A 72,089-nucleotide genomic window follows, 5' to 3' on the forward strand; every position below is an offset into this window, starting at 1 on the left:
TGCGTCCAGTTGAGACTAATTACATATGGTGCCCACTAGATTACATCTGAGGACAACTACGTCTTCTCTTGTGTGTAAAAGACCTTTCATCACCAACAACACCGGGTGCAAAAATGGTTTTCTTTTCAGAATGAATAAACAGCAAATCAGGAATAGTTTGGGAATGGATGGTTAATGAAATTTTCATAGACTGATAAATGGTCCTAAAGAACTGTTTGTCACCAAATTTTGAAAAGACAGATTATAAGCAAAGCATAACTCGTGAGAGGTTTCCTTCCAGTAGATTGTGAAGCCGACAGAAGCAGTCTACAGTGTTAAATTCATGGGATTACAGCTTGATAATAAAATCATTCTGGAGGAGTAAACCACAGAACAGTTGTAGCGCCTAATCGAATGTTTAATCCGAATGTAGATCTTAACATATAAAGAAAGTCTAGCGTAATTCGCTTACTTTTATTCCACGAAGCCAAGCTGAATTTTTTTTGTGTTCAAAGTGTGCAGGAGGAATCATTTGTGGAGTAACTCAAGAAAGACTTGGAGAGGCCTTTTCAAGGAAATGGTGATAATAACCACTGCTTCTGAATATACAGTCATCAGCCAAATCATTATGACCACCATCCAGGCGACAGCACCTTCACCTATTGAGGAATGGCTACTAGTCAGACTCACGCACTGTGCTTTTAGTATCAGTGAACGTGTCGTCCGTGTGTAGAAAAGGCCGCGCGACTGCTACGGTAGCAGGTTCGAATCCTGCTTCGGGCATGGATGTGTGTGATGTCCTTAGGTTAGTTAGGTTTAAGTAGTTCTAAGTTCTAGGGAATTGTTGACTACAGATGTTAAGTCCCGTAGTGCTCAGAGCCACTTGAACCATTTTTTGTAGAAAGGGGGAAGGGGGAGGGGGACTTGCGAACTCTCTGAATTTGACCGAGAGCGGATTATGAAAGCAAGGTGACACGGCACGAGTATTTCGGAAACTGCACAACTTGTGAGCTATTCGAGGAATGCTGTAATGAGTGTCTTCAACACGTGGTGAATCCAAGGGGAAAGAACAACCAGACGTCGTGGGATTGGGCGGCCACCCCTCACTACAAATGTCCGACGTCGTAGGCTGGACACACTGGTAAAACAGGACAGGTGGATCTAACATCAGACTTCAATGATGGACAGAGGACAATTGCGTCCGAACGCACAGTACACCGAACAGTGCTAGCGATGGGCCTCCGCAGCCGACGACCCATTCGTGTGCCAATGTCAACATCACGACATGGTTACTACGACTGAAATCGACGCGTGATCATCGGCACTGAAGGTAGGCGCAGTGAAAGAGCGTCACTTGGTCTGATGAGTCGGGATACCTTCTTCATCAGGTCGATGGAGGCCACGAATCCTTCATCGTCCGAGAGAAAAGCTCCTTGACACCTCTACTTGCAGTGACAAGATGGCGGCGGCTCCATTACGCTCTGAGTTGGCATCCAAGGGTCCGCGTAGCTCGTGCAAGGCACCATGACGGCTAAGGAGTATCGTACACTGGTTGTAGACCTCCTACACCCTTTCATGATGACAATGTTTTCTGACGGCAGTGGCATTTTTCAACAAGATAATGCTCCATGTCACAAGGTAAAGTGTGTAATGGAGTGGTTCGAGGAACTCAGTATTGAGTTCCAATCTATGTACTGCCCCCCCCCCCTTTCCCAACTCGCCAGATATGAACCCGATCAAACACATCTGGGATGTGACTGAACGTGGCGTCACAGCTCCTCAATCCCCTCGCGGGAATTGGCAGAAATTAGGGGACGTGTGTGTGTGTCTGTGTGTGCAGACGTGGTGCCAGAACCCTCCAACAACCTACGAAAGTTTCATTGCTTCCATACCACGGCGTGTTGTCGCTTTAATCCATGCCAAAGGTGGACATAGCGCCCTTTAGGTATGTGGTCATAATCTTCTTGCTGATCAGTGTTTCCTTAAACAAATTTGTCATAACATAACATAACTCTTTTCAATCGAAAAGTTCATGCAAAAATACGACTGTCTTCATAAAGACAGAACGTCTCTAACTTGGATCCAGAAAGGTATTCATTATTCAGGAACATACATTTTTACCAACTTGCCAACAGCCATATAACTAAATTAATTACAAAGATCAATTTAAGAGTTGTCTAAACTCTCACTGACGACCTCCTTAGTGGAATCGATTGATGTATGTGTCATAAATAATATCTAATACTGTACGTTTTACGTAAAATCAGACTTCTGCACATCTTCAGTCAAGTAATTTTGCTGTAAATATCCGATCACCTTATATACAGTTTCAAGGCACGTAGCTATGAGAGCCTGTTTCCTTTAACAACAATGTTATTTCTTTTTAAATGAAAATGTTTATGCTTTTGCCTTGTTCGACATCACATAAAATGAGGGGATCAAATCATTGCAAATTATAACCTAAATGGCAAAAACTGTCACAATGGACCCTCATGTTCTAATAAAATACCTGGGGAACAAGAGCAAATTACAAAATAAATATAGGGCACAAACAGTGGTGATGAACACCATACAGTGAAAGATGTTCTCATCCAAGGCTGCGTTATAATAGACACAAGGACTAGAATGTTGACTCCTTATTAAACGTGGTGCTAAAATGCCCTCCACATTAAAAAAGGACTCACAAGATATCAGCCGGATGGATAGAACCGTGGGGCGCAAGTGACGTCTGTTCCCGGAAGAGCTCATGAGGAAAAACTTTTTGGACACTTGCCAATAAAACTGTGCAAGGATAGTAATGAAGGAACTGCGGAGGTTGAAAGTGGCCACACGGAAATAGGTTCTTGCACCAAGGTCTTAAAAGTCATTTAGATGGATACCGATCCGCAATATCTTAATGTTCTGAGAAATATCTGAACTGAGCAGCTCAAATGAACAACCGTCTGCACACGACGCAGCGTGCGGAGACCCTTTGACAATTTTTGTAGCTGTTCGCGTAGTTAAATTATTTTAGAGATGGAGATGAACCGTTTTACAGTGTCGTTACATATTGAACAACAAGTATGTTTTGCGCATTCGGGGTGAAAGGTCACATGTAGAATGTAATTGTGCATTTGTACACAGCAGTACCTACTTGTGCTACTTAATGTGTGAATACGTTGTAAAAGAGATGGTATACACCTGTTTCTCTCCTGTGTGGTGCTTAGTTTGTCGAAAACCCTCCATTGTAATGAAAGTGAGACGGTAGGGAACTAGGACATGGAAGCGTTAAGGTGCTGAGCATAAATAAAATAGTCCTTTAAACATATCTATTTACCACAGTGGCCAAACTTCATATTAGGAAAGATGAACAATACTTGCTCGCAGCAGAGGCAAAGTTTAAAATAAACCATTACGAACTTAAAATTTTATGACAACAGTCCAAAGGAGTAAAATGGTAATTACATTTTCTATAATAACGCAAAGACTTCAATATTTTGTAATCAAAACGAAACTAACTTTATGAATCCTAAATACATTAGAAAATCGGCCATGAGTCACTTTCTGGATCTAACAACCATTTTGGCTGCTTATTAATCAATATCATTAAGACCACGATGTGCACCCACTTTCAACATTATAAAATTTTCAAGATAGCTGAATATGCAGCGTCTGTACAGGCTATTAAATAAGGAAGTGAGTGTTAGCGAATCGATAAGAATCATTCGATATTCACATAAGGAAACAAAGAAAATTCCAAAGCAAATAAAGGCTGAAACACATGGCTCAGCTTACAAAATGTATGCAGCGTAAGCTCGGCTCAGGCCCAAAACTGTTGCTGAATTCAGCACAGATTCTAAAACACACACACAGAAAATACTTTAAATTTAGGTAACACATAAATGGGAAATAAGCATGACAGAGAAAAGAAGAGCAGACAACTGCAGATGTGACCTGCAAGTACGTGGGATTAACAGAGCAAACATTACATAGCTAAATAAATTACAGTAGCATTACATGGACGTTTCAAGCTTATTTGAATATGAAAAATATTAAAGATATCTGAACTCAGGGAGTACATGCACCAGCGGGGCAGTCATATGCAACTCGTTATGGATTAAAGTTAATTAACAATGAAAAATTTTAAAGATACCTTAACCTAGAAAACACAGTAAAATGGTTCAAATGGCTCTGAGCACTATGGGACTTCTGTGGTCATCAGTCCCCTAGAACTTAGAACTGCTTGAACCTAACTAACCTCAGGACATCACACACATCCATGGCCGAGGCAGGATTCGAACCTGCGACCGTAGCGGTCCTGCGGTTCCAGACTGAAGCGCCCAGAACCGCTCAGCCACACCGGCTGGCGAAAACACAGTAGTGCAGGTAAAAAGCAGACATTCTAGACCACTTACGCACAAAAATAAAAACGTAAAAAAGTGGGCCATCTTACAATCGGAAACATTTTTAACTCGAACAGGTGCTTATTACTGGGATGCTGATACACGCTAAGGGCTGAGGCCCAAATAACAGCCAGTACAATAAGCCACTTCAGCTTACAGCAAGAATATAAAACGAAATAATAGGAAAAGCACAAGGGGCTTCCACGAACCATGACGGACACATTACTGCAGACAAGAAATGGTGATCTCCGTTGTTCTTGCATTAAGCCCAGGAGGATTAACGATGGTAAAAGAGTCCACGTCCACCAGCCAAGCAGCAGAAAACAAACACATTCGAATTACAGAATTAGGACCTCTGCCACATAGGCTGAGAGAAACTTCAACTCACCCTTAGTCACAGGCACACAACCCAAAATAAATATTTGCCATACATATTTGGTGAGCAGATCGCCACGGCCTGCATTCTCAGGCCACGATACAGAGAGACTCCTTCAGAAAGAGTCAACCTCCAGCAGACAGACTTCCAAGTGTGAGCTGAGCTGCTTGCTCACTTAAATCGCATTCGGAGAACCTTAAGAGCGCCACCTAAGGAGACGCCAGTGAAACCGTGGCGCCAGTCCAGGGACTGCTCCTGCCGTGTGGTGCCTTCTGTGAAGATACTTGGGTGTCGTATGAGACGGCAAAAACAGCATCCCTTCCTGAGGTGGGGTGGAGGGAGAGGAGAGGAAAGCAGGTGTCGAAGCTTACTGCATTAACTTGATGCATTCGTGCTTTGCTAATGTGGGTAATTTGAAGGAGCACACGTGTTACTCCACCTGGCATTTGCCCACTGCACCTGTGGAAAACCAGACACCAGTGACAGTTCAGTTGCATACGCTAATCTGCCATGCCTCCTACTTACATCTGTTAGTTTGTGGAGCGAGACGTAAAATCCACCTCCGTCCAGGTGTCGCTGCCACTGGCGAAGTCGGGGGCGGCTGCCAACTGCAGATTTAGGTCACCAAGACGGTTGCCTGATCAATGCCACGTGAGCTTAAAAATGAAAACAGGCTAAGAGTTCCTTCAATATGTGTACGGCATTGCCGAGCTGTTGTTTTCTCAGACTGCTTCCCTGGATTTATTTCCATTTGTCTACATCGTAATCAGTTCCTGATCACTGACTTTGATAAAGCTTAACCTGCACTGTGGTTTATGATCGATCTACGGATGTACGTGTAGCACAGACATTAGAATACCATCTGGTACGCCATGCAATTTTTCAGGCCATGTATTTGTAAGCAGGTGTGATCAGATACAAAAAAGTTTGAAAAAGTGTAATAGGCTTATAGTCAATCCACAGTAACGGCTGTTACATGACGTGCTGTACTAACGCCTGCTCTCTCAGGTAAATACAGTACCGGCTGTACAGCGGACAAACTTAAAAACAACCTGTTCCTCGCACAATAAAGCTCTGTACGCGAAACATACACAAAGGGCCTAAAGAGGCTTCCTCGGTCCGTGCCCTTCAGCAACAGACTGATGGCTTCTAAAACGACCCTGGACGCCCCACCATTCTGACCCATAAATCTGCAATGTCCTCCGCCAATGGCTACCTTTTTTTTTTTTTTTTTTTTTGTGTTTGGTCGTTGCGGACGTCACATGACATCCATTCAAGTTCGTTTTGTTGATCCTTTCACTCAGTTTTTTTTATTACAGAGGCCAACTGGCTCTCTGACTGAACACGCTGAGCTACCGTGCCGCCTCTCATTTTGTTCGTTGTACCTGCTCGGGGCGGACGTCGCAAGACACCCGTTTCAGTTCGTCGTTGATCCATTAACTCAGTTTTTTTATTACAGGGGGCACCGAACCCCCTGACCGAACACGCTGAGTTACCGTGCCGGCAATAAGTGTTTGCAGCAGCATGATCAGGTTTAGTTTGTAGTGTGGCAGTGAGCTCCACGTGCGATCCGAAGCACGGACGCCACGGGGTGCCCGGCATCCGCCACATACCAGGGCAGAGGTGGAGGCTAGTGTTCGGAAGTCTGAAAATTCCAGCGCCGACCGGGGACAGAACCCCGGCCCGGCTGGGGCAAATAGCCCCAGCCGAGGCGCTGGAACGCTCCAGACCCCCTTACCACTAGACCACCGGGGACCCCGTAAAAATCATCGGCACAAGTTGGAATCGAACCGATACCACGAGTATATGAATTTATCAGCAATCCAATTTTTTTTAATCGCATTTTTTTCGCTTTTGTTCGTTGCATCTGCTCGGGACGGACGTCGTTAGATGTCCAGTGAAGTTCGTTGTTGATCGATTAACTCAGTTTTTTTGTTACAGAGGGCACGTAACCCTCTGACCAAACACGCTGAGCTACCGTGCCGGCATGGCTACCTAGGTGCCTCTTCAAGTTCGTACCATTCTGCTGCTCCAAAACACTATGTCTTGTAATAACACTGGGACTTCCTCGTTGGTTCTGAAAGACATTGGATCTGCGCCGACAACAGCTCCCTCCAGTATGGTGAGATAGAACTGCAGCAGCATTGCGCAACTATATAATTTCGTGGTATTTTGAATAATCGAGGACACGTGAAGTCTCATAAAGGCCCAAAAGTGATTACCAGTAGAAAATCATTTATAAAATGGATATGTTCAAATACACAGCTTTAGTGTCGTACTAACGAAAAAACGTGGCACTGAGGTTAAAATTCTGAACACTGGTCTGCACCTAAAGCAGTGAACGATGAGGTACTAGTCTAACAATAGTTTCAGTGTGACTGTACCGTTCTGCGAGAGTATTAAAGTCTTGCCAGTGTTAATAACACACGTAACACACGCCGTGACATGCACTGCGACACTGTTTTATGACTGTGGCATTAATCGCAACTGCAACAATTGGCCGAATAAAGAAATTCTCTTTCGTTGGTGGTCGGCGGGTGTTTGGTCCAAATCACTTGGTGCGAGGGGCAACCACATGTTTCATGACACATTTTAAACCAAGCAACCCGCAATAGCTGCCTCAGAAAGATTTATTAGTCAATAATATTTTCATATAGTCACATCTTAAGGTAACGAAGTGTTGATCTAAAGAAGATACAATAATCCTCATAACAACTACCTTAAACCGGAACTACCTAATTAACGGAATGTTGTTTACCCAGTGAGTTTCATCAAATTTTCAATAAATGTCTTTAAATCTCTGTAAGAGTGAGTACTAGAAGTTGGTTATCTTACTGAGCAAAATAAGCGTCATAAAGAATGCAACAGTAGTCAATAAATTAGCCCGTGCGAGTTGAGAAAGACATAAGTCTAGAAACGAAAACAGTTAGTAATAACCAGCATCACGAAATGTGGAACAGAACCCCAAAGCTAAACAATCTTCCTAGAACGACGCCTGCCTACTCGTTCTATGTTGCACTAGTGGGGCTGATCACTGTTCCTGAGAAGACGTGCCTCATGTGTCTGGTGATTTCTTTTAGGTTGGAGATTCTCTCCCACGTCTTGTGACGCCGGTTCTTATCGTACAGTTTTTGATTCAGAGATACTAAAAGGTATCAGATTATATAATGGTAAGACAGATATTTAGGAACCAGGTTTTAAATTGTAAGACATTTCCAGGGGCAGATGTGGACTCTGACCACAATCTATTGGTTATGACCTGTAGATTAAAACTGAAGAAACTGCAAAAAGGTGGAAATTTAAGGAGATGGGACCTGGATAAACTGAAAGAACCAGAGGTTGTACAGAGTTTCAGGGAGAGCATAAGGGAACAATTGACAGGAATGGGGGAAAGAAATACAGTAGAAGAAGAATGGGTAGCTTTGAGGGATGAAGTAGTGAAGGCAGCAGAGGATCAAGTAGGTAAAAACACGAGGGCTAGTAGAAATCCTTGGGGAACAGAAGAAATATTGAATTTAATTGATGAAAGGAGAAAATATAAAAATGCAGTAAATGAAGCAGGCAAAAAGGAATACAAACGTCTCAAAAATGAGATCGACAGGAAGTGCAGAATGGCTAAGCAGGGATGGCTAGAGGACAAATGTAAGGATGTAGAGGCTTATCTCACTAGGGGTAAGATAGATACTGCCTACAGGAAAATTAAAGATAACTTTGGAGATAAGACAACCACTTGTATGAACATCAAGAGCTCAGATGGAAACCCAGTTTTAAGCAAATAAGGGAAAGCAGAAAGGTGGAAGGAGTATATAGAGGGTCTATACAAGGGCGATGTACTTGAGGACAATATTATGGAAATGGAAGAGGATGTAGATGAAGATGAAATGGGGGATACGATACTGCGTGAAGAGTTTGACAGAGCACTGAAAGACCTGAGTCGAAACAAGGCCCCCGGAGTAGACAACATTCCATTGGAACTACTGACGGCCTTGGGAGAGCCAGTCCTGACAAAACTCTACCATCTGGTGAGCAAGATGTATGAAACAGGCGAAATACCCTCAGACTTCAAGAAGAATATAATAATTCCAATCCCAAAGAAAGCAGGTGTTGACAGATGTGAAAATTACCGAACAATCAGTTTAATAAGCCACAGCTGCAAAATACTAACACGAATTCCATACAGACGAATGGAAAAGCTAGTAGAAGCCGACCTCGGGGAAGATCAGATTGGATTCCGTAGAAATACTGGAACACGTGAGGCAATACTGACCTTACGACTTATCTTAGAAGAAAGATTAAGGAAAGGCAAACCTACATTTCTAGCATTTGTAGACTTAGAGAAAGCTTTTGACAATGTTGACTGGAATACTCTCTTTCAAATTCTAAAGGTGGCAGGGGTAAAATACAGGGAGCGAAAGGCTATTTACAATTTGTACAGAAACCAGATGGCAGTTACAAGAGTCGAGGGGCATGAGAGGGAAGCAGCGGTTGGGAAGGGAGTGAGACAGGGTTGTAGCCTCTCCTCAATGTTATTCAATCTGTATATTGAGCAAGCAGTAAAGGAAACAAAAGAAAAATTTGGAGTAGGTATTAAAATCCATGGAGAAGAAATAAAAACTTTGAGGTTCGCCGATGACATTGTAATTCTGTCAGAAACAGCAAAGGACTTGGAAGAGCAGTTGAACGGAATGGATGGTGACTTGAAGGGAGGATATAAGATGAACATCAACAAAAGCAAAACGAGGATAATGGAATGTAGTCGAATTAAGTCGGGTGATGCTGAGGGAATTAGATTAGGATATGAGACACGTAAAGTAGTAAAGGAGTTTTGCTATTTGGGGAGCAAAATAACTGATGATGGTCGAAGTAGAGAGGATATAAAATGTAGACTGGCAATGGCAAGGAAAGCGTTTCTGAAGAAGAGAAATTTGTTAACATCGAGTATAGATTTAAGTGTCAGGAAGTCATTTCTGAAAGTATTTGTATGGAGTGTAGCCATGTATGGAAGTGAAACATGGACGGTAAATAGTTTGGACAAGAAGAGAATAGAAGCTTTTGAAATGTGGTGCTACAGAAGAATGCTGAAGATTAGATGGGTAGATCACATGACTAATGAGGTAGTATTGAATAGGATTGGGGAGAAGAGAAGTTTGTGGCACAATTTGACCAGAAGAAGGGATCGGTTGGTAGGACATGTTCTGAGGCATCAAGGGATCACCAATTTAGTATTGGAAGGCAGCGTGGAGGGTAAAAATCGTAGGGGGAGACCAAGAGATGAATACACTAAGCAGATTCAGAAGGATGTAGGTTGCAGTAGGTACTGAGAGATGAAGAAGTTTGCACAGGATAGAGTAGTATGGAGAGCTGCATCAAACCAGTCTCAGGACTGAAGACAACAACAACAACAACAACAATTGATTCAGAGATTGCTTCTCTAGATCCACTGGATATTTTAGTCATGCCAGTTATACATTTTATGACGCCAATTTTTGGCAGGAAGGTAGGGGATTTCTACTATTTACCCGTACGAAGACTCAGTCTTTATGTTCTGAAAGTTCCGAGTAAATGGTTCAAATGGCTCTGAGCACAATGGGACTTAACATCTGAGGTCATTAGTTTCCTAGAACTTAAAACGACTTAAACCTATCTAACCTAAGGATATCACACACATCCGTAGCCGAGACATGACCGTAGCAGTCGCGTGGTTCCGGACTGAAACGTCTTGAACAGCTTGGCCACAGCGGCCGTCGAAAGTTCCGTGTAACTAACTGGCTAATCCACATTGGATTAATTCGGTAGTTCCCGTTTTAATTACGAAAAGGGTACCTTTTTTAGATCTACAGTGACTACAACATCAAGAAACTGTTCGTGATTAATAAATCATGTTAATCCGCGAAATAATTGTCTGAGTTCAGGCAGAAGCAAGATGTAGTCCCTGTTATTTTAGCCATCTGTGGCTTCGTAGTATCACCGAGGGACGGATACAGCTTACAGTGGAAGTGAAATAGCCCTCTACGATGGTTAACCGTAATCAAGCGGCGACACCTGGAGACAAACCCTGCCATGTGGTGCCTTCTGTGTATACAACGTCTGATGGCAAACATAGCGGACACATTGCTCGACCTCAGAACATGTCATCTAGTTGTAAGATCTGTTGTTCGTCAGTTATTGTGTATAGGCTCTCAAATGCAGCTATATGCAGCGATAAGTACTTTACAAATGTTCTTCGGGCTTTGAGTACAAGAAACGGTTGCTTATTGTCTACGGAAAGAGAACCTCATCATTCCTTCTCACCACTCCCCCCTCTCTCTCCCCCACCCATCCCCCACCCATTCACTGAGCCATGGAGCGTTCTGTAGATTGATTCTGTCAGATAGGGATTTGGCTGAAGGAGCCGGGTCGTTGCGGCGGTCTCAGAGTGGCTGCCTCGCATGTCTGCCTCTGTTGATCACGTAACGCCATTTTTTTTTACTTCTCTATGGCAACCTATCAGTGTTGGCCCCGTTCTGCCGACGACTATTACTTTCGCCAATAGCCGTTTGCGCTTTACAGTTGATAGCTGGCAACAGCAATGTCATCTGTCATGGATCTCATTTCAGTAACTTTACTATTCGTGTCTGCGGATGTAAAGAGCGTTAGCGTCAGTGGATGTGGCAAGCTAGTCATATGGTGAGTAAAAATTAGCCAGCGAAGACCATAAGTGAAGATTCGAGCAGTCATCTTGTTCAAATAGTCGGCAAAATGTAATGTGAATCAGCGAGTAACCGCAATTACGTTACTTTTTCTATGTGTTGCCTTTTTTAGCTGTTAAGTCTTACCTTATTTTATTTATTTATTTTAAACGTCTAGTTACTTAGGATCAAATTGAGGAGCAAATCTCCAGGGCCATGGAACGTGTCAGTACATGAAATGGCAACATAAAAGTAATGACAGATAAATTGAAATGTTCATGAACCCAAAATAATACAGGCCATAAGGTTTAGTAAACTCAACCAACAACATTTTCAAGGAACTCCTCTACAGAATAGAAGGTGTCGCCCGTGAGGAAACTCTTCGTTACACCAATTGAGGTACTGCCTTCCATCAGTTTTTCTCCTTCCATTCTTTTAACAATAGTCGTAACTCCCTATGAAATATCAAGTTCCTCAATCCTTTTTTCCATTTCCTGCTAATTGTGCATCTAAAGGATCCCACCTCTGTGGCTTTCTACATCTACATCTACATCCATACTCCGCAAGCCACCTGACGGTTTGTGGCGGAGGGTACCTTGAGTACCTCGATCGGTTCTCCCTTCTATTCCAGTCTCGTATTGTTCGTGGAAAGGAGGATTGTCGGTATGCCTCTGTGTGGGCTCTAATCTCTCTGATTTTATCCTCATGGTCTCTTCGTGAGATATACGTAGGAGGGCGCAATATACTGCTTGGCTCTTCGGTGAAGGTATGTTCTCGAAACTTTGACAAAAGCCCGTATCGAGCTACTGAGCGTCTCTCCTGCAGAGTCTTTCACTGGAGTTTATCTATCATCTCCGTAACGCTTTCGCGATTACTAAATGATCCTGTAACGAAGCGCGCTGCTCTCCGTTGGATCTTCTCTATATCTTCCATCAACCCTATCTGGTACGGATCCCACACTGCTGAGCAGTATTCAAGCAGTGGGCGAACAAGCGTACTGTAACCTACTTCCTTTGTTTTCGGATTGCATTTCCTCAGGATTCTTCCAATGAATCTGTCTGGCATCTGCTTTACCGACGATCAACATTATATCATCATTCCATTTTAAATCACTCCTAATGCGTACTCCCAGATAATTTATGGTATTAACTGCTTCCAGTTGCTGACCTGCTATTTTGTAGCTAAATGATAAAGGATCTATCTTTCTGTGTATTCGCAGCGCATTACACTTGTCTACATTGAGATTCAATTGCCATTCCCTGCACCATGCGTCAATTCGCTGCAGATCCTCCTGCATTTCAGTACAATTTTCCATTGTTACAACCTCTCGATCCACCACAGCATCATCTGCAAAATGCCTCAGTGAACTTCCGATGTCATACACCAGGTCATTTATGTATATTAATTTTCCACAGATTTTCTCGAAATACACACTCTGATATTTGTAAGAATCTTTAGACATTTAAGTTTTAACTATTAAAACTTTGGTTTGGTCTCCAAGTTACATACACTCATGAAGCAAGACATTTCGACGATTGGCAACCGCAAGGCATATTACATAATAAGAAACGCATAAAAGCATGTCAGAGAGTGCGAAAGAAATCTCACTATGTTAATCTTTAAAATGGGATATCGCTGTGTTAAAACTACCACACAACGGCAATTGCTAAACATTTTAAATTTTTTATGTGTTTCTTTGGTTGACGATCTTGAAAAGTGGGAGACAATCGGAATGAAGTATGTAACAAAATCGTAAACAGCAATTGGAGGTGGTCATATGTTAGAGAGCTTACAGCAAATGAACTTATTTTCAACAAACTATAGCCTCAGACAGTGACACTGCAGAGACGAGTTCCTCACAGGCTTGATATGTAGCAACGGTGCATTTACTTTAAGAAACATGTACTTTTTAATAGTTAAAACTTAAATGTCTGATATTTGTAAGAATCTTTAGAGTGTGTATTTCGAGAAAATCTGTGGAAAATTAACCCAAAATTGTAAACAGCAGTGGGAGATGGTTATACTTCAGAGTGCTGGTAGAAAATGCTATTGGTTTTAACAGGCGATTATAGTAATAAAAGGAAGAGGTTAAACAACACTTACCTCCAATGTGTAGTTTCTTATTGTACTTGGGAATCGTGGGGTATCAGATTACATCGTAACCTTGAATTTCGGCACGGAGTCTGTAATGATCCGCTGCTCGTGTCCCCCATTTTATATCACCGGGAACTTTTCTCCACCAACTTGGGAGCTGTCGGTGCAAAACATCAGTTAAAGGGACCTCGGTTCTTGCCAGCTTCTTTCAGTTATGTACGTTATGAGGTCTTCAGTCTGGATGTGCTACCATAGTTGATTGAAACGGTTGTCAACTTAATGAATTGTTTTCTCAGCGTGATACATCATGTATCTTGGATATTAACGGACACGAGCATCTGAACAAAGGCTAGTGCCGTCATTAAGTTGTTAGAGGAAGTCTGGTACCACAGTCAGAGCCGTCGCTCTACAGTGACATCCGAGCTCTAATGGACCGAATGCTTGGGCTATTGCAGCACCTTCATATAGACTTTTATTGCCTTCGATGACAAAAGTGTTACATTTACGTTCCCTATTATTAAAGCTGGAGAAACATTCTCCTTTTACTCACAATCCAAGAGGTTCTTCTCCACAACGTCATAAAAACCTTACATATATAATATGATTAGGTATAGCGCTTTGAGGGTGAAACTCAATGAAACACTGTAATTTTTCAGTTTGTCTACTTCGGTAATACACTGAAGCGCCAAAGAAACTTATATGGGCATTCAAATACAGAGATATGTAAACAGGCAGAACACGGCGCTGAGGTCGGCAACGCCTGTGTAAGACAACCAGTGTCTGGTGCGGTTGTTACAACGGTTACTGCTGCTACAGTCGCAGGTGGTAAGGGTTTAAGTGAGTTTGAACGTGTGGTTACAGTCCGCGCACTAGTGATGGGACACAGCATCTCGTCAGTAGCGATGAAGTGGGGACTTTTCCTTACGATCATTTCACGAGTGTACCATGAATATCAGGAATCTGGTAAAACATCAAACCTCATGAATCCATGGACCCTACATGTCAGCAGGGAATTGTTCAACCTGGTGGAGGCTATTCAATGGTGTGGAGTGTGTGCGCAGTTGGAGTGATATGGTACAACTGATACGCCTAGATACGACTCTGACAGGTGACACATCTGATCACCTGCATCCATTCTTGTTCATTGTGCATTCCGACGGACTTGGACTATTCGAGTAGCAAAATGCGACACCCTAAACGTACAAAATGGCTACAGAATGGCTCCAGGAACACTCTTCTGAGTTTAAACCCTTGCGCTGGTCACCAAACTCCCAGGCATGGAGATTATAGCGCATATCTGGGATGCCTTCCGACTTGCTGTTCTGAAGAGAGCTCCGCCCCATCGTATTCTTACGGATTTATGGACATCCCTGCAGGATTCCTGTTGTCAGTTCTGTCCAGCACTACTTCAGACATTCATCGAGTCCATGCCACGTCATGTTACGGCACTTCTGCGTGTACGCGGGGGCCCTACACGATATTAGGCAGGTGTACCAATTTCTTGGGCTCTCCAGTGTAAGAGCACGCTAAGATTGACGTGAGTGAAAGTTCCAGAAAATCAGGACCAAGAAAGGTTACGAATTATACTCGTCTGCCTAGAGTTTTAATTATTTCTCCATATGAAAACTAATATTTACAGATGCAATTCAATTACTCTGCTGCATAAGCAAATTTCATTTCAAAATCAGGAGGGGGTGTATATGCTGTAGAAACCAGTAACTTTAATTGAACATTTAGTTAATGGCTAGAGACAGTATCACACAGCGATACTCTAACAACAAACGAGAGTAACAGGCATAATTTAGACCATTTCTTGCTGGAAATCTTGTTACGAAATGGCTCTGAGCACAATGGGACTTGACTTCTGAGGTCATCAGTCCCCTAGAACTTAGAAGTACTTAAACCTAACTTACCTAAGGACATCACAAACTTCCATGCCCGAGGCAGGATTCGAACCTGCGACCGTAGCGGTCGCGTGGTTCCAGACTGTAGCGCCTAGAACCGCTCGGTCACCCCGGCTGGCAAATCTTGTTACGCATCCATTTCAGTTGCTCTGCTCGAATAACGGTATTTCAAAAACTGGAGGGCAGAAGGTGGGAGTTCCTAAGCCTTAGATGATGGTAGTTTTGATGGAACATTTGCTAACAGCGGATGACACAGCAATACTCTACTAAAAACTCGACCTGAGAGCAGTCCATAATGCAACTAACACTCTACTAAAAGAAGAGGGATGACATGAATAGTGTAAACAAGCTTTGTTAACACATAATCTAAAGCATATGAGACAGATGTAAGTCTACATTAAATCTGGAGAAACAATTTTTTCTTAATCCGGCACCATGTTAAAGTACTATTGGGTGGTTACAAGTAAACTTTCCGTATTTAACACTTAAAACAAGGAAAATAATTACCGTACAAGTACCAAACTTGGTAGTGTGGAGTGCACGATTTTCACGCGTCACAGCGCCACCGTCCAGTTCCAACTATGACCACAAAGTGCCATGATCAGTCACCGTGATTCAAAGTCCCACAAACCTCATCAAAACAACAGTAATGCTTCAGCTGCACCAAGAGGATTTCGCTGGCTGAAAGGGTTACAGAAGGGTCCTCTCTTTCCACCTGCTGTGTGGAGCATGTTGAAAAAGTCTGAATCAACTCAAGAACTGGGCGTCGCTCCGGGAAGAGGCCGACGACCGTCTGCATTACTGGTGGTTAATGATTTCGCTGTTGTTATGGCAGACTACGCTGCGCGCAGTTCCCGGTCGTCAGACTGTGTGCGTATTACGTCACGACACTTGAACATCCCGTGTTCCACTATAAGGTTGGTGCTTCAAATCATTCTCAAATGGATTCCGTACAAGATCAATACTGTACAATATTTTGCAACACAGGACGCACAATGACGTTCTGACTTGGCTCTCCAGTTTCTTGCAAGGATTCAAGGAGGGCTGGTCCTGGACCATGTAACGGAACATAATAAAGTCTTTACTTTACCGAAGTATGCGATACCTTCCAAATTCAACCAGTTTAACGAGTATTTATGATTATAGAAAAGTTATTGTGTATGTTAACAATGATTGCATAACATGTCTGCATAAACAGTCAACCCATTAAATTATACTGAATAACTGACCCACACAAACGTTTATATCACTTGATCACTGATACAGCAAATGTCATCATGTAAAAACACTAAGTTCATCTTAAATAATTAATATGAAGTACGAAAAATAGTGGCCAACTTAGGTATTTTGGATCTCCTTAAATAAAAATCACCCAGTGAAACCTATTTGTTCACTAGGAGCGTCTTCACTCAGTATTCACGTAAGCAATCCTATTTTAGACGAAAACCAATGTAATTCTTAATAATTCATGTTGTTTACTTATTTATGCAAATTAGAGAAGTCAATTGAAAACTTCTAAAAAAACGGCCTTTTTGTAACAAAGAATTATTCTGTCAAGTCAACAAATCTGTCATTTTAATAACATGTTAAATTATGTCACTCGATGCAAATTAATAACTTTTCTGCACAAATTATGATAACAGATGTACATGTGACTTATAAACTATGTCTCTTTTTAGTAGTTCTTTGACAATGTTATAAATACGAGCAGCAAGAAGGGTCGGGAGGCAGTCGGAATGTCACTTTGGTAAAGTGTGTTTGTGTGTTATTGTTTGAGGTGGATAAACAATGCAAAGAACATGTAACGGAAGTACTACTTTGTGTTGAGTCATGGTCTTTGGTGGACAGTGGAATTACGATGGCCACCAGAGTAATAAATATTTGAAGTTTACATATTTGTTGGTTTCGCTCGTTCTTTATCATCAAAAGCACACAAAAAACACGGGACCTCATGTTTTTAACCCTAGACAACCATATTTAGAGCCAGCATCAGCATCGAGACACAGCAGCGATCCAGCAAGTAGCAGCGATTACCACAACACAATGCATTTTAATGGCGCCAACCTAATATCAAGTGCTAACAAGCTCAGTAAATGGGAGTGAAATAGTGCGATTATAGCAATTAGCAATATCTACGACCAGGCGACCATTACAACCATCCTGTGAACAAACGAAACTCATTTTTCTCTGACGCGTGAGGTGAAAACACAGAGTTGCCGTGTGTGAGGATCTTCACCTCCAGTCAGGGTGCATGAAGTTCGTCTGTATCGCGCACGTGTCACCGTGTGGTCTGGCTTGAAAGCTACGTTCATCACTGACCGATTATTTTTTGAACATGTTGGCACTCGAGGACCAAAGCGTCACTGACCAGCGTTACTGAGATATACTTCACCAGCCTCCCATGCTCGCCCTACAGGAGAGAGAAGCACTGAACTCAACAATTTTCATGCAAGATGAAATCCCATCGCACATCGCTCATGTGGTTCACCTGCTTCTCCGAAACACATTTTGAAACGACCGAATTATCAGCCGATCGTTTCCACATGCTTGGCCGCCACGATCACCCGATCTCACTCCCTGTGGTTCCTGGTTATGGGGCTACCTGAAGGACATTGCTTACCAGGGGTACCAGGACACATGTGATGGATGATCTGAAGCGGCGCGTATCACGAGAGGTAGCCAGCGTACCGACGGACATGCATTGTTCTGATGTGCACAATCCTATCGTGCACAATCAAGCTCTTCTGGAGACTGGTGAGGGCCATATTGAGCCCCTTTTTTTAAGTATCTACTGTAGCAGCGCATTTCACTTGAACTGATTCTGCATTATTTCTTTTCCCCATGCCCTTCACATAAATGCTACCGAGTTTGGTACTGGTATGGAAGTAACTTTCCCTGTTATAACGTGTTAAATAGGGAAAATTTAATTATAACCACCCGTTAAATCATTTATCAAAATGTTAAATTAAGAGGGATGATATGTAAATTAACCACTATCTCAAGTATACTTAAGGTATTCCCTATTAAGGATTTGTTCTCCTATTTGTCTACCGAAGTGGGTGAGGGATAGTAAAGATTCATGAAAGTTCACGTGTACTATTGTGGTGTGAACTATTAAGCATCCATTCATTTGCTAAAGTGCTAGAATCTCTAGTGGTATACGTAAGAATATAGGGAGAAAAGTTGCTAACATACAAGTCCTCTTACCTGGAGTCGTATTGTTACTAATGGTAGATTAGTGCACTGCGATTTCTCATATACATTTTGTTTGGATCCTGAATGCTGTAATATTCTTTCTCAATACCTGCAAGTCATATGTACCGGAATCGTAAAATATTTGGAAATAACCATCCAAAGCAATCTAAAGTAGAATGACACCGTGAAACGAAAAGAAGGGAATACAGGAAACCACAAATGGATCGCATTTTGACACCAGTTTTTTTCAAATCACGGTATGTCCACTGTTAAGGGATTGTGGGTCTGTGAGAGCACGAAAGCGCTCTGTGCACATAGACAGCAAGAAACGTACCGGCAGCAAATATCCAGTGATTTATCGCCAACAACGTAACAGAACAGTACTGGATCTCTTCACTTCTTAATGCGGAATACGTTACTTCTGTTTCTCGAGACTCATGCAGCAATCGTCCATCTTCTACAAAGTGATATCGCATACAGACCGCTGGATAAGGTAATTTAGCACTCAAGAGGTGACTTGTGTATTACAATAAGCTAGTAGCAACTGCATGCTGTAGCGGTGTGTACTGCATGGAAAAATATCTGATTGATATACAAACTATCCGTAACATATCAGTTACAGTCTTTTTCCTACACACATATGTCACACATCTTTCATATTATCTCACGGATTTTTTAGATATGCTTAGAAAAATAATTATACTGTGGACGTATTTGGAATTTGCAGCACAAGTTGCAGGTTCTTGATATATGTACTAGAATCACGACAGGAAGTTGACGATACTTACCTATACTTTAACAGGAGGAAGAAAAGGTATTTATCATACATGGGAGCGATATACTGGTGTCAAGAGACATATCAGGAAAAAATGGAAACGAAGCACTCCAAACTAGAGATGGGCAAAACTGTTCTTTTCAGAGATTGGATCAGAACTGTTCACTCCCTGAAATGAATTAGCTCTTTTTCATGACTCACCACTCATTTACAATATAAAATAAATGGAAGGCACATTGCCCTTTAAACTTGGTTTATTCCAGTACTATACCTGTATTTTGATCTTATTTGATCCTATTTTGAAGTAACACAGATAATGAGTAAGAATTTTGTATTGTTTATTGAAATTTCCACGATATGACAAAGTTTTTGATTATTGATTTATTTTGCACTATCGTGGTTTTTTGGGTGATCGGAAAATGTTGTAACTTGAGATTTACATTAACAATATATTTGGCTATAACGTATTAAAATTTCATTAACCTCATACAAATACATCGCAAGCCATATATTTTTTAAGTGAACGTTTCCTTTCGAAGACGCCTAAAATCGCAAAATCCGTACCAGAATAAGAAAAAAAATATAAATTTGACTGTAAAACGAAAGTGCTGCACATAGCCTTACGCAGAATAAAACAAGGAAAATATTGGTGTATCACATTTTGCGATACGTTTATCGGTTCGCTCGTAATTAAAGCGTAAATTCGAGTGTCTATAACAAAAATCCTATAGTAAGAGGAGTCATCAGGAACCTAATCTAATCAGTTTAAACAAATAAAAATAAAATAAAAACAATTGATGTATACATAACATAATAATGTAATATACATAGCGGCATTACTACGAAGAACAATATCCAGTGGGGACGAACTCCGATGCAGAGGCGCTGAGTCGAGCAGGTCGAGCCGCGAGCTGTATTACTGCATGAGCTGAGACCGCAGAGACCACAGTGACACCTGAGTCGCTTTGCTCGACGCTCTGGCTAGAGTCGAGACGGTGGGGTGAGCGTTGAGCGGGCGAGTTCCGAGGGAGGGGGTAGCGGTGAACTCACCCGCTCCGAGACAAATAGTTCGTTCCCTTGCGAGCGGGTTTTTGCAAGTAGTTCCTATGTTATCCGCTAGGTGGCTCTCTGTCCTGTTGCTCGCGTCAACTGCCCAGAGGGCAGTACGTGCGACTGAAACGATCGCCGACAGAGTGCGATGCGAAGTTACGCTGCGCCAGACACTGCGCGGCAGACGACGCACAGAGACGCCACGGCATATGTGAAACACAAAATCCAATGGGGCACTGCACAATGCAGGCAGCCAAGGTAGAAGCAGGGCAGAGGCCGGCGCTGGCTGTGTTGTGTGGCGTGCACTGTGCTGTGACCAGCAGAGGCGCTGCTGATATGCTCCGTCTCTCTCTCTCTCTCTGCCGTGGGAAACGTTTGGAGCTACCGTTCTTTTTTTCTGAATCACTGATTGTTCACTCCTTTGAAAGATTGAACTCTATGAATTAGTTCAAGAGTGGATCCCCCATCTCTACTCCAAACCATTTTGAGGAAATATAAGAAATCCGTATAGAGTGAGCCAGCTGTCTGGTCTATCTCAACAGCTTCGAGTAATCACAATTAGATAATGGATTTGAGTATAAGGCCAGATTTTGGAAAGGGTTTTAAACAAAATGAATATGTGCGGCTACCTAACATCGAATAGCCAATTTTGTGTGAAAGATAACAAGATTTAGCGATTCCTTGTAGGAATCATTATCACCACGTCTTGCACAATGGAATGTGATACACGATCAGTGGAATTGTTATTCCACAGCTCCTTACATGCAGAACACGTAAAAACCGCAAATTAGATATTTCAGTCACTTTCGATAGTGGTATTTGCTGTCACGCGTAAATCGTAGGAACGCTCCAAAATTAATAGTTGTCGAATCAGGGTAACACTATAGAAAAAACAAAGATGTGTTTACCCACTTGTGATGCAACGATTTCAGTAACAACTCATTACTGGATATATCCTCTGAAATCAAAGACATGTAAAAAAAAAAAGTGGTTAGTACGTAACGCATTTTGTGTCTTATCAAGTCGCTCTCGCATCTCATATACGTAAGAAACGAGGGTTAGTATACTTTCAGCTACCTAGTTACTGCTACGTTCCTGGGTGATCCAAGCATCCACTTCCCTCATCCATAGCTCTCCTATTTACATTTTTTTACATGTTGACCTTTTGGGGTGGGTATTGGATCATCTTGAAAAGTAGTCGAATTTATGTAATTGAAAGAGCAGTAACCCTCATCTCTTACCTAGAGGAAGTGGTTAACAATACTTACATTGCACTATACAGTCTCCTTCTATTATGTCTGTGGGGGGCGGTGGCTAATATCTCTTATGACCCTTTTACTAAGGCGTGCACACCTTGAATGACGAAACTTACACAGTTCAAGTAGAGAGAAAAGATGGAGATGGAAGAGAGAGGGAACTTGACTTCCCACATTTTTAAGACACCTTATTGGTCTAGATGAGATAGGGGAGGGGTGATCCTGATTTTGGTCTTCGTACCAGCCGTAGATGACCGAGGGGAAGTGTTTATCTTGACACGTTTCAGGTTACATCGTGACCTTGAGTATAAAACATGTAGTTGTCCGACAGGCGTGGGTGGGGCATTGGATACACCGTGACCCAGTATTTGGATGCTGAACCTTAAATGATTCACTAGAATGATTCACTACTGTGGCATAACTTTTTTCATCTCTCGCGACATACCTATTGCGGAAATTTGTAGGTGGCTCATCCAATACTGCTCCTACAGATAGTACATAATGGAAGTGTGCTACAACATCGTAAGTGTCATTTAAGACAATATCAAGAAACGAATTTGCTGATACTTTGCACAACAAAAACGTGGGACGTTCAGCGCTGAGATACTGCGCTACACATACGCCTACATCCACATGACTACTCTTAGTGTTTAGCACTGACATCAAACCATTTTCACTACTCTTCTACAATTACACTCTCAAGTAGCACATGGGAAAAATGAACACCTAAATCTTTCTATACAAGCTCTGATTTCACTTATTTTATATTTTATACTTCCGGGGGAGAGAGTTAGTAATTGTGATTTACTTAAGGGGCTCCGGAAAGGCTCAAAATCATGAAAAGTTCAATTTTTACTTTTTTGCGTTTTCTTTTAATAGAAATATAATTTATTCAATTCCGAAGACTACAACTATTTTTAAATTTTTTTTGAAATGTGTTCTACATGGGCGTGACCCACTGTGGCGCTGTTAAACTGCTGTCAAATGGTGTTATTATTAACGTCCGTGTTCATCAGGTACATTTTAGTGATGTGAGATCAAGTATGTGTTGTGGCTAACCTGTGATGGTTCAATATATATCGCTGGTGTGATTGTCGATTGTTTCATGTTTATTTACTCTGTCGTTATCTCGAAAATATTCGTAATTAATTCTGTTTCTTGAGTCTCTGTTTTGTTGAAGTATAATAATGAGTAAAAGTAAAGTTATTAGAAATCCTCTGAAGGCTTTTAAGAAAAGGAGAAATGTTGGAAAGCCAAAGGTATGTGTTATTACTGTAAATAATAACATTCTAACATGGTACGAGCGATGCTTGCTTTAGACAAGGAACGCCTTCGGGCTGCAGACAGGGCTGTAAAGAGTCTAGAAATACAAGCAAGAGTAAACAGGAGGAGGAACAAGAGGAAGCTGGAGGAGGAGTTTGCAGAGGATGAAGATAATCCATCCTATGGACCTGGAATGCACTAAAAAGTTAATCCAATCTTTGTCGCTCGATTCCCAAAACTTTTATTTTCTCATACTAATTACATGTTTTCTAAGGATCGTCCAAACACATTTGTTTCAAACTTTCAGTAAATGTTACACAGTACGTTCTGCATAATTTAACACAGCCTTTTTCCAAAAAAACTGTATATTTTTGAATATATAAATAAAAAATTCCAAAAAATGTTGTGAATTTTCATTACAATTGAAAAAATCATCTTTAATAACTGAACTAAAATTTTGTAAAATCCCTGTGTTAAGTTGTAGCCCATATTCCAATAAATAATCTGTAAAAAGTTCAACTTCCTACCTCAAATACTTTGTGAGGAAAGATGTAATTTACAAGCGTTATTTTAACATTGCAAGTATAGGGCGTTCCGGAGCCCCTTAAAAGATCTCGCCGCGACGTAAGAGGCCTTTATTTTCCTACTACACTGCAAATATCTTCTCATGTACAAAACACCGGGTTCCTAGGATGAAGTTATTGTCTGTTCTACAAGATTATGGAATACGAGGCAAACTTTTGCAAGCAATTAAAGGTCTTTACATGGATAGTCAGGCAGCAGTTAGAGTTGACGGTAAATTGAGTTCATGGTTCAGAGTAGTTTCAGGGGTAAGACAAGGCTGCAACCTGTCTCCACTGTTGTTTATATTATCTATGGATCATATGTTGAAAACAATAGACTGGCTGGGTGAGATTAAGATACGTGAACACGAAATAAACAGTCTTGCATATGCGGATGACTTAGTTGTGATGGCAGATTCGATTGAAAGTTCGCAAAGTAATATTTCAGAGCTAGATTAGAAATGTAAGGACTATGGTATGAACATTAGCATCTCCAAAACGAAAGTAATGTCAGTGGGAAAGAAATATAAACGGATTGAGTGCCAAATAGGAGGAACAAAGTTAGAACAGGTGGACGGTTTCAAGTACTTAGGATGCATATTCTCACAGGATGGCAACATAGTGAAAGAACTGGAAGCGAGGTGTAGCAAAGCTAATGCAGTGAGCGCTCAGCTACGATCTACTCTCTTCTGCAAGAAGGAAGTCAGTACCAAGACTAAGTTATCTGTGCACCGTTCAATCTTTCGACCAACTTTGTTGTATGGGAGCGAAAGCTGGGTGGATTCAGGTTACCTTATCAACAAGGTTGAGGTTACGGATATGAAAGTAACTAGGATGACTGCAGGTACTAGTAGATGGAAACAATGGCAGGAGGGTGTCCACAATGAGGAAATCAAAGAAAAACTGGGAATGAACTCTACAGATGTAGCAGTCAGGGCGAACAGGCTTAGATGGTGGGGTCATGTCACACGCATGGGAGAAGCAAGGTTACCCAAGAGACTCATGGATTTAGCAGTGGAGGGTAGGAGGAGTCGGGGCAGACCGAGGAGAAGGTACCTGGATTCGGTTAAGAATGATTTTGAAGTAATAGGTTTAACATCAGAAGATGCACCAATGTTAGCACTAAACAGGGGATCATGGAGGAACTGTATAAGGGGGGCTATGCTCCAGACTGAACGCTGAAAGGCATAATCAGTCTTAAATGATGATGATGATGATGATGATGATGTACAAAACACTCTCTTCCCTATTCCGCGATAACTGGAAAGAGTGGTCCTTCTTTGAGCTGTCTGGATCCCGTGAGGGCTCGGCAGATTGTCTCCTAAATCGTTTATAGTGATTAAGAACAACAGACGGCCTGTAACACTATATTGGAGAAGACTAGATGTCGCGTCATTTTCACTAGGCGACTTACCGTCGGTTACTAAGAACTGTACCTCCCTAAGAGGAAATCGCAATTACACTCGTACAGCTGAGTCCATAATGCATTGGTACGAAACTTAACAAGAAACTCCTGTTGGGGACCGTGTTAAAAGACTTCTTGGAATCCAGAAATACCGAATCAACTTAAGATCCCCTGTCTATAGCACTCATTATTTCATATAAAGAGGGAGTTCTTTTTCACAAGAACAATATTTTATTAATCTGTAATGGTTATGTGTCAATGGAAAGTTTCTTGTTTTATGTGGGATATTTTATATTGCTGGAACACAGCATATACTTGAAAATCAAAACCACAAGTCATCGCAAAGAACGTGAGTCTATAATTCACTAGATTACTTAGGTTTCCTTTCTTCTGTATTTGTGTAACTTGTTCAACTCTCCTCTCTTTAGGTAAGGATCTTTCGCTAGGCCAATGATTGTAGGTGATTGTTACAATGGAAATTTTCCATCAGCTTACTGTAGTAGGTACCGGAAGACTTGCCTACGTTGATTTAATTTTCTTCCCTATATGAGGAGTATCTATTCCCTAATGATTCATGTTGGCGGTTGCTCTGGTTTAGAATTCTGAGATACTTGCTGCATCTTATTTGGTGAAATAATTTGAGAAAACCTCACTATATTACTACGCTAACACAAGAGCATCTCATAGCGTAGTCATAGCTAAGTTTCGTGCATTCCTAAAAAGTCACTAGTTTTGGAGATTCTTCGTCCTTTTAAATCAGCCATGCTTTTTTCGTTGCTTCTGCAACAGAGTTCAGATCTGTTAATTTTCTCGGTACAAAATTCTCAACTCGAATCAACAGTAATTGTCTGAAGTTGTGCCATACTTAGTCGACACTCACATCTACTAGAAATGCACAAAGCGAGTTTTACTCTGCTTTTTTAAAATATTTTTTAAATTTAGTTTCAGTTTATTTATTTATTTAGCGTATGGCTCATAACATCACAGTAAAAATTACAGAAACAACACGATTTAAAAAAATCACATATCTATAAACAGAACAATAAATAACAGTTTGTATATAAAACACCACCAATTGTAAATTCACACTCACAGAAGAGCAATCACAAACAAACGTCCAGCTTAGATAATATATAGGCGATTGCCTCTTGGGTCGCCATTAGGAAATCCAGTGGGTCACCCTCGTATCCCTTAGTGGGCATTCCTGCACGATGTGTTTGACCGTCTGTCTCTCAGCGCCACAGTCGCAAGCGGCCGAAGGAAGTTTACCCCATCTGTGTAAGGAGTCGGCGTATCTCCCACAGTTGGTTCTGATGCGATTAAGAGTTGACAAAACTGTGCGAGAGCAATCAAATCCTTTTGTTTTACTTAAGATGCATGGCATACTGTGGCAGTTTACTGCTGTTCTGCTCTCCCATTCCTCTTTCATCGGTCATTTATTTTAAAGTTGGTTTGGTGCAGCGCCTGTGCGGTCTTTAGTGGAAGATGCCTAGACCGGAGTCCGTTTCCTTCGATGTCGTGAGTATCTTCATGGATTTGTAATTGAGGGTTGGCCATGATTTTTTTGAAATTCTCTAACCAGATCATGTTCACGGCGCAGGTTAGGAGGGGCTCTGATACTCAGAACGGGCAGCCACACTGTAGGAGTTGGCCTGATAGTGCCTGATATAATACGCATTGTTCCACTAAGTTGGCTATCTACCGTGTGTGTGTGTGTGTGTGTGTGTGTGTGTGTGTGTGTGTGTGTGTGTGTGTGTGTTTGCTGTTGAGCCATACTGGGGCACAGTATTCTGCCAGTGGACACACCAAGCCAAGTGCGGATGTTCTTAAGATAGATGCTGTGGAGCCCCAAGTGGTGCCCCAAGGTACTTTGGGTGTTTGTTGTGATTTAGTATTTTCCCGTCTAGATATATATGTAGTTCTCTGTTGGCCATTTTGTTGTTCAAATGGAAGGCAGATACTTCCGTCTTTGTAGCACTAGTTCGTATTCTCCATTTTCTAAAGTACTCGTTGAGAATCCCTAAGTCACTCGTGAGGATATCTTCGGCAGTTTCTATATTTCTGTGAGCTGTTGCCAGAGCCCAGTCGTCAGCATAACCAAGTTTGCGCGATCTGGTTGCAGGCATGTCAGCGATGTAAAGGCTGAAAAGAAGGGGCGCAAGGAAAGAGCCTTGTGGGAGTCCATTACTGAGTTTCATCTGTTTACTTTTTTCATTCGCCATTATTACTTGGAAGGTTCTATTTGACAACATATCGTCAATGAGGTTGGTTATCTTCTTGCAGGAGACGCCACAGATTAATTTGCAATTGAGTCCCTGTTTCCAAACTGTAACATAGGCTGCTGTTAGGTCTATGAATGCTGCAGCTACCTTATGTTTCGGTGAATTTGGATATTACGGCATTCAGTTGCAGTGCAGTGACTATGTATACGTCGTCAACTCTCTGCTTGCAAATCCACGTGTTCTAGTAAGACGCCACTGCATTTTACACTTCGTGCGGGCTCTTCCATTAATCGCTCAAAATTATTTTCTGAGGAATCATTTAGTTGAATTTCGGATGATATGACTACCACCGATTACAAAACGGTAGTTTCGCCAACATGCCGAAGGCGGATTGAACTCATAACCAACTATAATTTATGAGACAGGTATATATCCGAAATAAAGCTCGAATTTTCCTTGTGCCATTCAATAACTACATCATCTGAGTTGCAAGGATGGGAGGTGTCAGCAAAGGTAACTAATTATTAGTGAGTTTCGGTTGTCGATAATAACATTTATCCATAGCAACTCACAACCATAAGACAACTACAAGGCAAACCACTTCTAGCGGCAATAAACACGTCATCACTAACACAAATTAGTATATCCTTCCAGCATATCGCTAGAGCTCAGCTAAAAATTTCTTCAACTTGAGCCAACATACAGTATTCTTAAGATCTCCTTCAGCGCCATCATGAGCAGTTGAAACTCTGGATCTTTACCATCGCAACTCAACAGGTACAAGTATAATACAGACGTTTCATAAGTCTACTACACTGTGTTTCACCCATATCCTTCGCTATAGAATGCATTGATGGAACTAACTCCCTATGCATAAGGAACTGACACCACTGCATGCATAGATATTTTCTCTCTTTACCGTGTAACTGTTCGCTGTGCTACGTTCTGAAGCGTGCATTTGACCGAAACGTTGGCGAATAACTGATTTATCTTCCCCTTCCTTCAACTAGAGATCTTCCTTTTGATACATAATTCTCTTATCAGATTCTACTTTGTCGAGAACCATTACCATTTCGATGTAACCTTAACAATTTAACTGATCATAACTCTCTATTCGATTCAATAATTTTTTTTCTAGTTGGAATGAAACACGTTGCGAATTGTTATGTATTCATACGTCCAACCTTCCATGCCATACACCCATTTGCATCATACATTGTTCCTGTGTTTCTAATCAATATGTATTGTAAAAGCAAGTATAAAATGAGCGTGCAGCTAAAACACAGAAACGACTTCCGGTACGACAATTGAGTTATGTGGTGTGGTAGTCCTCTACGGTATGGTTCCCGTTTTTACCTGGAGGGTGTCTTTTCCAAGGTATAAGCTCAGGAAAGTTTCGCCCACTATAAATTTCTAAAACATTTCAGAACATGCGAGAGTACTTGAGAGCGTTCCACAACATTCCAGAAAGTTCGGGAATGTTCCACAATCATCCAGAAAGTTCTGGAATGTTCGGTTGCAGTTTGGAACGTTAGGGAAGATTCCAGAATGTTCTGGGACATCCCGGAACACTCTTCCATATTCTCCACTCTGAGGCATCAAGTCTAGTTTCTGTCATTACGCAACAGGAGCTGACAGTTTCAGCTTTTCTTGTTTATAGCAGAAATCAAACACAGATCTTAACACTTCGGTTACTTTCTGTGTTAGCCTTCAAACTGGTACTAAAGTTAACGTAATTTCTCAGAATTTCCAATCCTAATATGATGGGTCCTTAACAGTTGGCAAGATGAAAACATAACAAACGAAGTTTTAAACGCTTTACTTACAGTGCTTTCTTTTTACAAATGCTTAAATTGCAAATAATCAGTTAATATTCCTTTTTTGGTGATTTCTGCCTCATTCATTTTTCGCTCCTGTTAAACTGGAAAACAAAATATCAGTTCGGCGGAAAGCACTTAGTTTTCTGGTGATATTTCATAAATTCATGTGAAATGTCGTATTTTGCGCTTTTATAAAAAATGAAATTTCCAATTCCTACACAAAATAAGTATTTGGCATTGGTTGTTTTCAGTCCAGTACAGATATTGAAACCACGCGAATAAAGGAAACGATATTAAAAAATGGAATTTTTAGGAAACCGTTTTAGTAAATCAGATAATATTATCATTAACTCGCCTAAAAATATTGATCTTCCATCAAAATTTATATCTGAAGACCAACATGAATCGTAAATTTCAATTCACTTAATGGATGGCAATTTACGTGCTAAGAAAACTGTAGCCAATATTGAGATTACGTATGGAACGAAGTATTACATTGTTTCACACGTCGTTTTGTGCAATGAACTTCTAGTAAGTCTTCATCACTGTGAGGCGAAGACTTTTAATGAAAATATTATGTATACAACATTGCGTCCGCAGTTTATTCTCGAAGTTCGAGGTTTCATAGTGAAAAACTTACAAACACTGCATGAGTCAAAGTATTGGTCATCGCTGGCCATTACTATTTCCCATACGAATGTCGCAATGGAAGAAATGACGTCGTTTGAGGAGATACACGAATCGAACCAATTTTCCAATTGTTCGTATGAGCAGAAGTGCTGTTTACCCACGCCGTAGACCTTTCTTTGAAAAAGGTGGTAGTCAGAGGGAACAATGTCTGAGAACACTTCAGGTGGGTTAGGACTTCTCATTTCAAGGTTTCCAAGAATGTTTTGATGAGTTTTGCGACATGGAGTCGAGCATTGTTATGTTGAAAAAATACCTTTTCATATCAATCGCTGTATTGTGGCCGTCTGTCTTTCAGCTGTCGGACAAAGGCATCCATTCCTTTCGATAACAATCTCTGTAATTGTTTCCGTCGGAAGCTTTCACTCTACCAGCACCACGCCGGCCTACGACGTCAAAGTCAAAATCTCTGAAGCGTTGAGACCCTTCTCTGCACGTTCTTTCACTAACAGTTGCCTCATCATAGGTCTTATCCAGCATTTTATGAGCCTCATCTCTCTACCATCGTCTGTTGCAAAACGGCGGAAGCCAAGTTGAAGACATAATACTATAGAATTAGAAAAATAGAAATCATCTCTTAAGCTGCCCGCGAACTGACGTGCCCCATTATACGATCAAGATGTTTGTATCAATATAATGACGTCACGCTCGGTCTATACTTCCTATTGTGCAAGAGACTCATCAAAGTGGGTTATTCATCGCGCGGAAATTGGTGGTAAAAGGCACCTTCTCAGTTTTACGGTAGAGCTTATTTCCATACCATCAAATCATTCATATCCCTCCCTCACACCGAGTGAGATTTTCCTTTCTTTTTTTTTTTAAAATTTGTGCTAAGTTCCTCTGGGAGCAAACTGCTGATGTCATCGGTCTCTAGGCTTACACACTACTTAATCTAACATAAACTACACTGTTGACCACTAGAATTGCTACACCAAGAAGAAATGCAGATGATAAACGGGAATTCATTGGACAAATATATTATACTAGAACTGACATGTGATTGTATTTTCACTCAATTTCGGTGCATAGATCCTGAGAAATCAGTACCCAGAACAACCACCTCTGGCCGTAATAACGGATTTCATACGCCTGGGCATTGAGTCAGACAGAGCTTAAATGGCGGGTACAGGTACAGCTGCCCTTGCAGCTCCAACACGATACCACAGTTCATAAAGAGTAGTGACTGGTGTATTGTGACGAACCAGTTGCTCGGTGGGAGATCAGGTGGGAGATCAGGAGAATGTGCTGGCCAGGGCAGCAGTCGAACATTATCTGTATCCAGAAAGGCCCGTAAAGGACATGCAACAAGCGGTCGTGCATTATCCTGCTGAAGTGTAGGGTTTCGCAGGGAACAAATGAAGGGTAGAGCCACGGGTCGTAACACATCTGAAATGTAACGTCCACTGTTCAAAGTGCCGTCAATGTGAACAAGAGGTGACAGAGACGTGTAACCAATGGCTCCCCATACCATCACGCCGGGTGATACGTCAGTATGGCGATGACGGATATACGCTTCCAATGTGCGTTCACCGCGATGTCGCCAAACACGGATGCGACCATCATGATGCTGTAAACAGAACCTGGATCATCCGAAAAAAAATGACGCTTTGCCATTCGTGCACCCTGGTTCGTCGTTGAGTACACCATCGCAGTGGCTCCTGTCTGTGATGTAGCGTCAAGGGTAACCGCAGCCATGGTCTCCGTGCTTATGGTCCGTGCTGCTGCAAACATCGCCGAACTGTTCGTGCAGATGGTTGTTGTCTTGCAAGCGTCCCCATATGTTGACTCATTGATCGAGACGTGGCTGCACGATCCGTTACAGCCATGCGGATAAGATGCCTGTCATCTAGCCTGCTAGTGATACGAGGCCGTTGGGATCCAGCACGGCGTTCCGTATTACGCTCCTGAACCCACCGATTCCATATTCTGCTAACATTGATTGGATCTCGACCAACGCGTGCCGCATTGTCGTAATACGATGAACCGAAATTGCGATAGGCTACAATCTGACCTTTATCAAAGTCGGAAACGTGATGGTACGCATTTCTTCTCCTTACACGAGGCATCACAACAACGTTACACCAGGCAACGCCGGTCAACTGCTGTTTGTGTATGAGAAATCGGTTGGAAACTTTCCTCATGTCAGCACGTTGTAGGTGTCGCCACCGGCGCCAACCTTGTGTGAATGAATGCTCTGAAAAGCAAGATGAGTTCCAAGCCTTCAAAGGTAGAGATGGTGTAGCGACATATTTCGGAAGTGTATACTGAGGGATTCCTAGAGTGCCGGCCGTTGTTACCGAGCGGTTCTAGGCGCTTCATTTTGGAACTACGCTGCTGCTACGGTCGCAAGTTCTAATCCTGCCTCGGGCATGGATGTTTATGATGTCCTTAGGTTAGTTAGGTTTAAATAGTTCTAAGTCTACGGGACTGATGACCTCAGATGTCAAGTCCCACAGTGCTTAGATACATTTTTGGATCTATAGAATGCAGGAAGTCTAGGAAGTTTTTGGAAGTACTTTCCTTTTCGCCGGTGTTGGGAAGCGTTTTAGTCTATTGCCTTTTTTTGCGGTTGATGTTATTGTTTAACGAACGCACACCTACAGGTCAGGAAGAGGCCGCTTACCTGAGCGTTGAGCAACTGAGAAGAAGGGGGCACTGTCTAACGGACGAATCGGCCCTGGCGAGAGGATTTAGAGGATAATAGATTGCGTTTTACTTCAATGGAAATTTAAAACACGGAGTTGTCCTGTACGTCGTTGTCCTCTTTAAGTTCTGATGCTGTCTTGCCTACATGGAAAGTGGTAGAAACTAGTTGTTGACGGTGTAGAGGCCGATTGAAAAGTTCTTTACCCATTACTGAGGTATTTTTTCGAGAGTAGTGGGACTGCTACAGGGTACTGATTAGTGGTACAGCGGCAGTGACTAATTTAACCATAGCCCGCGGGTCAAAGCTAGGCTGGCGATCCTGATGTAGTTTGATAACATACGTGGATAAAATGTAGAGGTAGCACTGTCATAACGTGAAAGGCGTACGTCACACGGAATGCCCGCTGCCTGTAGCCAATAGCAGGAAGTCAAGGTAGTGCAGTGAACGGCCACGGATGTGTTTGAGTCTGTTGCTGAACATACGTCTGAAAGTGCAGGAGACCAGTTTAAGCGCCCTAAGAATGGAAAAGAAAATTGTGGATGTGTTAGATGACGATCAATTTGCCTTTAGGAAAGGTAATTCCGACATAGCGATTAATAAAGAAAGCCTAATAAAGAATCATGGCACGTTCATAGAATTCGTCGATCTGGGAAAAGCGTTCGAAAATGTAATATTGTGCAAGATGTTCCAAATTCTGAGAAAAATATGGGTACGGTATAGGGAGAGACGAGTGATATACAATATGTACAAGAGCTGAGAGGGAATAATAAGAGTGGACGATCAAGAACCAAGTGCGCTGATTAAAAAGGATGTAAGACAGGGATGTAGTCTTTTGCCTCCTACTGTTCAATCTGTACATCGGACAAGCAATGAAGGAAATAAAAGAAAGGTTCAGGAGTGAAATTAAAATTGATGGTGAAAGGATATCAATGACAAGATTCGCTGGTGACATTGCTATCCAGAGTGAAAGTGAAGAATTATTACATTATCTACTGAATGCAACGAACTGTCTGATAGGCTGACGGTCAGAATGTGGACTGAGAGTAAATCGAAGGAAGACGAAAGTAATGAGAGGTAGCAGAAATGAGAACAGCGAGGAGTTTAACATTGGCATTTACGGTCACTAAGTAGATGAAGTTAAGGAATTCTGCTACCTAGGCAACAATATAACCAATGACGGACGGAACAAGGAGGACATCAAAAGCAAACTAGCACTGGCAAAAAGGGAAATCTTGGCGAAAATAAGTCTATTAGTATTAAACATAGGTCTCAATTTGAGAAAGAAATTTCTGAGAATATATGTTTGAAGCACAGCAATATGGACTGTGGGAAAACCGTAACAGAAGAGAATCGAAGCATTTCAGTCGTGGTGCTACAGACGGCTTTGAGAGTTAGGTTGACTGATAAGGTAAGGAATTATGTTTTTTGCAGAATCGGAGAGGAAAGGAGTATGCGGAAAATTTTGGCAAGGAGAAGGGACAGGATGATAGGACATCTGTTGAGACATCAGTGAATGACTTCGACTAGAGGGAGCTGTAGAGGGCAGGAGGATGACAGAGACTGGAATACATCAAGCAAATAATTGAGAACGTAGGTTGCAAGTGCCACCCTGAGATGAAGAGATTGGCACAGGAGAGGAACTCATGGCGGCTCGCATAGAACCAGTGAAAAGACTGGTGATTAAGAAAAAAGAGAATCTTTAATAAACACATCTTTAATGAACACAAACAATGAGCTTGGATCAAGATGGAAGTGGCACGCGGTCAAAGCGCAACAACATTGTTTCCTTCTGTTGCTGCGTTCCGTCATCCCTCATGACAATCCACGACGCCACATAGTGAAACCCGTGCAGGAGCTCCTGCGTACGCGTTGTAAGGAGATACTCGAACATCCACCGCATTCGTCCTACATGTGTCCGTGCGATTACGACCTGTTCGTGAAGACGAAGAAACTTCTTCGTGGCATGTGTTACAACAGAAGACAAGACATCATCCGTACCATAGTGTGGTCCTCGCGAGATACAGACAGATACGGATGCGCTGAAGGTGGACAACGCTTACCATCTCTCTTGTGGAAGGTCGTCGAGAAGCGGAGAGATTAAGTTGGCAGCATGTAATACGGTGAACGACTATCAGTAAAGTCTGCTACGAATTGTAGCTGTGTTGCCACTACCTTTTATCCAACGCGTCTGTGTGGAGCAGTGCGAAGGAATTATCAAAAACCGTCAACAATCTTTTCGGGAGAGTCGACGGAGCAATACGTCGCATGATCTGTGCATCGAGCGGCGCTAAGAGTTCGTGGACTGATTCGCGCACGCGACGGGGTTCCCCCCCCCCCCCCCCCACCTCCTTCTGCCGCTACAGAAGCACCGAGGCTGTTGCCAGGATGGCTTCTATTGAAAGGGTGTGGCCGGTTTCCTCCCCCATCCTTTCCTAATCCGAGCTTGTCCGTGTCTAATGGCCGCGCTGTCAACGGGGCGTTAAGTTCTAATCATGCGCTGATACAAAGCTTCCTGTCAAATTACGATTGTGTTCTGGACTAAGACTCGAACTGGGTGCCGTTGACTTTCTCGAGCAAATGATCCACCGACTGAGCTACCCTAGCACGGCTCACGTTCTAACTTCACAGCTTCACTTCCATTTCTGAAGGTTGGAGATGAGGTACCGGGGAAAGCGAAGCTATGCAGATCGGTCGTGAGCCACGATTGGGTAGCTCAGTCGGTAGATCACTTGTCCGCGGAAAGCAAAGGTCCCAAGTTCGAGTCTCGGTCTAGCGATCACTTTTAATCTGCCAAGAAGTTGCTGGTCTTTCTTCATTACTTCAAAACCGGACCTGATGTGGTATTTCCATGATCACTCTAGGGTGTGGACCCGCCTAAACGTGATTCTTCCATGCTTGTCTTGTGCATTGGGAAATTGTACATACTATACGAGGCATGGCTAAAATAATTCGTCGTGCAAAATGAACCGTGGATTCTTGATTCAGGATCATCGTTTACCATTGGCGTGCCTCGCTTGCGAGTAATGCGAAGTCTAAGACAACCCATTGTGTTTGTGAATGTTCCCTTGTTGTGAATATTCGTCGCAAAACATGTAGTGTAGGAAAGGTTAAACAGCTGACACAATCAGCTCAACATTTTTTTTTTTTAAAAAGAAAGAAAAAAAAGTGTGATGCGACATTGGGAGTGTTGTTCGGTGTACATGTCTCCAAACCTTTGAAAATTACTACGTCCCACATGTTTCGTGTGGAGCTATGTGATTACATTTTAAACGGCGTCACCACATTTTTAAATTCTGCTGTTTCCTGCCCTTTCGCCCTATATCAGGTACGTTTCATACCTGCAAGATTTCCATTGAGTGCTTACAATGTTTAACGTTGTTCACATGCAACCTGAGTGCGATATCGCTTGACGTTCGACGAATATAAATTGAAATTTAACCCAATTCCTACTCCAAAGAAAATAGCACAACGGAAACTCTAACTACTAAACTTCAAATCGACCGGTCAGGGTTTACACTTCAGCGAATATTTCCTAATAATTATCGCATACAGGTTACGTGAGGTTTGAAATGACAGGAGGAAGGTAGTCGTTTTGGTATGCTCACTGTGCCGAAGTGTAACGAAGTAAATAGCTGCATTAGAAACATTTATTCACAAGGAACTGCCTTAACATGGAACACACATAATATTCTAACACCACCGTTCCTTACAAGCAAATTGCAATAACTTGAAACGTCCCCTTCGAACAATTATACATGACTGTGTTTAAACTGACACACAATATTTTTAGCGCAACGCAATCTGACTTTCAAAAATCCCTACAAAAGAATGGCCCTGACTAACATTAACCTATACCTTTCACAAAACACTTAACTCACCAAAAATCTTCGTTACTCGAACTACTGCAATACAGCGAGCGCCACTACTGCCAGCTAAATAAAAGATTCAAACTACTGAAGGCACTAACTACTAATAGGCATAGTTAGCAAATGAAAGATTTTGATAGAGAACAAACAATGTATTTACCTCAATAGTGTTCAAAAGTCATAATGTATATAGCAGTTCATGACATCCAGTCTTACAAATTTCAAAACTCAGCCATTTCTCTCCCCACATCCACCACTGCTGGCGGCTCACCTCCAACTGCGCAACGCTACGCGCTGTTAACATCCAGCTGCCCAACACTACAATGGCAGACAACAATGCAAACTAGCCACAGACTGCACACAGCACAGCCAGTGATTTTCGACAGAGCGCTACGTAACGTTGCCAATAAGTAAACATAAACAGCCTACTTACGAACTTAATGATCATCAGATTTCAACACGCATTGGCTTGACTTAGGACGTAAAATGGATGTGCAACTGCTCACACTGAAGGATTCAAACTCTCAGAGAAGTCTTTTTTTTCTTCAATAAATGAAGTATATAGTTTAACCGTCTCATAAGTTTGTTGTAAAATCCTTGACCAGGTGTCAGTACCTTTAATGGTATCTTCTTCAGAAGGGAAGTCACCTATAATGTCACGAATGTGTTATAAAACGTCTGAGATAATATACACGATGAGCTGAAAAGCTCAGGTAAAACAGCAGAAAATACGGAATAAAGTCCTACATAGCAACAGTAAAAAATTTAAAACTGATAGAGCTAGTTGAAAGAAAAGACATTGGACTGAACGCGTGGCAACTATTTGATATGCCAGGTACACATGGAGAAGAGAAAGCTGCTGACAGAGGCGTAATAGCGTGATAAATGGTCAACCACATGCAATACGCAACTGTTACAGTAATACATTAGTATGATACATATTTAGACGTTTGAAACGGAGTAATCTGTGTGTAGTGCAAAAGAAAGGACGTGTAAAGGATACGTAAAGGAGTAGAATAATTTTTATGAAAGTGACTACGACGAGTGTAGCATAAAATGAGTACCATGGTTAGCCAAAAATAGATGCTGAGAGTAACGAACATACTCTAGCAGAATTTTGTCAGGCGGTTACAGCATGCGAAAAAATGGGAAGCGGAAATATGCTTCACATAAAATCTACAAAACAGAATGTGGTATACATTACCGTCTGGAGTACTATCAGTAAGGAAGAGTGGAGTATTTACAGAAGAGGGAGAAATAACGTTTCCGAAATGGGAGGGAACATAAACTTGAAGCAAAGCATCATATAATTGTGACCAATGGCTTGAAGCCTTTAAAAAACCTTTTGCTTCGTAACTGTACGTAGTTGTTCGTTTAAGGTGAGGCCATACTGACATACTTCTAAGGAGTTCAAGTTCTTCCAAGGCATCAATTTTTCCACACATCCTGCAACAAGGTAGGAGGGACACTGCGTGAATGTTTCATCTCAAAATTTTTCCACTCGGTTTAACGCCCAAAACTGAACATGGCTGTCTCGACTGTTTGGCGCCGTGGGTCGGTATCGCATATTGTATACAACAGCCTTCCTCAGGTTTTGTATTGCAAAGTTAAACTAACAATTTACATTTTTACTGTCGCAGTCGCATGCCTTTTCGATTATTTATATAGAGTGTAGCTATGTATGGATGTGAACCGTGGACGATAGACGGCGTAGACATGAAGAGAATAGAAGCTTGGAAATGTGGTGCTACAAAAGAATGCTGACGATTAGATGGGCAGATCACGTAGATAATGAGGACGTACAGATTGCTACGTGGGAGAAGAGGAGTTTGCGGCAAATATTGACTAGAAGAAGGCATCGGTTGGTAGGACGCGTTCTGAGGCATCAAGGGATCATAATTTGGTAGTGTGGACAAGTGTGGAGGATAAAAATCCTACAGGGAGACCAAAAGATGAATACAGTAAGCAGATTCAGAAGGATGTAGGTTGCAGTAGTTACTCGGAGATGAAGAGGCTAGCACATGATAGAATAGCATGGATATATGCATCAAACCAGTCTTTGGACTGATGACCACAACAACAACATTCATTTAGTCCAGCGGTCATCCATGTTTAGAACAGGCTGTTACAGGTATAAAGTGCTCTGAATGTTAAATGTCCTAAAAATGAGGCTAAAATATACTTAATTACGGTTGACAGAGAGATCTTCTTCCCTGGAGTGTTAAGGATGAGGAAACGAAGGCAGAGAAAAGATGCACTGTCTGCTTGATGAAATTATAAGACCATAAAGTAATATGAAAGGTGAATTGACTGACTGCTTTCAATTCCACTGGTATTGCTGTTGATGCTTCCCGAAGTTATTAATCTTGTTCTGACGTCAGCACAACATTAAAACAGTAGATAACAAATCGCTGATGCAGAAATGATGGGAGAAATAGAATCTTTCAACGTGCCACAGACACAGTATTTTGGTCTTTTTAATCTCCACAGGTACAGAAGTCAATGCCACTACTAAGAATCACAAGCAGAACGAAGAATGAAATCTTTAAAACGGTTGAAAGTAGTATGTTGTCTTCTGTAGGCAGTTTTGATGGCGTATTTGTGGAAAAAAACGCTATAGCAGGCAATATTGCTTACAAAACGTTGTGCTCGGCAGAGAGTATCAACGCGTTATAAGGCGCGCAGAGACCAAAACAGAGAAAACGTCGTTTCCGGGAACGGCAACACGTTACAGAACAATTTTACAGCGAGCCTGTCCATTTCGATTCAAATTTAACGGCATTCGTGTATGAAATGTCGGACAACTACCGTAAAACTGCTTTTTCTGATACAATGTACTCATTTCAGTTGCGTTACAATGTTGGAGGATGTCGTTTGGGGCAGTAACAACAAGATTGCATTTGATGAATTTAAAACAGGCGCCGTAGTCATCACGGAAAACGTTACCGGCGCCTCGACATGCAAAGTCGGGAAATTTGCAATGAATAATTCAAAGACACTTTGTGGCACCTGGCGCTGATCTCTGTCGTGACAGAATAACTTACTGTCGCACCTCACAGTGTTATGTTAAACCGATAAATTATCGCATTTCACCAACAAAACTGTCTTTTCTCAGGCTATGACCACTGACATTTTGGTGTATGTAACTCATTTATTGGTGCGTTTAACGTTTAGTATATTCAGGGTCAAGAAAAATTGCTTCCAGTTCCACAGTTCGGTACATCACAAATAGTGCAAGATAAGGAGTTAGAACATTACTGAGGAATTTAATCCGTTTTGATAGCCGCACATGTTAGCACGCTGCTTCCGGCATTCGGTGTTTCGCCCACGGATCGAATACTGCCGATGTACGAGGGCTAAATACTACTTTTCTTTATAGTTGCCATTTAAATTAAGGCACTTATCGTAGCGATGGACGAGCTTGAAAATTGCTTCGTCGTAAAATTCGGCCGCCTGCGCCTTCAACCACGTGGATACCTCTTCTTGAAGCTGTGCGTCGTCATCAAAACGCTGCATAGCCAACCAATTCTTCATTGCTGGGAGTAAGTGGAAGTCGCTCGGTGCCAGGCCGGGACTGTACGGCGGATGAGGAAACAACTCCCACTTAAAAGATTCGAGAACTTCACGAGTGGCATTTGCCGTGTGGGCCCGGGCGTTGTCGTGAATCAGCAAGATCTTTGAGCCCAACTTCCCCTGCGCTTGTTTTGTATTGCTCTTCTGAGGTTGTGCAGAGTTTGGCAATACCTTTGAGAGTTTATTGTAGTGCCTCTTTCCAGGAAATCCACAAAAGTCACACCTTTTCTGTCCCAAAAGACAGTCATTACGTGGTTGAAGGCGCAGGCGGCTGAATTTTACGACGAAGGAATTTCCAAGCTCGTCCATCGCTACGATAAGTGCCTTAATTTAAATGGCAACTATGTAGAAAAGTAATATTTAAGTGTGGCTTTCATCTGTATATAATAAAAAAATTTCCAATACTTTATTTATTTTTGATTCCAAAACGTAATGTACTTTGTGGATGGCCCTCGTATTAACGTCGTTATGAGGGCCAGACTGAATGTGGTCTTAGGCGGTTTCTCGCATCCGAGTGGGCGAATACCTGACTGGTAATGAAGTCCTGCCCCAGCCGCACACGTCGCAATCATTTCAAAAACGTTCTCACACTTTCACATGAAATAACACTGGACATGACAGATGGGGCCCCATGGAAGGGGAAGGGGGCAGGAAGAGGGGTGCGCGAGACAATTATTTCCTTTGAAAAGCAATTGCGAGTCCCTGCGCCCAGTATAAGTTCTCCGCACGTGTTCCTACGATTTTCTGTTGTTACGACCTTCCTGTAGATAACATCATCTTTCAAAAGAAGCCTAACGTAACATGCAACATTACAAAACCGACACGACTTGAGTACTTGAATGTCACATTAGATGAACTTCATATACGCGGAACGGCCCTCAGCGTACTGGCGGCGAGGTGAATTGGGCGCGGCGCAAGACAACTCGGCGTGGCGTTGTATACGTTCTGACGTAGGGAAATCCACTCAACCACCAATCAAAAACAAAGAAGAGTAAACGCACATTTTCGGAAGGATATCTACATTTTTATTATATTTTATGTTTCTTTATAAAGAAATTTTAAATTAATGTAAAAATTTTTCGTTTCATGGTCCACTCAAAAAGATTATTCATTTGTTATTACCTTAAAAATTGTTTTATTAAAAAGAATATTCGCCAATAATATATACGGCGAAATAATAACAGATGCACAATTGTTATAGGTAGAGGGCACTTTTTACTGTTACCAATCAGGTTACTCTTAAATACTGCGATATAATGTTTTAACAGATTGAAATTTACTTTACTTATGACAGTGAACTGTGTGTTCTGTACGGACAAGTTACTCTGTAACTACAACATATGGTATGTTAGCATTTTATACGTTCCAAAATTTCGTTTTGTAAACTAAGATATTTTTTCACTAACTGTATCTCTCTTATTATTACATTTTTAACATTGTCTAACAGATCTGAAGATGGGCAGCTAGCCCGAAACCGGTAATTGAAAATAAAGAATAGCGATCGAAGACTGAAACTCCATATTTTACATATTTTAACTTCATAAAAGGCATCAGACGTTACCATTTCATTTGCAAGCATTACACTTGGTAAAGTAATATCTGCACTGAGTTTCTCACATTCAGAAAACGCTATGAACAAAAGACTGAAGTGACGTCCAATGAAAGTGCTAAACTGTAGTTGAGGCAAATTTGAGCGAGAAAATTGAGCAATACAGATTTTTTCTTTCTTTGACAAATTAAGACCTTTTTCAATGTTTGTGACGAAGAAATTTCGTTGATGATGATTCACGAATGACTTAAAGCTACATTCTTCGATGTGCCTTATCTCCATAGTTTCAAAACTATGTAGAGCTCCTGCAGTCATTCTGTGTGTGTAGCACTCACGGGAGAACAAAGTGTTTGACGCCAGTGAGAACTTAGGAATGGTCTGGATTAATCCCATACGCATTTGCAACATGGAAAATATTCCGCTCAGTAGTACAGATATTTAATGTCAGCTACTCTTATGGATTTAGTATTTGTTTCTGACGCTTACTACTTACTATAAAAATACGTTTCGCTTTTCGGTAAGAATAAATACGTTTGCCACACATTTAGTTCACGCCAATAGGATAGCTTATAATTTAATTCCAGTGTATCGCTTGGAGTGCACTCAGTGTTTTATTGCGTTCTGCTCCACGGAGTACTCAGGCGAGAAATGAAACAAAGGATTTTATGCACTTCGCTGGTTTATGTTTACAAGAAACAGTGTTTCCTGCGCATAAGAAGACGTTGTGAAGAAACTCACTCAGAGGGAGAACTTAGCGAGTTAACGTCAGCGCGGACAGCGTCTGCAAATCTTCCGACGTGATGGGCGGACGAAGTTAGCGAATTTCTTATCTCCGTGTTCTCCAGCAGCATTCACCGTAAAGTGGAAAGCTACTCCAGGGGTGAAGCAGCGACTATGCAGAGATTATTGATGGAACAAACACTATTGAACTGTAAGCTGCTCCTAACCTTATCGTAATCCCTGATAACTCCTCAATAACTTGTATGTGAAAAATTCTGAACATCAGCGGCACGAAGCTTCCATTATTTCCCAACGAGTCTTTTCTCCGTGCAGCGCTAAAAACAAAACAAAAAAGGATCCGGTTTTGTAATAAAACAAACATGTGGTACTGGGTGGAGAATCTTCAATGGAGACGAATGTAATATCGGTTATTCTGTAACAAAGTGAAGAGGGACTCGTAATGTCAACAATGTGCATAAACTATTTATTACATAATGTTATGGAAGCTACAGGCTATCCTGCTGTCTACAGGAATATATTTTCACAGTGTGTCTGTGAAGTATTTTAGAACAATGAAGGGACAAACTGCTGAGGTCATCGGTCCCTATACTTACACACCAATTAAGGGGAGCCGGAGGTGTTCAAATCCAAAAAATTTGGATTTTTTTTCTACCGAAAATTAATTGGAACATTCCTCTTTAATGTAAACTTTGAATTATTGTTCTACTCGCCCTTGAAGTGGAGTTATTACCATTTTCCCCCACGCCTGCAGAGGAAATGGGCGGCCGCTGAATGCATCTAACACCCTCTCGTGACTTCCTGGCGAACTGCTTGGGATTTTCTCGGCCTGTTACGTATACAGCGCCTTATTTTACGCATACAGCGAGTGTGCAAGGGTTGGCTACATTGTTTTCTGTGACAAATGAAGCGCTAAGAGCGCAGAACATCGTCTGTTTGCTGTTTACCGTTTCGAATTAGTTCAGTGTTGCGCATGCTGTTGTTAGTATTATACTTCTTGTGTAAAGCGTTGTTCTGGTTACGACGCCACGTTTTAGTAACCGTGTATATAATAAGAGGAAGAACGTAGGGAAAAGAAAATTAACACTAATACCAATTTGCGATACTACAATTACTGAAACAGTGTGTTCTTCTGCTAAGCAACACATGGCCGGCCACAGCCCTGTGACATCTTCTAGCAAATACTACCTTGGGGATGGTGACTCCAAAGGTTTCAAGACTATAGAGGAACTGAAACCATATGGAAATGAATTTGTAGTTGAAAAGTTGGAATGCATTGGGCATCTGCAAAAGCGTATAGGTGCACGGCTTCGAAGGCTCAAACAAACTTTGGATTCAAGTAAGCTCAGTGATGGAAAGACAATAGGAGGGAGAGGCAGGCTTACTGATGAGGTGATTGAACGTATACAGAGATACTATGGGTATGCTATAAGGCAAAATACTAGTTATGTTAGCGACATGCGAAAAGCAGTGTGGGCATTGTTCCTTCATACTGCCTCTTCCAATGAATACCCTCAACACAGCCTGTGCCCAAAAGATTCCTGGTGCAAATATAATGCAAAAAAGGACTATGATCACAAACATGGTTTGCCAGCATCTGTGATAAATGCAATAAAACCAATTTTTCATGACTTAGCACAGCCAGAATTGTTACACAAATGTCTACACGAAAAGACGCAGAATCCTAATGAGAGCGTTAACAATTTGATTTGGAAAGTGATTCCTAAAAGGGTGTTTATAACCATGAAAACACTGCACATTGGCATTTGATGCAATAGCAACCTACAACCAAGGGAACAGTGTGAGGTGTGAAGTTCTGAAGGCATTAGGATTTACAGCTGGGGTGAACACTGTACGAGCACTAAGAAATATTGACAGAAAAAGGATAAGAGGAGCAGAAAGAAGAGAGAGAGGCATATGAAGTATGATGGAATAACAGGCCAGAAAAGAAGACAGAAGAGGAAGCTTTTGGTGGATGAAGAAGAAGACCCTGATAATCCATCCTATAGTGCAGGAATGTATTGAGAAATTTTGATAGCCATTTCCCGTAAATTAGAATTTTCCGAATATAAGGAACTTTTTCTCAAAATCCACTCAAGCTAGAGAGATGAAATTCTTATTCAGCTCTCCTAGTGGTCAAACTTACATTGTAACACAGCCATTTGGCAACATGTTCAGTAGTTTCATTTCAGTTTAGTTATAAAGCACTTATTTGTAAGAAAATTTGGGTCAATAATAAAAAAAAATTATTGGAAGGAAACTAGAAAAGATACTCCAAAATCCCTCTGTCATAACTGCAATACTAAACCACTCTATATGTAAAATAAATTCAAATTTTTCTATTTGGTGGTTTATTCATAAATGTTCCTCAAACTTAGTGATTTTAACATGGGCAGCATAGGCACCTCCAGCTCCCCTTAAACTAACTTAAACTAACTTATGCTAAGACTACGACTTTTATGGTAATCTAGCTTCGCCGTCTCCCAAGTCAACAGCACAGCGTCCTACGAACGAATGACCTTCACCACTCTCTACCACGAGGCTGGAAACCGGAACAAGTCAGAGAGATTGATGGAGATGTGAGGATCACTGTGTGTGTGTGTGTGTGTGTGTGTGTGTGTGTGTGTGTGTAACACAACACTCTGAACCAGTGCCGGATTTACATATAGACCCACTAGGTACGGGACTATAGGCGACACCTTAAGGGGGGCGGCATTTTTTGCTGCGTACTCATTTTAACCGTTTACATTTTAAAATAACTGCGCTTACAAATACAAAAGAATTTAATATTGTTAAACAACTTGCTAGTTCAACAATAGAAGCTTGGGAATATACATAGTTTACTTGGTGGGGACTGGGTTCTTTGTGGCAGGAGACCAGACAACGAGGTCATCGGTCTCTTCGTGTTAGGAAAGGACGGGGAAGGAAGTCGGCCGTGCCCTTTCAAAGGAAGCATCCCAGCCAGCATTGGCCTGGAGCGATTTAGGGAAATCGTGGAACACCTAAATTAGGGTGGCCAGACGCGGGATTGAACCGTCGTCCTCTCTAATGAGAGTCCAGTCTGCTAGCCACTGCGCCACCACGCCCGGCTTACTTGGTGGCTGAATGGAAATTTAACATTGGGTTTCTGTCTGCCGTTCTGACAGGTTCTTTCCAAATATTTTGAACACTCATGAAGATGGTACCAAACTACAATACAATGTTTGAAACGTTATTATTCCGAGATTGATGTCGGTTTCTACTTAACCCCACCATATTTTCCCCGTGAAACAAACCGGGACACCTGAAAAGCTGCGATAATCAGCAGTTTCTTAAGTAATGTAACACGTGTGGGCCTCAGTATGTAAAATCCGACTCTACTTAAATTTCTTGTAGCAATTACAGGGAATTATAAAGTCAACCCTCCATTACTGTACTTAATTTGAAAGCTCTGTGGTCTTAAATATCTGAGCTTTGATTTAATGACACTCGTTTAACAAAACATGTTGATGCTGGGAATATTTTACGATTTAAACACATGTTAATACGAAAAGTACATAAGCAGAATATCTAACAATGTGTGAAATACACTTCACAACAGTTCAAAAGTTTTATTAATTTATTTACTTAGTTGCTTTTTTGGCGAAAAGAGAAGAAGAAACCAAACTTCGTTTGTCTCATTTATTGTGCTGCAGCCTACACGATATCAAAGAAGTTCTCACTCTGTGCAATCGAAATAGTATGTGGCATTGCAAACTTTATATTAAACTTCTTAACTAAGCTTTTTTTTCTTCAAGGAAAGGCTATTTTTATTTTATGTTTCAACAAAAGGTGCATTTGCGTGTAGACATAACAGCAGTGTTCACACAAATGACAACACAACACATCACCTGCAAACAAGACTACTTCTCTGCCCACCGAAACCTCTAAAATGTTGTAAGAATAAGTGGAATAAGAGTCGATGCAGCACACCTCACTGCAAGAAATAGCAAAAATTGCTTTTTAAATTAGAAAGACAGTGTCGAGAATATTCACAACATTTTTGCGTACCAGCTAAAATACCGGCGACTCGGGAAACAGAAGCCAAAAATTGGACTGTCCCGTTTTATTTACGAGACGAATTCCAGCCGGCAGTTGTGCTTCTACTGTTCACTGACAACAGAGAAACAGGCGACCGTGAAATTGTTCTGCATTGTCGCTCTTTCATAGCACAGTTACGTCGAGTAATCCGAGTTGGTTAGTTCATCGTTCTGTGTTTAAAGGAAAAATCTTTGTGATCGAATGGTTCCAATGGGTCTGAGCACTATGGGACTCCACATCTGAGGTCATCAGTCCCTTAGAACTTAGAACTACATAAACCTAACTAACCTAAGGACATCACACACATCCATGCCCGAGGCAGGATTCGAACCTGCGACCGTAGCGGTCGCGCGGTTCCAGACTGTAGCACCTAGAACCGCTCGACCGCTCCGGCCGGCTTTGTGATCGTGTGATGTGTTTAAAGTAAAATGATTTGTGCTCATGTGCGGTGTAGTACGATATACAGTCTCTTTTTTCCCTTCTACAATCTTTTTTCTTCTGTTTTGTCTGTTGGTTGACAATTTTGTGAGTACCTTAGAATGAATAACAGTGAAAAAAACAAAAGTGCAAAATTAAGTGGAGCACTTCTGAAATTATCGAAGGAAAGGTGAGAACGAGAAGCCAATGTTACAAAAACGCTTGACAGAATAGATAAATCCTTCGCAAATGTGTTGCTGGTTCGACTTCGAGTTCAAGTAGTGCGGATGATTTTTCAGGAACGGCAGCTGTTGTAAATACAGACGAAACCAAGGTAAAAATAAAGGAAAGGAAATTGTTCCTGATTTCGAGTTTCACGGAAAACCAAGTGTCGAGTCATACATTAAAAAGAGAATTAACCTCGTTAGTGATCCTGCAGAATGGCGTGTCAATGAATCCACAATTGACATTCTCTTACAACACGGCATTAATCAAAATTTTAACGTTGATTTTTCTATTTCAAGAAGATCAGTAGGCGATAAAACCAGCTATTTGAACAAAAATGTAATTTACCGCAAACTTTTAATTGGGGAATCAACTTTGCGTGATTTTCTAGTATACTCCTGTAGCACCGATGTTGTTTTTTGTGCACTATGTAAATTGTTCGGGGATAAGGTCGCGATTGCTGCTAATGGTATTGCAGACTGAAAAAATACTTTTAATATTTTATCTTATCATGAGAATTCTGAGTTATCACTCTTAACAAGAAAAAAGTCGCTTGGAACAGTAGATAACCATTTCGAGTCATATGTTGAGACAGAAAAACTGAACTGCCGCAGTGTGTTGAAAAGGGTGTTTGCAGTAGTGAAGAAGCTAAGAAAATGGTTCAAATGGCTGTGAGCACTATGGGACTTAACACCTGAGGTCATCAGTCTCCTAGAACTTAGAACTACTTAAACCTAACTAAAGACATCACACAAATGCATGCCCGAGGCAGGATTCGAACCTGCGACCGTAGCGGTCGCGTGGTTCCAGACTGAAGCGCCTAGAAACGCTAGGCCACGGCGGCCGGCGAAGAAGCTAAAAAGTTGTGGGCTTCCCGTACACAATGAAAGATTGCATTCATTACACAATGGTCAGTTTATGATGTCTCTTGAATTTATAGCCGAGTTTGATCCTTTCCTCGCAGAGCACATTGAATGATATGGAAATCCAGGGCAGGGACATACAAGTTATCTTTCTTCAACAGTCTGTGATGAAAAAATAGAGCTTCTTTCTGAACGAATAAGAAGAATTATCATAAGTGAAAAACAGGCCAAATATTTCTACTGCGGGCATTTCACAACTGATCAATTACCTTTCATATTGAGGTATGTGACCGAAACTGGTGAACCTGTTGAACCCTTCCTTCTGTTTTTACCAAACCCAGGACACAAGTCTGAAAACTTAGATGAGGCCGTACTAAAAGTCCTGTCTACAAAGTCCAATGATATTACTGACTGTAGAGGCCAGTCATATGTCAACGCAAGCAATATGTCAGGAACCCACACTGGTTTGCAGGCACGCATTAAAGAACGAAATCCGAAAGTGCATTATGTGCCTTGTGCAACTCATTCTTTGAATTCAGTCTGTACTAGAGCTGCAGTCTGTTGTCGGGAAGCATGTTCATTTTTTAGTCTAGTGCAAACCCTTTAGAATTTTTATCTCTCGTCTACACAGCGTTGGGATAAACGTCTTTCTTTCATGAAACAAGGAAGCAAAATTGTAAAAAGTTTATCAAGAACACGTTGGTCAGCAAGAGAGGAAGTGTGTGTAAGTCTATATGAAAACTAGGATGGCGTTATAAATGCCTTCGCACATGTTGCCAATAATAAGTTTGAAAAACCACTTGTGCGAAATGAGGCGTCAGCTTTATTGAATCAACTCAGCAGACTAGAAGTATTCATGACGACAGTTTGTAAGGACATACTTCAGAGACTTAATAGTGTAAATCTGAAATTGCAAAGTGTAAATATTGATACTAAAATAGTGCATGAATTATATGAACCACTTGTAGCATTTATGGCATCTATTCGTGGCATGCTCGACTATTATGAAAATACATCCATGGAGACTGTGATTGATATAGACTTTGAATGCACCTACAAAAGATCACGAAAACGCAAATTTCATGTTGACGAAGAAGCGGACTCTGAAGTAGTTTCTCTGACTGGAAGGGAAAAATTTAGAGTCGAAACATTTCACTGAGTACTCGACAAATTGTACGACGAATTAATGAGGACGAAGGAAACCTTTAGAACACTGTAGGACTCCTTCACAATTTTCAGTAACTTTAAGAATAATTTACCTGACGAAATTGCTGAACGTGGAGCATAACTCCAAGCGTCATATGACACTGAATTAGAGCCTTCCTTCCCTAGTGAATGTCTCCATTTCGCGGAGCTTTTGAAATCTTCTGACATTAGAGATATACCAGTCGAAATTCTATTCTTACGAATAGAGAGGTTACAGTCCGTGCTTCCGAATGTTGACATTTCTCTTAGAACGTTTCTATGTATGGCACTTAAAAATTTTTCAGCAGAACGCTCGTTTTCGGCTCTTAAAAGATTGAAATCGTATATACGTTCTACGTTGACTCAGGAGAGATTGAACGCTTTGTCCATTCTTTACATCGAACCCGACCTCCTAACTGATAACCGATATGATCAACGAGTCATCTGCCATCAAAGACAGACACAACCTTTGTGCTGACTGGTGAGGTTTTTTTTATATTAGTTTTAAAAATTTGAGATTATAATATGACTTTTATTATAACTTAGAGAACATTCATTGGATTTACAAATTACGTGTTACCTGTGTATTTTACAACTGCCTACGGCAGAACGCGAAACGAAACCTCGTTTAGGTACATACGTGACCGAAGGCGCCCGACAATACTAAACAATGCCCGAATGACCCAGGCCGGTACAGTCAAGTCATACTGATATTGTAGTATATTACAACTGATGGGTATTCTTGTGGTCTGCTGAAATGTATAGTTATCGCGGAAATAGACGTTATTGGAGAGTACGCTCAGATGAAAATGTGTTAATAAATAAAGTAGTTCAGTTCTGTCGATAATACCTAAAAGCTTTCCTAATGCCGTTAGAAAGACCTATGGTGATAGCAGTAGCTGCAGTACAAAACTGTTCAGCCCTTACATAGATCAAAGGTATTGTGTACATTTGTTATGCAATATCTAGCTACACAGATGTTCAATTGTTCAAATGTGTGTGAAACCTTATGGGACTTAACTGCTAAGGTCATCAGTCCCAAAGCTTACATACTACTTAACGTAAATGATCGTAAGGACAAACACACACACACCCATGCCCGAGGGAGGACTCGAACCTCCACCGGGACCAGCCGCACAGTTTATGACTGCAGCGCCTAAGACCGCTCGGCTAATCCCGCGCGGCACTACAAAGATCCTAATGCTTTACTTGTTAATTATTAGATTATAAAACAAAGTTGATTTTTCCGCACCAGTCTGTAAAATAGGAAATCCAGTTCTGTGTTTGTTCGTCTGTATTTTGTTATTAGTTGGTGCAACGAAATCTCTATTTTATTTTTTACGCTTTCCTATAGATTCACGTATTAATACCGAACGTGTATTTTTATCTTCTACACAGATAAAACGACAGTTTAATTTTAATTCGGGACGAATCTCTGTACAAGTACGTATTAGTTTCTAATGTATGACCCGTTCGCTTCAATTTTTAGATCGTAACACAAGTTTATTATTTTCATTTTCAACGGTATTGTGTAAAATAACATACTAAAAGCGAAAACTTTTAGGTCATAAAAGGAAATTTATTTTCCTTGTGTTCATTTCCTCTGTCTGTCGACAGAAGAATGTGTTAACACAACGCAGTTTTAAATTTGTTTTATCCGCTGCCGTACACAAAGTACAGTTCAGGAACAATATTATATTATGGTTGAACGCGAGTAGACCGCTGACGTGTCCTTCAAAACAACGAATAGCAGAGTATGGAAACAGCTCACAGCGCTCCCACACATAACGGCAGTTGTGAAGTGATCGGGTAATAGTTATTATTTAAAACATGTATTTTTGGAGGGGGAGGGGGGCGCATATAATGTGGTTTGCCTAGGGGCGCAAAATTTTTAAATCGGCCACTGCTCTGAACAGTAAGTTTGGTCCTCTGAGGCCACAGCCAGTATCTTTGACAAGCGTCCGTACACGGCGTGAATACAATCTGGAGCAGGCGCGAATTGTAACATAGTGTGCATAACTCTTAAGCGCCAATTTTACCTCCTGAGTACTCTGTTCGATTGCTAAAACTTTATTCACTCGTCAAATAGTCATACGAATCCGAAAAAATGGCTAAAAACTGGTAGATTACTCATGTGTGGGACCAATTTTGTCTTCACAATTCTGCACATCTCGGCGTCATGACTGGTTATTTGTTCCAGGAAGTGAATTTTGAAAACAGTTATAAAGCAAAAGAACAAAATATAATTTACCATTTATCACAGTGTTAGAAAGTTTGATACATTGGAAACTTATTCCTGACCTGTAGTAGTAGAGAGTTGTGAACGAAGTCGACGGTTAATGTGTTGTTGCATTTCTTCAGGTCATGGCTATTAAACACAGCATTCAGATAACTCGTGAGGACGTGCTTTGAAATTGCACATGATCCTCTTGTATTTATTAACCCCCAGAAGAAAGAAAGAACGTTGTTATGATGGAATTTTAATAGTTGCCATAAGACTTAAGTTAATTGGAAGTCATTACATTCCTATTTACGCTAAACAACAATTATCTGCTAAGCGTATATCTCGAGCTCAATAGCAGCAAGAGCCCATTTTTGAACTCTTATGAAATATACAGCAGGCAACAGCTTAAAGTAAATCTGTTTTAGCGCTATAGGTAAGCCCTTTTTAAGTCAAAAGAGAAGTTCCGAAAATTAAATTTCATTTGTCGTCCGAAGGGGAATGTAATCAGATTTGTCTTTTGTTGTAGATGTTATTATGTCTCTTATTGTGGCCGCGCTTAATACGTTAAGTAAAAGGTTAAAGTATCAGCCTCTGGCGAAGGTAAGGGACTGTAAGTCTACGGATGGTGTAAAAGGTGAAATGAGCTAATCGAGCCACAGCATTCCTCTTCTAAGGAAAACGAAATCACATCCCAGGAGCAAATTCGTTAAGTTGCCTCTCCAAACAATTATATTTTCCTGTCAGGACAAAGAGAGCAAACTACGCTTGGAATTGCATTTCTGGCATGAAAACAAGTTTTTGGCAGAAGAACTTTCATTAATTTGTAACGGAAAAACTACAATGCAACAAAAAAGGAGTGAAAAATATGACAATTTGCCAAGGTTTAATGCGAATAGCATCAAATTTAGCATTATATTTACGCTTCAGTCTACCGTATTTCTCCGCAAGCTCTTCTCATTCTGTGACATATTTACACACTTTGAACTCAGTACGTCTACCGACCAGATCAGTTTCCATTTCATGATGTCGAATAAACTGATACAGGATTCTCAGATGACCAGTCGAAATACTCATATTATGAAATTTCTCATACCAAAAGTAGTTCACAACAGCCGATACTGGCATTTAATTCCCTAATTCCTACATTTCCCTGTCTCCAAACATTGCTACTCATATCTTAAATTAGGTCAGTTAGTTACAGCGCGACATCTTTCCTTCTCAAATCATTCGCCTTATAGTGGCTTTTTACTGAAATTCTTGGTTGAAGATAAATTGTCATCTTGGAATCCGAAATGTAATGTCCCGTATTTAAGAAAAAAACAATTCAGTTGCGCGTACCTAAAGACTGCATGAAGTTAGTTACATGTTCCAAAGGTCATAATGAAGGTAAACGTTATGATGTAGATCGTGTTAACTGAACATGACTGAAATATACATACATCGCTAAATGCAGACCATTAACAGTTTTTTTTAAATGCTATTTCTTTTCAACAATTCTTCTGTGGCATAGAACGAGTTGTTAAGGAGAAACATGTAATTTCTTAGACTTTCCCGGCGATTTGATGACATCTCGTGGAAATCGGGTTTTCTGCCGGATATCAGCGTCTTCCAAACACGATATTTCGGCGCGGACCGAGAAGGCAACACAAGGAGACCACGACCGCAGTTGATTGCGGCCGGAGTGGTGGGGGGGGGGGGGGGGGGGACGGAATAGGGAACACCTAGAGCGGCAGGATAGCGCGACTCCCGGGCGCGGACCGACTAGGGAACGGCCAACAGAACTCCAGGCAACGGGCAGGCATAAATATGCGACCCGGTCCAGCAAGCAGCAGGTCTCAGGGAACACCTGATGAAGACGTCAAGTAATGACGTCGAAATATCGTGTTTGGAAGACGCTGATATCCGGCAGAAAACACGATTTCCACGAGATGTCAAGAAGAAACATGTTTAATCTAAATTTCAAACCGATTCTGCTGTCTCTCACAAATTTATTTGAATTGGTATATTATCAAAGATGTTTATAGCTGCTTATTTCACTTATTTCTGTGCGAAAGATGGGTTCATTTGAGGGTAATGCAGAACATTTTATCTCGTAATATTCTGAATATCTCTGTTACTCAGAATTTCAGATGGAGCGTCAGGTGAAAATGTTATTAGTGAAATTGTCTAGTAAAATCATCTAATGAATCACCGACATATGATCAGCTCGTAGCTGAGAGTAAAAACTTTACTCTCGTTCCTCTCTTCATTATTGTAGTCTCGTACATACCTGTGTCATTCATTTATGTCTTCCTTCTTGACTGTCGTCATTTCAGTTACAGAATGCTTTACATTCAGATATGCAACAAATACAGAGCGGTTAGAACTAAACTTTCGCTACTTGAGTCAACGTGGACGGAAACCTGTTCACCGAATGGGCACTCAACATTTTTGGTATGGTGTTAAGACTGTGAACTAAACTTTCGTTATTTGAGTCAACGTGGAATGGTACCTGTTCACTGAATGGGTACACAACTTCATAGGAATGGTGTTTGGACTGTGTGCTGTATGATTTGCGTTGTTAGTTGTCCTGCTGTTATGATTTGCTGCCACGCGCCGGTACTGGTACAGTGATGCAGGACTGAAACACAAGTATCAGTGTGAATTAAAGCTGCAGACAGTTAGTTTGAGTCTAAACAAGGTGAGCAGGACATTACTCGTAAATCTATCTTATCAAAACAATAGCGGTAGGGCTTCTGTACTTGACGATCATCGAGACGTTAAAGGAATACAGAGGGGTCCTGTCTCAGCACCGACGTTGAAGAACGTGCTTCTGAATTGACATTGGAGAATTGCTTCTGGGAAAGGCCGACGATCAATTGCGTCACAAGCTGCTGAAGTAGCTACTGTTGCTGTGACTGAGAATGCTGGACGTAATATGGGATCTTCAAGCAGCTGTTACGACTTCTGCACCACTTGTTAGAATCAGACACAGTGGCTGCGCCGAGGACTGAGATGGCGTAGAGTTTTACAATTATTTATTGTACTTTGCTTACAATTTCTCTCTCGTCGTCGCTGGCCAGCCCTGCGGATCCCTCCGCCTGGCTGCTGTTGTGTAGATTCTCCGACAATGCGCGCAACGCGCGCTGCTGATCGCACTGGGGAGGCTCAGGCCACCGGTGCTCCGCTGAAGCCAGGATGCCCTGTGGTTGAGATGAAATCGTATCCGCTCGGCGCCCCAGTACAGACGCGCCCACGGAGCCGCGTTGCTGTGAGGTCAGCTGCCGCCGCCTGCTGCACCGGCGGCTGGGAAGCCGTCAGTCGCGATGTCCACGAGGTCCCCTCATGGACGGACCACGCGCCGTGGGGCCGGGATGCCGTGGAGTCCGGGCGTCAGTCCCCGGCGGCGCCTGTGACCGAGACCGCGCTGCGGCCGGTCCTGCTGGAAGTTCTCGCTGTACTTAGTCATCCATGGTGCCGACCGAACTCGGGCCGACCTCCAGAGTTGAACTTGACATCTGGCGGCGAACGGATGACTCCTGCGAGTTGGAACAGACTTCTGGAAGCGTCACCTACGAAGATTGAACATTCGGACACGGACCACGTCCGTCCTCAGATCCGAACTGCTTCCTAATGGCTTCTGTGTATTGCTGCCTGCACTCCACTATTTATATCCGGCAGGAGGACTTTTTTACCCTCATGGTAGCTTTTTGTTATTACTCCCGCAGTATATTGTAGCATAACTTAGCGTGCTGACGTCACTTCCCCTTACTCAGCACTCTGCAGGTTTCGCTCGGCGCTCGGTCTGTGTGCGTCCTTTCGTTAGTCTGTCGGTAAACTGCTGCTGTCAGCAAGGCTATCTGAGCTGCGCCTACTTTGCAACGCCTAGTTCGCCGGCGTGCCTCTGTTTTGCCGTTCTCCACTGTGTGAAGCAACGCTTACTACATGTGCCTGCAATACAGCGCACTAGCTGTGTCTCTACAGCTGAATATTCCATGGTCCATCGTCCAAAAACTGCTGCTAACGATAGTGAAATGGAATCTCTATCCAAGTTCCAGGATGTGGAAGGTCGTTACACTGAGCAACGTTTCTAATCTGTAACGTAAAGATGGAACGCATTTAACATATGTTACCCTTTTATGTGGAAATTAAAATGTATTTCGTTGCATTTTTTCTTCGTTACTTCTGATTCTGAACGCTCTTACAAATGCTCCCGCACAGTTCTGTTGTCCTAAGATCACTCGTTTTTCACGGCCACCCTCTCAAGTAGCAACAGTTTAATTACAAGTACCCCGTATGTTTATAACTACAAAAATAGCAACTGTGAGTAGCAGGTATTTTAGATTTTGTCTGTGTACGACAACACTGTAGGAAATAATGTTCGTAGATGATCTCACAGTTAAAGGTACATATTTTGTTACCATATTACTAGATCCTTAGAGGATGTAGCAGACATCGATGAACAAAATAATTACACAGAGGGTAAATGATGCTAAACCAAGTATTGATGGAAGAAAATCATCTGCCGGGAAGACACGATATTCTTTAACGAATAATGTGAAATACGTCTTCATAAACTGTTTTTATCTTAAGAAACACCTGTCTGGCGGATGGATACTACCTTGAAATAGTTTCGTCCGTGATTACTGTGCAGGTCACTATTCGTTAGAGCTCATAACAACTTGAAAATGGTGGAGCATTACACTTTACAAGAACTTGATAACATGTGATTATCGTACCATGCGCCTACCCCTGAAATATACTCTGCCTTCAGGCTTGCCGCAGCTGGCCGTCTATCTTGCTTTACAAAGCCTCCTCCGACCTCCACACTCCGTTATGAGGTTTGGACGTACAACACCTTGTCTCTCGCTGGTGGCTACACCGTCTTTCAGCCACTTTCCATTTATACTCATTGTAGCAGCACGCGAGCTGATTGCTGCATCGCAGCCTCAGAGGTGATCGTTAGCAGGCGCTGGACCTCAACAACTTGCCGCTTGTCAAAGTCGGTATGTCAGTGGATTCATCTTTTCTAGCCTTAATCGCCGTTCGAATGGTTCCCCATATCTGTCTGCTTCGCTTATGTAGCTTCACTACCGCATAATGTGCCTGCAACGCTCCCAGGAATGACGTTTTGGGTCGTGTGAGTGTATTATCTCGCGGCATTCATCAAAGTTCTCAGTCTATGACACACAGCATTATTTACTCTTGATCTCACAAGGTGACATAGGAGCAGAAATTGACGCTAATTTTGGTATTTCCTTCTCAATTTTCGCCCTCTCTACTGTTATTTTAGAGATATTGAATTGCTTTCGATTCCTTTCGATTACTACACTAACTGTTATCAAGGTGCTGCCACCGAGCGAGGTAGCGCTGTGCACACTGGACTCGCATTCGGGAGGCCGGCGGTTCAATCCCGCGTCCGACCATCCTGGCTTATGTTTTCCGTGATTTCTCTAAATCGCTTCAGGCAAATGCCGGGATGGTTCCTTCGACAGGGCACGGCTAACTTCCTTTCCAGTCCTTCCCTAATCCGATGAAACCTATGACCTCGCTGTTTTGTCTATTACCCCCAAAGCTACCCAATCTAAAGCGCTGCCATTACCCCTATCGCTAGTAAATAACTTAATGCGTGTGTAAATTTAGGAGCGTGACCTTTCAGCGACCGCTACGGTCGCAGGTTCGAATCCTGCCTCTGGCATGGATGTGTGTGATGTCCTTAGGTCAGTTAGGTTTATGTAGTTATAAGTTCTAGGGGACTGATGACCTCAGAAGTTAAGTCCGATAGTGCTCAGAGCCTTTCAGCGTCAGATGTTCTGAAATCCTGATAAACAATGAAACAGTTCTCCTGAGAACCTGAGATATCTATTCCTGTATTAGTGTCTGAAGTACCGCACAAAACACATACTAAACACAAAAAATATGAAACGTACATGAATGAATTAGTCCAAGTACAGGGTGATTCAAAAAGAATACCACAACTTTAGGAATTTAAAACTCTGCAACGACAAAAGGCAGAGCTAAGCACTATCTGTCGGCGAATTAAGGGAGCTATGAAGTTTCATTTAGTTGTACATTTGTTCGCTTGAGGTGCTGTTGACTAGGCGTCAGCGTCAGTTGATGCTAAGATGGCGACCCCTCAACACAAAGCTTTTTGTGTTATTGAGTACGGCAGAAGTGAATCGACGACAGTTGTTCAGCGTGCATTTCGAACGAAGTCTGGTGTTAAACCTCCTGATAGGTGGTGCATTAAACGTTGGTATAAACAGTTTACAGAGAATGGGTGTTTGTGCAAAGGGAAAAGTTCTGGACGGCCGAGAACGAGTGATGAAAATGTAGCACGCATCCAGCAAGCATTTGTTCGCAGCCCAGGAAAATCGACTCGCAGAGCTAGCAGAGAGCTGCAAATTCCATAATCAACTGTATGGAGAGTCCTATGAAAAAGGTTAGTTATGAAACCTCAACGTCAACTACCCGAGGCGACGGATCGGCCGCCAGGCAGCCCGTGACAGAGCACTGGCCTCCAAGAAGCCCTGATCTTATCCCCTGCGATTTTTTCTTATGGGGGTATGTTAAGGATATGGTGTTTCGGCCACCTCTCCCAGCCACCATTGATGATTTGAAACGAAAAATAAAAGCAGCTATCCAAACTGTTACGCCTGATATGCTACAGAGAGTGTGGAACGAGTTGGAGTATCGGGTTGATATTGCTCGAGTGTCTGGAGGGGACCATATTGAACATCTCTGAACTTGTTTCTGAGTGAAAAAAAAACATTTTAAATACTCTTTGTAATGATGTATAACAGAAGGTTATATTATGTTTCTTTCATTAAATACACATTTTTAAAGTTGTGGTATTCTTTTTGAATCACCCTGTATAATGTACTATTCAGAACATAAACTGACACAATGAAATATTTACAATGCGTACAGTATTTATGAATATTGTCGCCTGTATTTGACTACATTGATGGCAGTACATTTAGACAGTGCCGTTTCCAACCCTTTGCACGAATCAAGCAAAGACGCCAATTTGTGAGACCACTAGAAGCTTATTCCTCCCAACATTCGTGTAGTAAGTTTCCATAGCATAATGTGAACCATTTCTTGAGCTTTGTCTTGGATCTAGCAATCCCTATGCACATTCCGTTTAACTCGTTCACATTCACTATGTAACGCCGACAGTGCAGATGAAATACCTTGTACACCATATAAAATTTTTCGCCGTTTAATATCCGTTGCTAATTCTGAATTTGTAAAGTTTATTACAGAAACTGTGTTTAATATGTAATGCATGTAGCTGTGCAATTATTTCAGGCTGTACAAAATTGATTGTAATTGTAATGAAAATATTGTAAATTGCTGGGTTATAATAACCCAGCACTTAATTTAAATGTAACGATAGCAATTACGAAATGAGAGTAGCTATGCCGTTGTTTGTCTTTCATCATCTACATCTACATTTATACTCCGCAAGCCACCCAACGGTGTGTGGCGGAGGGCACTTTACGTGCCACTGTCATTATCTCCCTTTCCTGTTCCAGTCGCGTATGGTTCGCGGGAAGAACGACTGTCTGAAAGCCTCTGTGCGCGCTCTAATCTCTCTAATTTTACATTCGTGATCTCCTCGGGAGGTATAAGTAGGGGGAAGCAATATATTCGATACCTCATCCAGAAACGCACCCTCTCGAAACCTGGCGAGCAAGCTACACCGCGATGCAGAGCGCCTCTCTTGCAGAGTCTGCCACTTGAGTTTGTTAAACATCTCCGTAACGCTATCACGGTTACCAAATAACCCTGTGACGAAACGCGCCGCTCTTCTTTGGATCTTCTCTATCTCCTCCGTCAACCCGATCTGGTACGGATCCCACACTGATGAGCAATACTCAAGTATAGGTCGAACGAGTGTTTTGTAAGCCTCCTCCTTTGTTGATGGACTACATTTTCTAAGGACTCTCCCAATGAATCTCAACCTGGTACCCGCCTTACCAACAATTAATTTTATATGATCATTCCACTTCAAATCGTTCCGCACGCATACTCCCAGATATTTTACAGAAGTAACTGCTACCAGTGTTTGTTCCGCTATCATATAATCATACAATAAAGGATCCTTCTTTCTATGTATTCGCAATACATTACATTTGTCTATGTTAAGGGTCAGTTGCCACTCCCTGCACCAAGTCTTTGCGTATAGAGAGTCTCAGTCGCCCTGCGATCAGAGAAGGAGCAGAGCAACTTGGGTCGTGAAAGAGTGCGGAGGTATTTACTCGGCGCTCCCGGTGCAGTGTGCAGCTATGATCTTGCCAGTGTAGGCGCACCTACTTCGTTAATCCGCGAGTATTGAGAGCGCGGTGGGAGTGGGCAGGCGGAGGAAGCTGCATTTCTACATCTACATCTATACTCCGCAAGCCACCCAACGGTTTAAGTAGGGGGCAGCAGTATATTAGATACGTCATCCAGAAACGCACCCTCTCGAAACCTAGACAGCAAGCTACACCGCGATGCAGAGCGCCTCTCTTGCAGAGACTGCCACTTCAGTTTGCTAAACATCTCCGTAACGCTATCGCGCTTACCAAATAACACTGTGACGAAACGCGCCGCTCTTCTTTGGATCTTCTCTATCTCCAGAATGAGATTTTCACCCTGCAGCGGAGTGTGTGCTGATATGAAACTTCCTGGCAGATTAAAACTGTGTGCCCGACCGAGACTCGAACTCGGGACCTTTGCCTTTCGCGAGCAAGTGCTCTACCAGCTGAGCTACCGAAGCACGACTCACGCCCGGTACTCACAGCTTTACTTCTGCCAGTACCTCGTCTCCTACCTTCCAAACTTTACAGAAGCTCTCCTGCGAATCTTGCAGAACTAGCACTCCTGAAAGAAAGGATATTGCGGAGACATGGCTTAGCCGCAGCCTGGGGGATGTTTCCAGAATGAGAATGGTAGAGCACTTGCCCGCGAAAGGTAAAGGTCCCGAGTTCGAGTCTCGGTCGGGCCAGTTGCCACTCCCTACACCAAGTGCCTATCCGCTGCAGATCGTCCTGCATTTCGCTGCAATTTTCTAATGCTGCAACTTCTCTGTATACTACAGCATCATCCGCGAAAAGCCGCATGGAACTTCCGACACTATCTACTAGGTCATTTATATATATTGTGAAAAGTAATGGTCCCATAACACTCCCCTGTGGCACTCCAGATGCTACTTTAACGTCTGTAGACGTCTGTCCATTGAGAATAACATGCTCTGTTCTGTTTGCAAAAAACCCTTCAATCCAGCCACACAGCTGCCTCTCCCATAATTATTCGCGGCTCTGGAGGCGACTTGGCTTTCACAACCACCAGCAGATATAGCAGCCGCTCTGCGTTGTCGTCGGCTGCATTCTTCGTCTTCTGCACAGCTACAACCTCGTGAGAAAGTTAACTGACAAAGTGTAACTAGTATTGTACAGGCCTTACGTGTGAGATTTCTTTCACCCTAACTCCCTTGAATAACTACCTGCAGTAGTTAAAACACTTAGGGCACTGGTGTTGTCAGACATTATTACCAAGCAGGATCCCTTTCCTTTCCATGCAATCACCGAGTGTCATAAGAATACGAAAATTAACTGTTTACTACAAGTTTTGTTTGTTTTCTAACGACCAGTTTCAGTCTAAATTTTACTGCTTCAGTAACTGTTCATTCGTGGATTCCATAACAAAGGCTTAACTACTTTACAATATTGAGTATTAACCTCGGTCACTTAAAAGTAACATAAAATTTCGCTGCACAAATAATAACTAAATATACTGCACAAATTAAGAGTGCACAACTTCATTTATTCTGTATTTAGCTTAATGAGGGACTTCTTCTGACTTCGTATTATTTTATTGTTGTTATATTAAAAGTGATATCAGTTGCTCATTTGCTTAAACTAAATTCAATGCAATCTTTCAATAATCAGAAGGAAATGGCATAGCTCTTTCTAAATTTTGCATTACCTTACACTGATGTTACTGAAAGTCATATTTTACGTAACATCGTACCAGTTACAGTCAGTCATTCATTTAACCAGCAACTTTACTTACAAAATTTAGAATTTCAGAATAAGTCACTGCAAACTCTGTGATTCCTGATTCATCTTTATTCTCGTGAGCTGTTGTGTTGCCGAGAAACGTGACTGCAATTTGTTGCCATGCCAGTGATTATTTGCTTAACTTTCTTTACCGGAACCTTTCTTAGAATATTAAATATTTATTACCCTAGTAGGCTGGCGATCTTTTAATTTTTTTTGTTTTTTGGAATCATTATTTCCTTTGTACACTACTGGCCATTAAATTTGCTACACCAAGAAGAAATGCAGATGATAAACGGGTATTCATTGGACAAATATATTATACTAGAACTGACATGTTATTACATTTTCACGCACTTTAGGTGCGTAGATCCTTAGAAATCAGTACCCAGAAAAACCACATCTGGCCGTAATAACGGCCTTGATACGCCTGATCATTGAGTCAAACGGAGGTTGGATGGCTTGTACAGGCATAGCTGCCCATGCAGCTTCAACACGATGACACAGTTCATTAAGAGTGGTGACTGGCGTGTTGTGACGAGCCAGTTGCTCGGCCACCGTTGACCAGACGTTTTCAATTGGTGAGAGATCTAGAGAATGTGCTGAGCAGTGCAGCAGTCGAACATTTTCTGTATCCAGAACATGCGGTCGTGCATTATCCTGCTGAAATGTAGGGTTTCGCATGGATTGAATGACGGGTAGAGCCACGGGTCGTAACACATCTGAAATATAACGTCCACTGCTCAAAGTGCCGTCAATGTAAACAAGAGGTGACCGAGATGTGTAACCAAAGGCACCCCATACCGTCACGCCAGGTGATACGCCAGTATGGCGATGACGAATACACGCTTCCAATGTACGTTCACCGCGATGTCGCCAAACACGGATGCGACCATCATGATGCTGTAAAAATAGCCTGGATTCATCAGATAAAATGACGGTTTGTCATTCGTGCACCCAGGTTCGTCGTTGAGTATACCATCTAGGCGCTCTTGTCTGTGATGCAGCGTCAAGGGTAACCGCAGCCATGTTCTCCGAGCTGATAGTCCATGCTGCTACAAACGACGTCGAACTGTTCGTGCTGATGGTTGTTGTCTTGCAAGCGTCCCCCTCTCTTGACTGAGGGATCGAGAGTGGCTGCACGATCCGTTACAGCTATACGGATAAGATGCCTTTCATATAGACTGCTAGTGATACGAGGCCGGTGGGGTCCAACACGGCGTTCCGTATTACCCTCCTGAACCTACCAATTCCATATCCTGCTAACAGTCATTGGATCTCGACCAACGCGAGCAGCAATGTCGCGATACGATAAACTCGAATCGCGATAGGCTTCAATCCAACCTCTATCAAAGTAGGAAACGTGATGGTACGCATTTCTCCTCTTTACACGAGGCATCACAACTACGTTTCACCACGCAACGCCGGTCAACTGCTGTTTATGTACGAGAAATCGGTTGGAAAGTTTCCTCATGTCAGCACGTTGTAGATGTCGCCACCGGCGTCAACCTTGTGTGAATGCTCTGTAAAGCTAATCATTTGCATATCACAGCATCTTCTTCCTGTCGGTTAAAAGTCGCGTCTGTTGCACGTCATCTTCGTGGTGAAGCAATTTTAATGGCCAGTAGTGTAGCACAGTGAAAGAGAAGTATAACAGAAACAGTGTTGTCTAGCGGCAGCGTAAATTACGGCACGGAATGTTCCGAATTTATTTATGAACTGCTTGAAAATAACAACTTTTAGCGATTTAGAGCAAACTTTACGCATAATTTCAAACCTTTCCGAAAATTTCTCTCGCTGACACTCCTCACAAAACGATGAACGGAAAAAAATGTCTCATATTACTGTTCCGCTGTTCAAACAGGAAAACTCCAGCATTAGACTTGATGTTTTAATTTGTTACTTCTTCACTACCGACTATATTCGGAAGATATTTTGCATATCGTACCTACATATACCAGTCAATGTTCCCGCAACACTATATCATTCTGTGCTACATAGATCAGGTAATTTGACATCACGGACATTTAGATGCTTAAGAAACTCTCTGCCACCTAAAATGGCGCGCAGTTTGCCCAGACTATATTCGCCCAATATTTCCTAATGTTAGCTATTTCCCACAGATTTTAAGTAAAATTTCGAATGTTGTCTAAGCTTTTTCTCGCTGACATGTTCAACGGCAGGTGTTTAACACACTAATTCATTTATAGTGTAATCAGACGCTTACAGCTCTTTTAAACATGAGAGTACCATTCTTCAACGAATCTGAGTTTACTCTTCTGCTAAAAGTATTCAGGAGACACAGCGCTCAAGAGAAAAGATTTAGAAAGAAAACCTCAATGGTAGTAGCTCTTTGCAGCGCCAACGCGGACCGCGAGGCGTCTAGTAATGGCCCTCTTTAAATTCCTCCCTTTCTCCGCAGCTTACGCCGTCTTCTAATCCAGCAAATTTGCATGCGGTGACGACATAGTTGTACAGCCAGGTGCAGCCCCCGCGATTGCCCCGGTTCGGACAGGTTCCGCGCCGGGCTCTCCTGTTTCGCTCGTTCCTATTCCTGACGTATACAGGCGCGCAGTCCCCGGACGGATTAAAGAGTAATTCCAGTAATTGCGATGCTGGAGCGCCGCTGGGCCGCCTTCGGCCCCGGAGTCTCGTCTCTACGTGCAACATTGCCGTGTTTTTGGGAGTGCGCCAGGAGCCACGCGTGCCGTGGGCGTTAGTTGGCTCGCCGCTCGCGTCGCTCACGCTGATTGGCGATGCAGCGGAGTTCCTGACGCCACGATGTAGCAGTGCTGTCAGCCGCGTCAGCACAGCTGTGCCCTGTCCAAGGGCCATTTTCCTGGCGAGAAACGATGAGTACGTCAGAAATACAGGACTATTAGAAATGATTGAAGCGATTTCATAAATTCACTGTAGCTCCATTCATGGACATATGGTCACGACACACTACAGATACGTAGAAAAACTCATCAAGTTTTGTTCGGCGCTCGAGAGCGCAGTGAGACAAAATGGCGACAGGAGCCGAGATAGCGTATGTCGTGCTTGAAATGCACTCACATCAGTCAGTCATAACAGTGCAACGACACTTCAGGACGAAGTTCATCAAAGATCCACCAACTGCTAACTCCATTCGGCGATGGTATGCGCGGTTTAAAGCTTCTGGATGCCTCTGTAAGGGGAAATCAACGGGTCGGCCTGCAGTGAGCAAAGAAGCGGTTGAACGCGTGCGGGCAAGTTTCACGCGTAGCCCGCGCAAGTCGACGAATAAAGCAAGCAGGGAGCTAAACGTACCACAGCCGACGGTTTGGAAAATCTTACGGAAAAGGCTAAAGCAGAAGCCTTACCGTGCGGTTGCAACAGCTCATGGAAGAGGATGCGTTCAGTGCGATGCGTTCAGTGATGAAGCAACATTTTTTTTTTTTTACTGGTGAAGTGAACAGACACATTGTGCGAATCTGGGCGGTAGACAATCCTCACGCATTCGTGCAGAAAATTCGCAATTCACCAAAAGTTAACGTGTTTTGTGCAGTCTCACGATTTAAAGTTTACGGCCCCTTTTTCTTCTGCGAAAAAAAACGTTACAGGACACGTGTATCTGGACATGCTGGAAAATTGGCTCATGCCACAACTGGAGACCGACAGCGCCGACTTCATCTTTCAACAGGATGGTGCTCCACCGCACTTCCATCATGATGTTCCGCATTTCTTAAACAGGAGATTGGAAAACCGATGGATCGGTCGTGGTGGAGATCACGATCAGCATTCCATGTCATGGCCTCCACGCTCTCCCGACTTAACCCAATGCAATTTCTTTCTGTGGGGTTATGTGAAAGATTCAGTGTTTAAACCTCCTCTACGAAGAAACGTGCCAGAACTGCGAGCTCGCATCAACGATGCTTTCGAACTCATTGATGGGTACATGCTGCGCCGAGTGTGGGAGGAACTTGATTATCGGCTTGATGTCTGCCGAATCACTAAAGGGGCACATATCGAACATTTGTGAATGCCTAAAAAAACGTTTTGAGTTTTTGTATGTGTGTGCAAAGCATTGTGAAAATATCTCAAATAATAAAGTTATAGTAGAGCTGTGAAATCGCTTCAATCATTTGTAATAACCCAGTAGTTCAACAGCGTCATCCACAGAATGAGATTTTCACTATGCAGCGGAGTGTGCGCTGATACGAAACTTCCTGGCACATTAAAACTATGTGCCGGACTGAGACTCAAACTCGGCACCTTTGAAGCCGGCCGCGCTGGTCTAGCGGTTCTGTCGCTGCAGTCCGGAACCGCGGGACTGCTACGGTCGCAGGTTCGAATCCTGCCTCGGGCATGGGTGTGTGTGATGTCCTTAGGTTAGTTAGGTTTAAGTAGTTCTAAGTTCTAGGGGACTTATGACCTAAGATGTTGAGTCCCATAGTGCTCAGAGCCATTATTTTCGGCACCTTTGCCTTTCGCGGGCAAGTGCGCTACCAACTGAGCTACCCTAGCACGACTCACGCCCCGTCCTCACAGCTTTACTTCTGCCAGTACCTCGTCTCCTACCTTCCAAACATTACAGAAGCTCTCCTGCGAAACTTGCAGAACTAGCACTCCTGAAAGAAAGGATAGTGCAGAGACATGGCTTTGCCACAGCCTTTCTTTCAGGAGTGCTAGTTCTGCAAGTTTCGCAGGAGAGCTTCTGTAATGTTTGGAAGGAAGGAGACGAGGAACTGGCAGAAGTAAAGCTGTGAGGTTGGGGCGTGAGTCGTGCCAGGGTAGCGCAGTTGGTAGAGCACTCGCCCCCGCGAAAGGCAAAGGTCCGGAGTTCGAGTCTCGGTCCGGCACACAGTTTTAATCTGCCAGGAGGTTTCAGCGTCATCTACAATTTGCAAGCGGGTAGAGGTGTTACGGGTGTGTTATAATGCTATTCCGGTTGCTTTTTCACAAATCCGAGGTCGATATCGACCAATTGATCTACTTACAAACGATACCTTTACGTTAAAAAAAAGCTGAAATGCTACGTAATAAAAGCTACTTCTGATGTAATATAGAAATTTCTTTTAGCCATTACATAAAATTGCTTGACGTATCCATACCCTTCCAAAAATGGTTCAAATGGCTCTGAGCACTATGGGACTTAACTGCTGAGGTCATCAGTCGCCTAGAACTTAGAACTACTTAAACCTAACTAAATTAAGGTCGTCACATACATCCATGCCCAAGGCAGGATTCGAACCTGCGACCGTAGCGGTCGCGCCGGTTCCAGACTGTAGCGCCTAGAACCGCTCGGCCACCCCGGTCGGCATTCCCTTCCATACCGATATATTTACTTTACGAAGTTCCTTCGTTACCTACTTGAACTCATGTTTTAGGGGAAGCGTCTCAAATCAGTAATCAAGGCTTCATGGGTCCAGTGTTCGAAACCAACCATAGCATAACTTTATAAAAATAATAATGATCAGCAATGGCGGCCAACGGCTTCTGGCATAAGAGGTCAACCTCGCTCTGTCATCGGCTTTGTGAACGAGGGCGGAGGAGAAAAGTTCAGGAAACTCTGTTGACGTTGGGGCTGGAAATTGCCCCCCAAGAACGGAAGAATCAGATCAACGAAATGACGACGCAGAAGGCAGTTAAAACCAATGTATTAAAAACACATAGTCGACCGGGGTGGCCGAGCGTTTCTAGGCGCTACAGTCTGGAACCGCGCGACCGCTACGGAGCAGGTTCGAATCCTGCCTCGGGCATGGATGTGTGTGATGTCCTTAGGTTAGTTAGGTTTAAGTGGTTCTAAGTTCTAGGGAACTGATGACCTAAGATGTTAAGGGACACCGGAAAGGCTCAAAATCATGAAAAGTTCAATTTTTACTTTTTTGCGTTTTCTGAATCTGCAGACTATTACCTTTTAATAGATATATAATTTATTCCATTCCGAAGACTACAACTATTTTTAAATTTTTTTTGAAATGTGTTCTACATGGGCGTGACCCACTGTGGCGCTGTTAAACTGCTGTCAAATGGTGTTATTATTAACGATTGCTAACTGGTGAAGTGTACACTCATAAGCATAGTCTGCCTCATGCAATAATGGAGGTGATAAAACCTATTTTCAGAGACATAGCAGCACCTGAACTGTTGAAAACGTGTATTCACGGAAAATCTCAAAACCCCAATGAAAGTGTAAATAGTGTTATACGGTCGAGAATCCCCAAGACTGTATTTGTTGGAATATAAACACTTCACTTTGGTGTGTATGATGCTGTTGCGACTTTCAATGATGGCAACATTGTAAGGTGCAAGGTATTTAGAAATATGGGAATGAAGATAGGTTCTAACATGGTACGAGCGATGCTTGCTTTAGACAAGGAATGCCTTCGGGCTGCAGACAGGGCTGTAAAGAGTCTAGAAATACAAGCAAGAGTAAACAGGAGGAGGAACAAGAGGAAGCTGGAGGAGGAGTTTGCAGAGGATGAAGATAATCCATCCTATGGACCTGGAATGCACTAAAAAGTTAATCCAATCTTTGTCGCTCGATTCCCAAAACTTTTATTTTCTCATACTAATTACATGTTTTCTAAGGATCTTCCAAACATATTTGTTTCAAACTTTCAGTAAATGTTACACAGTACCTTCTGCATAATTTAACACAGCCTTTTTCAAAAAACTGTATATTTTTGAATATATAAATAAAAAATTGCAAAAAAATGTTGTGAATTTTCATTACAATTGAAAAAAAAATCATCTTTAATAACTGAAATAAAATTTTGTAAAATCCCTGTGTTAAGTTGTAGCCCATATTCCAATAAATAATCTGTAAAAAGTTCAACTTCCTACCTCAAATACTTTGTGAGGAAAGATGTAATTTATAAGGGTTATTTTAACATTGCAAGTATAGGGCGTTCCGGAGCCCCTTAAGTCCCATAGTGCCTAGAGCCATTTTGAAAACCACGTAATGTGTATCCAGAGGGCATGTTGTCTGTAACAGTAAATTTATCATGATGATTTCTCCATTGGCAAAAGATTCCAGATTAATTGCCCAGCCGCGCGGGGTAGACTCGGTCTGAGGCGCTTCACCACGGTTCGCGCCGCTCCCACTCCGTTGGAGGTTCAAGTCCTCTCTCGGGCATAGGTGTGTGTGTGTGTGTATGTTGTTTCCTTAGTGTATGTTAGCTGAAGTTAGATTAAATAGTGTGTAAGCCTAGGGACCGAAGACCACAGTACTTTGGTTCACAGGAACTTAATACAAATTTACCAATTTGTTAGTCCCCTATTCGGATCTCCTGAGAGCACTTATAAGGGGTAGATGACCATGAGGCAAAGAGGATATGACCAAAGAAAAATATAATATTTTACGAGTCTGAGCATGGAATGTCGTAAGTCTGATTGTAGTAGGAAAGCTATAAAATCGGTAAAGAAAAATGCAAAGTTTCGCTCTAGATATAGTGCGAAAGAGTGAAGTCAAATGGAAAGATGGTAAGGATATCAGATCAGATGAATAAAGCGTAATATCAACAGCAGCAGAAAATGGTACAACGGGAACAGCATTCGTTATGAACTGGAATGTAGGACAGAAAGTGAGCTACTGTGACCAGTTCAGTGGTAGGGTTTTCCCCATCAGAATCGACAGCAAACCAATACCGACAACGACAGTTCAGGTATACATGCCGACTTCGCAGGTCGAGGATGAAGAGAGAGAGAGAGAACGTATGTGAGGGTGCTGAACTGGTGATTCAGTATGTAAGAGGAGGTAATAATCTATTAGTCATAGGGGATTCGAATGCAGCTGTAGGGAAAGGAATAGAAGAAAGAGTTTCATTTTCCTCGGCAGTAGGTTTGAGAGAGGAGAAAGAACAATTGAACTCTGCAATAAAATTATTTTAGATGGTAATAGCGAATACGCTGTCTAAGAATTACAAAAGGAGGAAGTATGCTCGGAAAAGACACAGACGCACTGGAGGACTCCAGCAGGGTTACATCATAGTCGACAGAGATTCAGAAATCAGATATTTGATAGTAAGACCCGCTCAGGAGCAAATGTAGACTCAGATCACAGTTTAGTAATGCTGAAGTTAAAGTGAATGCTCAAGTCGAAGAGAATAGTCCGGAAAAAGCGTGAAGTGGTGTACTGGAATACTGAGGAATGATAAGGTACGTTTGAATTTCACTAACGATGTGAATACTGCGACAAGGAGTACTAGAGATAGCAGTTCAGTTGAATAGGACATCTCTAAAGAGGGCATTCACAGATGCAGGACACTAAGACACAGGTACAAAGAATGTAAGTCTGATGAATACCTGAGCAACAGAAGAAATACTTCAGTAGGTCAGCGAAAGAAGGGAGCACGAAAGTGTTCAGACCTAGACAGGAAAACATCAGTATAAGTCGATTAGCAATGAAATAAATACAGGGTGTTTCAAAAATGACCGGTATATTTGAAACGGCAATAAAAACTAAACGAGCAGCGATAGAAATACACCGTTTGTTGCAATATGCTTGGGACAACAGTACATTTTCAGGCGGACAAACTTTCGAAATTACAGTAGTTACAATTTTCAACAACAGATGGCGCTGCAAGTGTTGTGAAAGATATAGAAGACAACGCAGTCTGTGGGTGCGCCATTCTGTACGTCGTCTTTCTGCTGTAAGCGTGTGCTGTTCACAACGTGCAAGTGTGCTGTAGACAACATGGTTTATTCCTTAGAACAGAGGATTTTTCTGGTGTTGGAATTCCACCGCCTAGAACACAGTGTTGTTGCAACAAGACGAAGTTTTCAACGGAGGTTTAATGTAACCAAAGACCGAAAAGCGATACAATAAAGGATCTGTTTGAAAAATTTCAACGGACTGGGAACGTGACGGATGAACGTGCTGGAAAGGTAGGGCGACTGCATACGGCAACCACAGAGGGCAACGCGCAGCTAGTGCAGCAGGTGATCCAACAGCGGCCTCGGGTTTCCGTTCGCCGTGTTGCAGCTGCGGTCCAAATGATGCCAACGTCCACGTATCGTCTCATGCGCCAGAGTTTACACCTCTATCCATACAAAATTCAAACGCGGCAACCCCTCAGTGCCGCTACCATTGCTGCACGAGAGACATTCGTTACGATATAGTGCACAGGATTGATGATGGCGATATGCATGTGGGCAGCATTTGGTTTACTGACGTAGCTTATTTTTACCTGGACGGCTTCGTCAATAAACAGAACTGGCGCATATGGGGAACCGAAAAGCCCCATGTTGCAGTCCCATCGTCCCTGCATCCTCAAAAAGTACTGGTCTGGGCCGCCATTTCTTCCAAAGGAATCATTGGCCCATTTTTCAGATCCGAAACGATTACTGCATCACGCTATCTGTTCATTCTTCGTGAATTTGTGGCGGTACAAACTGCCTTAGACGACACTGCGAACACCTCGTGGTTTATGCAAGATGGTGCCCGGCCACATCGCACGGTCGACGTCTTTATTTTCCTGAATGAATATTTCGATGATCGTGTGATTGCTTTGGGCTATCCGAAACATACAGGAGGCGGCGTGGATTGGCCTCCCTATTCGCCAGACATGAACCTCTGTGACTTCTTTCTGTGGGGACACTTGAAAGACCAGGTGTACTGCCAGAATCCAGAAACAATTGAACAGCTGAAGCAGTACATCTCATCTGCATGTGAAGCCATTCCGCCAGACACGTTGTCAAAGGTTTCGGGTAATTTCATTCAGAGACTACGCCATATTATTGCTACGCATGGTGGATATGTGGAAAATATCGTACTATAGAGTTTCCCAGACCGCAGCGCCATCTGTTGTTGAAAATTGTAGCTACTGTAATTTCGAAAGTTTGTCTGCCTGAAAATGTACTGTTGTCCCAAGCATATTGCAACAAACGGTGTATTTCTATCGCTGCTCGTTTAGTTTTTATTACCGTTTCAAATATACCGGTCATTTTTTAAACACCCTGTAGGAAGTGAAATGTCTGCAGCAAAGTTATGAAGAAATCAAAAACAGCTGATCGTAGACGGGACTAACTTAGAATATAGAAGTGTCAAAACAGACTTCTGTGAAAATAAAAACGAGGGTTGTTACACTAAGAATGCAATGAGAAAGCCACGATAAGAGCAGAGGATAGAGCGTCTCGGTGAAAAGATTACACTGAACGTTTATGAAACGTGTGAGCAAAGTAATGAGACAGATTTTTTTATCCATCACGTTTTTTCGAACAGCAATGTTGTCTCTTATAAAGCAGCTAAACACAGCCGGAATCGTTGTTTCCATTCTCGGTAGCAGCGCTCAAAGTCTGTAACTGACAGGGCCTTTAACAGGTCAGTAACATTCTTTTGTATGTTCTCCAGACTCCCGAAATGACTTTATTAAACACATTTTTCAACGTTGGGGAAAGAAATAGGTAACAAGGGCTCAAATCGAGTGAATAGGGAGGCTGTGGAACAACAGGAACGCTTTTTGAGGTAAAAAATTGCGTAATGGAGGTGTCTGTGGAACATGGGAGGATGTCGTGATGCAGCATCCACTTCTCTACAATGCCCGATCTCACTGCATTCGCACCTTTTCTGAGCCTTTCAAGGATATCTTTGTAACACTCTTGGTTCACGATTTGTCCTGTCTGTCTGATCTCACACAAGCAATCAACCGTTCAAGTATTTGTCGATCTTTGAAGTTGAATGTCTTTCTGAACAAGATTTTTGACCTTCCAAAAATGATATGCACCAGCTAAAAAGTTGTGCTCTCAATAAGGAATGTTCAACACAAGCCTGTTTTAGCTTTTCAAAACTCACACTTGAAGATTCCCATGTTTAACACAAAAAATGACGGCATAACTTCACTCTAATTTCCGCTGTTCCATTTTCGTAACACACGACAATAACACAACCTTACTGAAGGCTCTATAAAAAGTAAGGAGCTGAAACACGGAATCAGCATCTAGAAGAGATGACACCGGTCTACTAAAGCAAAGAAATACAGCGCTGCTAGATCGGTCGCTGTGTTGCAGTCTGCCGGCCGCAGTGGACTCGAGGTTCTAGGCGCTCAGTCCGGAACCGCGCGACTGCTGCGGTCGCAGGTTCGAATCCTGCCTCGGGCGTGGATGTGTGTG

This window comes from Schistocerca cancellata, chromosome 9 (assembly GCF_023864275.1).
Source record: "Schistocerca cancellata isolate TAMUIC-IGC-003103 chromosome 9, iqSchCanc2.1, whole genome shotgun sequence".
Classification (NCBI taxonomy): Eukaryota; Metazoa; Arthropoda; class Insecta; order Orthoptera; family Acrididae; genus Schistocerca; species Schistocerca cancellata.